This window comes from Oncorhynchus tshawytscha, unplaced genomic scaffold (assembly GCF_018296145.1).
Source record: "Oncorhynchus tshawytscha isolate Ot180627B unplaced genomic scaffold, Otsh_v2.0 Un_contig_2615_pilon_pilon, whole genome shotgun sequence".
Taxonomy (NCBI): Eukaryota; Metazoa; Chordata; class Actinopteri; order Salmoniformes; family Salmonidae; genus Oncorhynchus; species Oncorhynchus tshawytscha.
In genome coordinates this window covers 16680-82550 of record NW_024608813.1, presented here as the reverse complement: position 1 = coordinate 82550, position 65871 = coordinate 16680, and the positions used below count along the sequence as shown (strand labels likewise).

The following is a 65871-nucleotide window of genomic DNA, read 5'->3' as shown; positions in this document are numbered from 1 at the left end:
CAGGTGGTCTATATATATATATATATACTGGCAGGAGTGGCTATACTGGATAGAGAGATAAGACCTGGGCTCTGTCAGGTGGTCTATATATATACTGGCAGTAGGAGTGGCTAGTACTGATAGAGAGAGATAAGACCTGGGTTCTGTCAGGTGGTCTATATATATATATATCGGCAGTAGGAGTGGCTAGTACTGATAGAGATAAGACCTGGGTCTGTCAGGTGGTCTATATATACTGGCAGTAGGGAGTGGCTAGTACTGATAGAGAGATAAGACCTGTTCTGTCAGGTGGTCTATATATATATATATATATATACTGGCAGTAGGAGTGGCTAGTACTGATAGAGAGATAAGACCTGGGTCTCAGGTGGTCTATATATATATATATATATACATACTGTGTGTAGAGTGGCTAGTACTGATAGAGAGATCAAATCAAATCAAATCAAATTTTATTTGTCACATACACATGGTTAGCAGATGTTAATGCGAGTGTAGCGAAATGCTTGTGCTTCTAGTTCCGACAATGCAGTAATAACGAGCAAGTAATCTAACTAACAATTCCAAAAAAAAACTACTGTCTTATACACAGTGTAAGGGGATAAAGAATATGTACATAAGGATATATGAATGAGTGATGGTACAGAGCAGCATAGGCAAGATACAGTAGATGATATCGAGTACAGTATATACATATGAGATAAGTATGTAAACCAAGTGGCATAGTTAAAGTGGCTAGTGATACATGTATTACATAAGGATGCAGTCGATGATATAGAGTACAGTATCAACGTATGCATATGAGATGAACAATGTAGGGTAAGTAACATTATATAAGGTAGCATTGTTTAAAGTGGCTAGTGATATATTTACATAATTTCCCATCAATTCCCATGATTAAAGTGGCTGGAGTAGAGTCAGTGTCATTGACAGTGTGTTGGCAGTAGCCACTCAATGTTAGTGGTGGCTGTTTAACAGTCTGATGGCCTTGAGATAGAAGCTGTTTTTTCAGTCTCTCGGTCCCAGCTTTGATGCACCTGTACTGACCTCGCCTTCTGGATGACAGCGGGGTGAACAGGCAGTGGCTCGGGTGGTTGATGTCCTTGATGATCTTTATGGCCTTCCTGTAGCATCGGGTGGTGTAGGTGTCCTGGAGGGCAGGTAGTTTGCCCCCGGTGATGCGTTGTGCAGACCTCACTACCCTCTGGAGAGCCTTACGGTTGAGGGCGGTGCAGTTGCCATACCAGGCGGTGATACAGCCCGCCAGGATGCTCTCGATTGTGCATCTGTAGAAGTTTGTGAGTGCTTTTGGTGACAAGCCGAATTTCTTCAGCCTCCTGAGGTTGAAGAGGCGCTGCTGCGCCTTCCTCACGATGCTGTCTGTGTGAGTGGACCAATTCAGTTTGTCTGTGATGTGTATGCCGAGGAACGGCCGAGACCCAGGGTCTCGAGCTTGATGACGAGCTTGAGGGTACTATGGTGTTGAATGCCGAGCTGTAGTCGATGAACAGCATTCTCACATAGGTATTCCTCTTGTCCAGATGGGTTAGGGCAGTGTGCAGTGTGGTTGAGATTGCATCGTCTGTGGACCTATTTGGGCGGTAAGCAAATTGGAGTGGGTCAAGGGTGTCAGGTAGGGTGGAGGTGATATGGTCCTTGACTAGTCTCTCAAAGCACTTCATGATGACGGATGTGAGTGCTACGGGGCGGTAGTCGCTTAGCTCAGTTACCTTAGCTTTCTTGGGAACAGGAACAATGGTGGCCCTCTTGAAGCATGTGGGAACAGCAGACTGGTATAGGGATTGATTGAATATGTCCGTAAACACACCGGCCAGCTGGTCTGCGCATGCTCTGAGGGCGCGGCTGGGGATGCCGTCTGGGCCTGCAGCCTTGCGAGGGTTAACACGTTTAAATGTCTTACTCACTTCGGCTGCAGTGAAGGAGAGACCGCATGATTCCGTTGCAGGCCGTGTCAGTGGCACTGTATTGTCCTCAAAGCGGGCAAAAAGTTATTTAACCGTATCAGCGTATTCGCCAATGTTGTTGTCTGACGCAATACGAAACATCTCCCAGTCCACGTGATGGAAGCAGTCTTGGAGTGTGGAGTCAGCTTGGTCGGACCAGCGTTGGACAGACCTCAGCGTGGGAGCTTTGTTTTAGTTTCTGTCTGTAGGCAGGGATCAACAAAATGGAGTCGTGGTCAGCTTTTCCGAAAGGGGGCGGGGCAGGGCCTTATATGCGTCGCGGAAGTTAGAGTAACAATGATCCAGGGTCTTTCCACCCCTGGTTGCGCAATCGATATGCTGATAAAATTTAGGGAGTCTTGTTTTCAGATTAGCCTTGTTAAAATCCCCAGCTACAATGAATGCAGCCTCCGGATAAATCGTTTCCAGTTTGCAGAGAGTTAAATAAAGTTCGTTCAGAGCCATCGATGTGTCTGCTTGGGGGATATATACGGCTGTGATTATAATCGAAGAGAATTCTCTTGGTAGATAATGCGGTCTACATTTGATTGTGAGGAATTCTAAATCAGGTGAACAGAAGGATTTGAGTTCCTGTATGTTTCTTTCATCACACCATGTCACGTTGGCCATAAGGCATACGCCCGCCCGTCTTCTTACCAGAAAGATGTTTGTTTCTGTCGGCGCGATGCGTGGAGAAACCCGCTGGCTGCACCGCTCGGGATTGCGTCTCTCCAGTGAGCCATGTTTCCGTGAAGCAGAGAACGTTACAGTCTCTGATGTCCCTCTGAATGCTACCCTTGCTCGGATTTCATCAACCTTGTTGTCAAGAGACTGGACATTGGCAAGAAGAATGCTAGGGAGTGGTGCACGATGTGCCCGTCTCCGGAGTCTGACCAGAAGACCGCTTCGTTTCCTCTTTTTCTGAGTCGTTTTTTTTTTTGGTCGCTGCATGTGATCCACTCGGTTACACTGGTTGTAAGGCAGAACACAGGATCCGCATCGCGAAAACATATTCTTGGTCGTACTGATGGTGAGTTGACGCTGATCTTATATTCAGTAGTTCTTGTCGGCTGTATGTAAAGAAACCTAAGATGACCTGGGGTACTAGTGTAAGAAATAACACGTAAAAAAAAAAAACTGCATATATATATACTGCAGAGTGGCTAGTACTGATAGAGAGATAAGACCTGGGTCTAAGTCAGGGTGGTCTGTATATACTGGCAGTAGGAGTGGCTAGTACTGATAGAGAGATAAGACCTGGGTTCTGTCAGGTGGTCTATATATATACTGGCAGGAGGGCTAGTACTGATAGAGAGAGATAAGACCTGGGTTCTGTCAGGTGGTCTATATACTGGCAGTAGGGAGTGGCTAGTACTGGAGCAGAGAAATAAGACCTGGGTTCTGTCAGGTGGTCTATATATACTGGCAGTAGGAGTGGCTAGTACTGATAGAGAAATAAGACCTGGGTTCTGTCAGGTGGTCTATATATATATACTGGCAGTGTGGAGTGGCTAGTAACTGAGAGAGATAAGACCTGGGTTCTGTCAGTGGTCTATATATATATATACTGGCAGTAGGAGGGCTAGTACTGATAGAGAGATAAGACCTGGGTTCTGTCAGGTGGTCTATATATATACTGGCAGGTACAGTACATCAGGTTTGTATACACTATTGTCCAGGGACAGAAAGTACAGTCGACCTTGACCAGGCAGGAGATTAAACTATTGTTAACTTTCCTTGCTTCCAATGTCTCATATATGGTGATAAGAGAATACATTATAATTATTTTCCTCAATGTTTCAAATCCACATAAAACGGAGTATACACTATACATACAAAGTATGTGGACACCCCATCAAATTAGTAGATTCGGCTATTTCAGCCACACCCGTTGCTGACAGGTGTATAAAATCGTGCACACAGCCATGCAATCTCTATAAACAAACATTAGCAGTAGAATGGCATTACTGAAGAGCTGCGTGACCTTCAACGTGGCACCATCATTGGATGCCACCTTTCCAACAAGTCAGTTTGTCAAAATTTTGCCCTGCTATAGCTGCTCCAGTCAACTGTAAGTGCTGTTTTTGTGAAGTGGAGATGTCTAGGAGCAACAACGGCTCAGCCGCGAAGTGGTAGGCCACATAAGCTCACAGAACGGGGCCGCCAAGTGCAGAAGTCCGTGGCGGGTAAAAATGGTCTGTCCTTGGTTGCAACAAATCAAATCAAATGTATTTATATAGTCCTTCGCACATCGGCTGATATCTCAAAGTGTTGTACAGAAACCCAGCCTAAAACCCCAAACAGCAAGCAATGCAGGTGTTGCAACACTCACTACCAAGTTCCAAACTGCCTCTGGAAGCATGCCAGCACAATAACTGTTCGTCGGGAGCTTCATGAAATGGGTTTCCATGGCCGAGAAGCCGCTCACAAGCCTAAGATCACCATGAGCAATGCCAAGCGTAGCCTGGAGTGGTGTAAAGCTCGCCACCATTGGACTGTGGAGCAGTGGAAAAGCGTTCTCTGGAATGATGATTCACACTTTACCATCTGGCAGCCCGACGGAACGAATCTGGGTTTGGCGGGTTGCAGTAGAATGCTACCTGCCCGAATGCATAGTACCAACTGTAAAGTTTGGTGGAGGAGGAATAATGGTCTGGGGCTGGTTTTCATGGTTCGGGCTAGGCCCCTTAGTTCCAGTGAAGGGAAATCTTAACGCGACAGCATACAATGACATTCTAGATGATTCTGTGCTTCCAACTTTGAGCCAACAGTTTGGGGAAGGCCCTTTTCTGTTTCAGCTTGACAATGCCCTCGTGCACAAAGCGAGGTCCATACAGAAATGGTTTGTCAAGATAGTTGTGGAAGAACTTGACTGGTCTGCACAGAGCCCTGACCGTAACCCCATCGAACACCATTGAGATTAATTGGATTGTCGACCGTGAGCGAGGCCTAATCGCCCAACATCACTAATGCTCTTGGCTGAATGGAAGCAAGTCCCGGCAGCAATGTTCCAACATCTAGTGGAAAGCCTTCCCTGAAGAGTGGAGGCTGTTATAGCAGCAAAGGGGGACCAACTCCATATTAATGACCATGATTTTGGAATGAGATGTTCGACGAGCAGGTATCCATATACTGTTGGTCATGTAGTGTATGTGATATGAACATGTAACAAAAACATATTTACTTCCTCACTGTTTAAAATTCACATGCTTGCTTCCAATGTATGTCATGGAGGTATACGAGACAAATAAAAGTGTCAATTTTTCTTCCTCTATTTGGTAAATGTTTGATAGAACTGAGTAGACCTATGTGGTTAACTAGTCGGTAGCTGAGTATTCTAAGGTTCCATTCGGAGGGGCCAAGGAGTGCTGCAGACTGCAGAAGGACTCTGAGTCTATTTGCAGCAGCACCAAGGGCACTGGGGCTGTTTAGATAGTGACCTAGTTTAGATATATTCATGAGTTTCTCAAACCTCTAACACAACTTATTTATTTCGATTCTATCTCGGTGAGGAAGCGCATTACTGTCTAATATCATCATACTTGTAATATGTAGTTGAGTTTGTTTGGCGTATTATTTTTTGTTGTCAGTATTGCATTTTTAATTCATTGATTTGCAGATTAGTTTATTTGTGCTTTCTTTCTTTTTGATTAAATCAGAGGGTGCTACATGTGCTGGTGTTAGGACATTATGACACTGGTGTTATGGTATTATGACACTGGTGTTATGACATTATGACATTGGTGTTAGGACATTATGACACTGGTGTTACGACATTATGACACTGGTGTTATGACCTTATGAGACTGGTGTTATAACACTGGTGTTACGACATTATGACACTGGTGTTACGACATTATGACACTGGTGTTACGACATTATACACTGGTGTTATTATGACACTGGTGTTATGACATTGGTGTTATGACATTATGACACTGGTGTTATGACATCATGACACTGGTGTTACGACATTATGATACTGGTGGTATAACCTCATGAGACTGGTGTTATAACACTGGTGTTATGACATTATGACACTGGTGTTATGACATTATGACACTGGTGTTATGACATTATAAAAGTGGTGTTTTGACAGTGGCGTAATAAAATAACCAATTTTGACCCAACTGGTATTTATATGACTGCGATCTTATGGTTGACCTACTGTTAAGACATGGAGAGGTCGTTTAGTGTTAGCAACACACTCTACCAGGATACACTTCCACACTCCATCCCCCAGGTGGCAGCACCAACCAAGTCAAGGGCTGTGCTCTGCCAGGAGGCCTTGATAGGCACGTCATCAGGTGATGGGTCAGTCAGTGTACCAGCTGGCAAGAGGTGAAGCTGCTGGTTTATTTGGTGACCATGAGGCCACGAGGTTGAGATTTTAATCTTTAGTTCAGGCATGCCTCTTTTGTTTCCTTTTGCGTACGTGTTTATTTTGGTCATCTTTAGAACAAATACACGAATCTGCTTGGAACGGCCGATCAAGAGGTCATAACAGAGTTGACCCTGGACCAGGTTGCTGTCCCCTGGATACATACATACCATAACAGAGTTGACCCTGGACCAGGTTGCTGTCCCCTGGATACATACATACCATAACAGAGTTGACCCTGGACCAGGTTGCTGTCCCCTGGATACATACATACCATAACAGAGTTGACCCTGGACCAGGTTGCTGTCCCCTGGATACATACATACCATAACAGAGTTGACCCTGGACCAGGTTTAATCTGTCCCCTGGATACATACATACCATAACAGAGTTGACCCTGGACCAGGTTTGCTGTCCCCTGGATACATACATACCATAACAGAGTTGACCCTGGACCAGGGTAAGGTTGCTGTCCCCTGGATACATACATACCATAACAGAGTTGACCCTGGACCAGGGTAAGGTTGCTGTCCCCTGGATACATACATACCATAACAGAGTTGACCCTGGACCAGGGTAAGGTTGCTGTCCCCTGGATACATACATACCATAACAGAGTTGACCCTGGACCAGGGTAAGGTTGCTGTCCCTGGATACATACATACATACCATAACAGAGTTGACCCTGGACCAGGGTAAGGTTGCTGTCCCCTGGATACATACATACCATAACAGAGTTGACCCTGGACCAGGGTAAGGTTGCTGTCCCCTGGATACATACATACCATAACAGAGTTGACCCTGGACCAGGGTAAGGTTGCTGTCCCCTGGATACATACATACCATAACAGAGTTGACCCTGGACCAGGGTAAGGTTGCTGTCCCCTGGATACATACATACCATAACAGAGTTGACCCTGGACCAGGGTAAGGTTGCTGTCCCCTGGATACATACATTTAACACCTGGTTGCATACACTTACTTGTCACATTAATGCACACATCCAATCAGGTTACAGAACCATTATGAAGCCCTAGACTTAGCCGAGTACAGTGTTAACAATAGGCCATCTAGTTGCTTCCGTAACACTATCAACACAAAATACCCTGCATTTATCACCTTTGCAGTACGCTGGTGACAGTGGTGTGGTGAGCATGGAAACATATGTCCTTATATCATACGATCACATACAGGCTGTGCTGAACCAACTATAACAGAAGTTCAAAGATTGATCTATATACCTGTTGGTTGTTCAGCCTCCACTGGATTCACACTTTACGGCGACACTGGTGTTATGTCATTGGTGTTATAATATAACCAGAGTATAGTTGTGTGATCTAACGGCTGATCTTACGGTTGACCTGACCACAAAGTACTGACCCAACTGTTATATGACTGTGGTCTTTACGATTGACCTCCATACCTGTTGGTTGTTCACTGTACGGTGACATTGGTGACGTGGTGAGCAGGGACCCCCGAGGGGTTTGTGTCATAGAAGGCTCCCAGGGCACAGAGGACATGTCTCCCTCGACTGGCTGACAGCTGACCTCGTTGATACCATCAACACAGGAGGATCCTCCCGGACACGGCTGGAGCAGGCAGTCATCGTAATTGTGCTCACAGTTCCTCCCCTGTACATGTAAAACAGAGATAGACGTTAGACTATAGAAACAGAAATATAGATAAACATTAGTTGACCTTAGAAATAGTCAAATATATAGACATTATACCATAGCTATGTAATCTAATCTAACATAAATATTTGTTTATTTTTATTAGCCATTAGCATAATTCCATCTATGATGTGAGGTCATGGACAAAAGTAGGGCACTACACAGGGAATAGGGTTCAATTTGAGACACACATAGGCTTGGTAAGGAAGACATTAGGATTCAGGCCACCTTAATAAGGGTGTAAATGATTTGTAGCAGCAGGAGAGATGATCACAAATGCCTGCGAATGACATCTACAGTGGTGGAGACTGAACTAAATAACCTCTCTCTGAACATGGCCCAAATGGCACCCTATTGTCAATTGATACCCTGCGTAGTGCACTTCTGTTGACTAGGGCTCGGGTCAAAAGTAGTGTACTGTATAGGGAATAGGGTGCCAGATGGAACTGCCTTATCCTGCCCATGACTAGGAGGGTAAATATTCAGCCTCTGCCTTATCCTGCCATGACTAGGATGGTAAATATAATACCATCACATTCTGGGAGAAGAAAGAAGATGAAGAACATATTGAAAGAAATGCTAACATTTCAGACGTAGAAAAGAGCAAAGGAAAGAAGGGCGAGAGAGAGATTCACACAGAGATAGAGAAAGAGGGGGAGGCAACAGGGATGAAGGAGGATAGAAGGAAGGATGAAATAAGGGAAGAGTGTGCTGGGTAAGCCTCACCACAAATCCAGGACGACAGAAACAGGTGTAGCCGTAGCCAGGCTCGTTCTGGATGCACATCCCTTGGTTGCAGGGCTGCGGAAGGCACTCATTAATGTCCAACTCACAGTGAAGGCCTGTCCAACCTGCCAAGGAACAAAGCCCACAGACTGAGCACCGCAGTGTGGAGGGAGGTGGGATGTGTGTGTGTACTTGCAGTGCGGTGAGCCCTAGCTTCACTCACATCCACCACCCTCTTAAGAGAATATCAATCAGATTCCTTCTATTTGCTGCTTTGCTTCTTTTTTGGGGGCACACACACACACACACACACACACACACACACACACACACACACACACACACACACACACACACACACACACACACACACACACACACACACACACACACAACATGAGGCTATAAGGTTCATGGAGAGACAGGGAGATTTTGATGAGGCTATAGGCTAGGTGTTTTGATGAGGCTGTAGGCTAGGCTGTTTTTGATGAGGCTATAGGCTAGGTGTTTTGATGAGGCTATAGGCTAGGTGTTTTAATGAGGCTATAGACTAGGTGTTTTGATGAGGCTATAGGCTAGGGGGTTTGATGAGGCTATAGGCTAGGTGTTTTGATGAGGCTATAGGCTAGGTGTTTTGATGAGGCTGTAGGCTAGGTATTTTGATGAGGCTATAGGCTAGGTGTTTTAATGAGGCTATAGGCTAGGTGATTTAATGACGCTATAGGCTAGGTGTTTTGATGAGGCTATAGGCTAGGTGTTTTAATGAGGCTATAGGCTAGGTGTTTTGATGAGGCTATAGGCTAGGTGTTTTGATGAGGCTATAGGCTAGGTGTTTTAATGAGGCTATAGGCTAGGTGTTTTGATGAGGCTATAGGCTAGGGGGTTTGATGAGGCTATAGGCTAGGTGTTTTGATGAGGCTATAGGCTAGGTGTTTTGATGAGGCTGTAGGCTAGGTATTTTGATGAGGCTATAGGCTAGGTGTTTGGATGAGGCTATAGGCTAGGTGTTTAGAAGGACATCAGCTATTACAAGAGAAGCAAGGATTTTTTTAAATCCAATAAGTAGATGCTGGTATTGTCTTGTAGGGCAATTGCATTTACGTGTTGTGTTTACATATTAGTCTACTTAATCATTGCTGTTTGAACTGTCTGACTGCTCTGTACTTGTGACTGTCATTGTGGACTTGTGGATTAGTTTCAGGCCTATTTGTGTAACAGTCTTGCTAATTTGTGGGAGTGGTGTATTGTAGGGGATGTTTTCTTCACCTTTGCCAGGCAATCAGCAATCAGTGCTGGGAGGTGTGTCTTTCACCTCTGCTACGCAATTACTACTAGTACTTCTGTGTTTTTTCAGAGGCAGCTGTTGTAGGCTCGGCCCTAATTTATGTGCTCTCTGACACCTGGAGTTGGAAGACAGAGGACAATGCCAAATGACTAGTCAACCCTTCCCCCGTTGAGGGGCCAAAATATTCCTCCCTGTTACAGTATTCAGAGGACTGACTATCGAATGCTATAGAATAATACTGTCATGACTGTCCTGACCAGGTCAGGTTACAGGAGACCACAATCCTACAGATTATCTCTCAACCCCAACAGAGGAGGAGAGATCTAGGGGTCTGAAGATGTGGGGGGTTTTATGACCCCTCACGCCCCTGGTAAATCTCAGGCCACAGACAAATTCCTTTGTCCTGTTACTGTGGAGAACCAGCCTCAGAACATTAAACATGAAATAAAGGGACTTTGGAACAATGGTTTCCGTCAGCCACAATGGTGGTCATGACGATAGATGGAATATGATAATGTATATCATTTTTGTTTTGTTATTAAAAGTTAATAGATTACGTTATTACGAAAACATTGTAATGTGAAGAGTTTTCCTAGTATATGTTTGATGTTTATACATTGTACGGAAAATATCCAAATCAAAGAGAATGTTTTGGGGAAGATGAAATGTTTATTAAGTTAATTGTCTAAAATTGGATTTTAATAAAATCTAGACCTTGCCTCATTAACTTGGTACGCCCAGAGAATTGCCCTAAAGGCAGTTACGCCCACTTCTGACTCAAGGGTATAAAACCTGTGAGTATATAATTTACAGGAAGACTATGTGACCCAAGCTGCAGCCAAGGTCTAGAAGGTCAACGAACCCAAAACGCAACACAAGTTTGAAGACAAAGAAATATTTTTCTTCCCAAGCTACAGATGAGTAGCTGTGTCTAAGCGGGTGAATTCAAGTCGAACCTCCTAGCCTCCATCTCCCATCGAATGGTGGTATCTAAAAGGTTTCATTCCTATGCTGTGCGCTCTGAGCTACAGAGCTGTCTGTCCTCAGAAGACCCCTTCCATAGCAAGGGTGAGGGAACAGACTCCTAAGCCAAAAGGACACTGACATGGGGAGCACTGTAAACCTGACCACCAAGTATCGTTAGTATCGTTTGATTGGTCAAAAGTGGTTGGTTTTGGGTTGAAAGGTCGCACCTTCATATGTTATAAATGGAATTAAATGCATTTGTTCTTTCTGTCTCTTATCCTGTATCCAGTCCATGGTGGAAGGTTGAATGATCAATTCTCATTTCTTAGGCTTCTAGGCCTCTGATCTAATAAGCATCGCTTTGTTCATGCTTTGTCCTGTACGTTAACCTTAGTGTCTATAGGCTTGGAATAATGCTTTATAATGCTTGTTAATGCTTGTAACTGAATTGTAATGCCTTGTATGTGAATCCATTCATTGAACAATGTTAATTAAATATATACCTTTGATATCGAACATTCTCAGACCAATTCTTGCTGGTCTACATCAACTCATTACCTAATGCTAACGTGTATATTTATCTTTTGGAGTCAGATAAACATTTGAATAGGCTAATTGTTTAGACTTATTACAAATCACATGAGGTATTTATAATATCACATGCACTGTATATACACATACATTTGAAGTTGGAAGTTTACATACACTTAGTTTGGAGCCATTAAAACTCGTTTTTTCAACCACTCCACACATTTTATGTTTACAACCTATAGTTTTGACAAGTCGGTTAGGACATCTACTTTGTCCATGACACATGTAATTTTTCCAAAAATTGTTTACAGACAGATTATTTCACTTAAATTTCACTGTATTACAATTCAGTGGGTCAGAAGTTTACATACACTAAGTTGTCTATAGCTTTAAACAGCTTGGAAAATTCAAGAAAATGACATCATGGCTTTAGAAGCTTCTGATAGGCTGATTGACATAATTTGAGTCAATTGGAGGTGTACCTCTGGATGTATTTCAAGGTCTACCTTCAAACTCAGTGCCTCTTTGCTTGACATTATGGGAAAATCAAAAGAAATCAGCCAAGACCTCAGAAAAAAATTGTAGACCTCCACAAGTCTGGTTCATCCTTGGGATCAATTTCCAAACGCCTAAAGGTACTGCGTTCATCTGTACAAACAACAGTACGCAAGTATAAACACCATGGGACCACGCAGCCGTCATACCGCTCAGGAAGGAGACGTGTTCTGTCTCCTAGAGAGGAATGTACTTTGGTGCGAAAAGTGCAAATCAATCCCAGAACAGCAGCAAAGGACCTTGTGAAGATGCTGGAGGAAACGGGTACAAAAGTATCTATATCCACAGTAAAACGAGTCCTATATCGACACAACCTGAAAGGCCGCTCAGCAAGGAAGAAGCCACTGCTCCAAAACTGCCATAAAAAAGCCAGACTACGGTTTGCAACTGCACATGGGGACAAAGATCGTATTTCTTTTGAGAAATGTCCTCTGGTCTGAGGAAACAATAATAGAACTGTTTGGCTGTAATGACCATCTTTATGTTTTGAGGAAAAAGGGGGAGGCTTGCAAGCCCGAAGAACACCATCCCAACCGTGAAGCACAGGGGTGGCAGCATCATGTTGTGGGGGTGCTTTACTGCAGGAGGGACTGGTGGACTTCACAAAATAGATGGCATCATGAGGAGGTAGCAATATCTGAAGACATCAGTCAGGAAGTTAAAGATTGGTCGCAAATGGGTCTTCCAAATGGACCACGATCCCAAGCATACTTCCAAAGTTGTGGAAAAACGGCTTAAGGACAACAAAGTCAAGGTATTGGAGTGGCCATCACAAAGCCCTGACCTCAATCCTATAGAAAATTTGTGGGCAGAACTGAAAAAGTGTGTACGAGCAAGAAGGCCTACAAACCTGACTCAGTTACACCAGCTCTGTCAGGAGGAATGGGCCAAAATTCTCCCAACTTATTGTAGGAAGCTTGTGGAGGGCTAATGCTGCCAAATACTAATTGAATGTATGTAAACTTCTGGTCCAATGGGAATGTGATGAAAGAAATAAAAGCTCAAATAAATCATTCTCTCTACTACTATTCTGACATTTCACATTCTTAAAATAAAGTGGTGATCCTAACTGACCTAAGACAGGGAATTTTTACTAAGATTAAATGTCAGAAATTGTGAAAAATTGAGTTTGAATATATCTGGCTAAGGTGTATGTAAACTTCTGACTTCAACTGTATTACTGCCCACTACACTGTAAGCGGGGGTACTGTCAAGCGGCGGTGATCTGAGCCCTGGTGGACACCCGTAGTGAGAGCACGTGGTGCAGACACTGATCTGTCTGCTAAATGACTAAAGTGTAAAAATGTCAAATTAATGCTTTATCTGTAAGCAAAATACAAGTATTGATCCACCCACACCTGAAGAGATGCTGTGCTAGCTTTTCACCATAAATAATTAAAGTGGTAAGAAAATGATTTATAATCTATTGCAACATGTTTTGCAAGAGATCTAGGCCTGTTATCTGAATTTACTGTGAGATGAAAAATAGATTGATTTGCTTTGAATCATAAAAAAATGATTGATAATGTCAATTATCATTGTACAACATCAGTATTCTGCAACACATAGGCCTGCTAGAATAGCGATAAAGCCGATCTGAGTCCATGTCCAGTGACTTATTGTAACCAATCTACATTCCAGTACCTTACCTACTAGGTAGGGGCGGCAGGGTAGCCTAGTGGTTAGAGCGTTGGACTAGTAACCGGAAGGTTGCGAGTTCAAAACCCCGAGCTGACAAGGTACAAATCTGTCGTTCTGCCCTGGAACAGGCAGTTAACCCACTGTTCCTAGGCTGTCATTGAAAATAAGAATTTGTTCTTAACTGACCTGCCTGGTTAAATAAAGGTAAAATAATATGGCCAATATACTGTACCGCGGCTAAGGGCTGTATCCAGGCACTCCACGTTGCGTCGTGCTTAAGAACAGCCCTTAGCCGCGGTATAGTGGTCATATACCTCACCTCCTTTTGGCCTTATTGCTTCATTATAACCGCCTTGTAATGCATTATAACTGTTACCAATCTTAGTTAATGTACTCACCTGCCCTGCAGTGACAGAGGTATCCGTTAAGCAGGTCTCGGCAGATAGCCCCGTGGAGACATGGATCTGAACAGCATTCATTAACGTCCATCTCACAGAAGTCCCCTATGAAACCTGCTGGACAACTGGGAGAAGACAAGGATATTGCATAGATGTCATTTAACATATCAAATCAAATGTACATGTAGGTGGGGGCGAAGTGACTATGCATAGGTAACAAACAAACAGTGAGTAGCAGCAGTATACAAAAGGGGGGGGTTCAATGTAAATTGTCCAGTGGCGATTTTATGAATTGTTCAGCAGTCTTATGGCTTGGGGTTAGAAGCTGTTGAGGAGCCTTTTGGCACTCCGGTACCGCTTGCCGTGCGGTAGCAGAGAAAACAGTCTATAACTTGGGTGACTGGAGTCTCTGACAATTTTATGGGCTTTCCTCTGACACCGCCAATTATATAGGTCCTGGATGGCAGGAAGCTTATGGTCAGATGCTGAGCAGTTGCCATACCAGGCGGTGATGCAACCGGTCAGGATGCTCTCATATAACACATATAACATACAGGGCTATTGGACCAAGAAAGAGAAAAGAGAGTGATGGAGTGCTGCATCAGATGATGAGTTGGACCGCAGAGTGAAGGGAAAGCAGATAACAAGTGCTCAGCATATGTGGGAACTCCTTTAAGACTGTTCCAGGTGAAGCTGGTTGAGAAAATACCAAGAGTGTGCAAAGCAGGCATCGAGACATCCAGTTTCTGTTCGAGTGATCGTTAGAATGGGCAAAATGAGTGACCTAAGCGATGCCAGGCATACCAGTGATCGTCGATGCCATGCATACCAGTTCCAGGTATACCAGTTCCAGGCATACCACCTCCAGTATCTCAGAAACGGCCGGCCTCCTGGGCTTTTCATGCACGACAGAGTCTAGGGTTTACTGAGAATGGTGCGACAAACAAAAACCTTCCAGTTAGCGGCAGTCCTGTGGGCAAAAAAACAGCTTGTTGATGAGAGGTCAAAGGAGAATAGCAAGAATGGTGCAAGCTAATAGGCGGGCCACATGCAGGCAAATAAAGGCACAGTACAACAGTGGTGTGCAGAAAGACATCTCGGAATGCACAGCTCCTCAGTCTTTGTCACTGATGGGCTTTTGCAGCAGACGTACCCACCGGCTTCCACTCCTATCAGCTAAAACCAAGAAGTATACAGAGCCAGATGCTGCATCATATTTTAAATCATTTGTAGAAAATACACTTTATTTCCCTGTCATGTAGCATTATGAACATCCTGTGTCACTTTACTTGGACTAAGAAAACAGACTTTATGACACTGTCAAGAAGCATTATGACATCATAATCATATAATCAAGATAGGCCTGTCACGTACATGCCCTTATGTCAGTCATCAGTCTAAAAGAGGGTGTCTTGTCCTGCTCCTCAAATCTGCTCCTGCATTCATCCCAGTCACCAGAAACAGAGAACTGGGATAGGTGCATGTCCGACATCAATCTGTACGTAATTACAATGATACTTTAATATGGTCCATTAAAAATAAAATATATAACATAAAGATACTGTTGACACGTAGGCTATGGTGTAATGGAATGTTTTGCTTTGTGGGTTTTAACACTCTTATGTAGGTGTCATAACCAGCCATAAAATAACTCAATATATGTCATAACAGGTCTAAATATATGTGTCATGACAGTGTTATGACCATATTATAACAGGTTATGACAAGTTGTGTCAGCTGTTATGACACATTATGACATAGTTATGACGCTGGGTGTCAAGTAAAGTGTTACCATATTAAGTATAGCAGTGGCATATAAGTAGCATAAAACCGGTCTAGACTACTCTGCAGTATTGACAGTGATAGCTTGGGGGGGAAAGCAGTTTTACTACACACAACACAAAGTAACAATCTCTGGAATGCATTCTCACCATCCAAGTCCTATTCATGTCCATGGGTATTATAATAATGTGGCTGAAATGCATTCGCATAGGACTCCTCAAATCTCTGGAGACACCAGCAGATTGAGAACGGACGTCTTACTTCAAGGAGACACTACCTGCGTCCCAAATGGAACCCTATTACCTACCTGTAAACAGTGCACTACTTGTGACCAGAGCCCCATAGGGTTTTGGTCAAATAAAGTGCACCATAAAGGGAATAGGGTGCCGTTTGGAACAGAACCAACATCCAACCATTACCAAGCTAGGAAATGGAACTGCAATTTAAACTGTCTCCATGCTGCTTGTCCCCGAGGCTGGTCGAATTGCCATCAAATCCAGACATCACATTCAACCATCCAATCTGTTGCAATCCTGACACCACGCATAATATTGGATGGATCTCTATATACCAAATGGACTGAACTGCATGCAGTCTGTCGCTGGTTGCAACCTATAACATCCATGCTTGTATCCATTATCCTAATGAGAAAGAGTGTTATTCCCTCACGTACAGTTTATGATTACAATACATTGTGTCATTTCGTGTTAAAGACGCATTAGATTGACATGTGACTCGTCACCAAGGAAATGGAGACAACAGAACACGCCTTCTTTTCTAAATCACTTCAACATATGGCATATACTGCATACCCAGAAAAATGCAGCATTTGTTTAACCAAAAAGAAAACCTAGCATATGGAAAGGAAAGCATATGCACACAACTTCAGCATTCATTTCACAAAAAATAAACATTGAATTATAATTGAGTATACAGAGCCAGATGCTGCAGCATGACACCCAACTGTCCTCCAACTGTTGATAACAGACTAAACATTACTGCAGCAGGCAGGCAGCCCTTCTCTGCCTGCGTCCCAAATGTCTGTTCCCTTTACAGTGCACTACAGCACTCTGGTCAGAAGATGTAGGGACTAGGTTACTGTTTGGGATACGACCCTCTGTCTTTACACTAGACCGCAGTGACTTACGACCCTGAACCTGAGCATATGTGCTACAGCTAAGACAATGTAATTAACAGCAAGACGTCGAGGGGACCCACGCTGTGGCAAATCTACACCCTATTACTGCAGTGCAGTGTCTGGCTATATTCACAATGTGAAGGGAGGGAGGACGGCTCATAGTAATGGCTGGACTGGAATCAATGGAACGCTAACAAACACATGGAAACCATTGTGTTTGATGTGTTTAGTTTCATTCAGTCCAGTCATTACTATGAACAGTCCTCTGATTTAAAGTGAGACCAGACTCCACTGATTGAGCTAGACTTCATACATCACACAGGGGAGGGAGAGCGTGTTAATAGGAAATGACATGACACGGTTCTGTTGCTGTGGCAACCTGACATTAAACCAATCAGATGTATGTCAATCTGAGAGATGAGGGGGCAGCGTGACTTCAGTCTGATGGGAGGCGGTGGTTTAATTCAACTCATAATACAGAGACTGTGTCAAAACATGCAGATCATAACACTGGATAATGTTGTATTACTTCACTTACAGCCGACAGGTTTCAGGCTTTGTAACTTGTTATACGCATGTATATATATATATATACAGTATGTCTTTATTATGAATTATTAAAATGAGTCCTTGGAGCAAAAATCTGTGTATCCAAACAGGTAAATGTTTGAGGTGCTATAATACTGTAATATATTGGATTATTTGAAAAATATATATAAAAGAATCCAAGTTTCTACATGTACATATTATATACAGATATGTATATATTGATATGTATGTATTATACATACACATGACTACATGATGAATAGATTCACTGACCTGCAGGTGAAATTGGAGCCTTGGCCATCGAGACAAGTCCCTCCATTTAAACACAGGGTGACATTGGTGGGGGTTTCGAGACAGACGTCTATGTCAATGTCACAGTTCTTTCCCGTGTATCCATCCAGGCAGAAACACGCATATTTATCAATCAAGTCCACACAGGAGCCACCATTCAGACACGGACTGGAACTACACTCCTGTAGATGGGGAAATCATCATGTAAAACACGAGACCTAGGGCCTGTATTTATAGTGTCTCAGAGTAGAAGTGCTGATGTAGGACCAGTTTACTTTCGCCTTTTAAGATCATAATATTGATATTACATGATCCTAGATTAGCACTCCTACTCTGAACGAAAACACTAACTATAAATATCCACAACTGCATGGTGGTTCTAACACAGCTATATAGATAAACAGAATATCGTAAGAGAATGACTTGAATATGAATACATAGGCCTGTATGAAAACGTGACTGTTAAAATGCGTAATTGACTATGTTGGATGATGAGTTAAAAGAGTATGTGCAGAATTGTAGATTAGAATGGGGTCTTTAAACCGAGACAATAAGAGCCTCTGATTGCACATTCCAGAGCGGAACCTCAGAGACATTCCGGCTGCCTTAGCATTCTATTCTATCAGCGCAGTGCTCTCTCTGGAGGCCTACTGAAGCTGGGCTGGGTATTAAAATCAATTAGGGATTAGGGTGAGGCGATTCCTTTTAATCAGGTATTTATACAATGCTTACATGATCATGTAGCTCAATTGACTTATGCTGTAGGAGAATCGATGTGGCTTGTGAATGGGGAAAGGAGAGAGATGGCGCACTGGAGAAGCTCTGATTAGAATAGAGACTAATCATCTGGATCTTCCTGGTTTGCATGTTTTGGAATGTTGTACAATAATGAGATGTGATGCACAGTCACTATTACAAAATATAAAATGTCCATAGTGAAATGACACTATTTTATGTCCCTATAGTGAAATATAAGTCATAGGTCTGTTAATTACACTATTTTAACATATTCTAATGAGACCATGTTATGTAATGATGATGACTCCCGTGCAGGATGGTCTTACCAGATACCCAACTATCACTCAGCTCAACTCACATCAATGTTCATTTCACATCTGGCACCAGTCCATCCCAATTCACACTGACAGTAATACACATCCACTCCATCAATGCACCTGGGAAGATAAGAGAGAAACATAACATAACAAAACAGGCCTATATAGCGTTGCCAAGTCCCAGGTCCCACTCTGGTCTAGGCCTCTAGTATATTAAAAGGCTAAACACTGAGAGAAGGCAAATATCTGAAATCACTATTTGCTTATCATGGGAATGTAAACTGAGGTAATTGAGGTCAAATGGACATATAGTAGGTACAAAGTGTGTACAGTACACAAGCCCAATTTCCCACTCTTATACATTACACACCATTACACACCATTACACACCATTTCACACCATTTCACACCATTTCTATCCTCCATTTCCGCAACTATTTTCTTTTTTTCCCTTTAAAAAAAACAAACACTTTATTTACAATTTTTCTAAACCACACACATCTCCTTCCCTGGACTGGCGTTTTATATTCAGCAGGAGAAGCACTAACAGTTTTACTGGTAATGAACGCTTCCGTTGTTTACCTCCCGTGAAGACAGGGGCCCGACATGCATTCATCAAAGTTGGTCTCGCAATGGAAACCCATGAAGCCTCCAGCACATAAGCATTGGTATCGATTGGGACCATCCACGCAGCTCCCGTCGTTTTGGCACGGGTTCGACACACACTCGTCTATGCTCAGTTCACACCACGTCCCTGGGAATAAATGACATATACAGTATTAACATAGAAAACACATTATATATATTATACCACACAGCACATAGAATATGAACATGTACCAACACAATACATGTTCACTGTGAGTTCTCGATCATGGAAAGAGGTGAAATGGCTGGTTAAATAATTGATTTGAGTTTAGATGCACCTCAATACATTGAATCAATACAGGGTGAACACTCTCTCACTTCAATGACTGTACATGTAGCAGAAACAGTTAAGGTTTTTCAATAACGGCAATAAGACAGAGACGCAAGTGTAGGTGAAGAGAGATGACTGCTTCCATAAAGTTGTGTATGTTTGCATTGTGTAGTATGGCATACATTACATTATGTACGTTATGTTTGTTGCATTAGGTTGCAGCATATACACTGGATAGACTGTGCAATATCTAATCCTGTGTTACATATTGTTGTTCACCTCACAGTAAAGGTGGCACCAGTCACTGTATAACCACAGGTCTATAGGTGTCGTCACCCCTGCAATAATACATCTTCCTCCACACTGTTACCATCACCTGATTAGACAGTCAGAGGAACAGTCCTCACGACCTGTCTTCACTTGGGTGAATCTAATTGTGAAAACACATTATCACTGTCTAATACAGTTGCTGTCACGTGGAAATCCCATTAACAACTGCACACAGCCATTCAGTACCACACCTGGGATCAAATACTATTTGAAATATTATTAAATATATTATCTGTGCACGATAGTTATTTATTATTACGTGTTTAACTTTTCTATTATTTCTCTCCTGTCTTTCTCTCTGTATTGTGGGGAAGGACCTGTAAGTAAGTATTTTACTGTTAGTCCACCTGTTGTTAACAAAGCATGTGACAAATACGTTTTGATTTGATTGAGCTTGCCTGGCGCAACGAAACTAATATCATAACCGCAAAACTGCAAACCCTGCCCATCTGGCACTCCCAAACCCCGCCCATCTGGCACTCCCAAACCCCGCCCATCTGGCACTCCCAAACCCCGCCCACCCGGCACTCCCAAACCCTGCCCATCTGGCACTCCCAAACCCGCCCATCTGGCACTCCCAAACCCTGCCCATCTGTCACTCCCAAACCCCGCCCATCCGGCACTCCCAAACCCCGCCCATCTGGCACTCCCAAACCCCGCCCATCTGGCACTCCCGGAACACTATTAGTATTTTAAAGACTTCAAGTAGTATTTGAATCCAGGTATGGCCAGTATATAAGGAAAACTTATAGCCCTGCTTTAATCTAGCAAGAGGTGCAGAATATAGATCACCATTCAACAATGTGCTGTTGACTAGGGAATCTAACAACGGTCTCTATAGATGGATTATCAAGGGGGTCCCTGGTCTGTAGTAAATAACAATGGTCTCTATAGATGGATTATCAAAGGGGGTCTCTGGTCTGTAGTAAATAACAATGGTCTCTATAGATGGATTATCAAGGGGGTCTCTGGTCTGTAGTAAATAACAACGGTCTCTATAGATGGATTATCAAGGGGGTCCCTGGTCTGTAGTAAATAACAACGGTCTCTATAGATGGATTATCAAGGGGGTCCCTGGTCTGTAGTAAATAACAACGGTCTCTATAGATGGATTATCAAAGTGGGTCTCTGGTCTGTAGTAAATAACAACGGTCTCTATAGATGGATTATCAAGGGGGTCCTTGGTCTGTAGTAAATAACAATGGTCCCTATAGATGGATTATCTATTACCTGAATGACTCACTGGGCTAATCTAGGACCTGAATGACTCACTGGGGTAATCTAGGACCTGAATGACTCACTAGGCTAATCTAGGACCTGAATAACTCACTAGGCTAATCTAGGACCTGAATGACTCACTAGGCTAATCTAGGACCTGAAAGACTCACTAGGCTAATCTAGGAACTGAAAGACTCACTAGGCTAATCTAGGAACCTGGAAAATTTCAGGACTATGGGAATATATCATGGACTACGTCCCAAATGGCTCCCTATTCTCTATATAGTGCACTAATTTTGCCCAGGGCCCAATAAAAAGTAGTGCACTATATACAGTGCATTCAGAAAATAATCACACCCATGGATTTATTCCACAGTTTGTTGTGTTACAGCCTGAATTCCATATGGTTAAAAACATATATGTAATTCTCAGCCATCTACAAACAATCCTCCATAAAGACAAAGTGAAAACACGTTTTTAGAAATGTTCGCAAATGGATTGAAAATGAAATACAGAAATACAGAAATATCTAATTTATTGACACTCCTGAGTCAATAATTTGTAGAAGCACCTTTGGCAGAAATTACAGCTGAATGTCATCCTAGGAAAGTCTCTAAAATATTTCCTCAACTGGATTGTGCAACATTTACCCATTATTCTTTCAAAAGTCTACAGGCTCTGTCAGATTCATTGTTGATCATTGCCAGACACACATTTTCAGGTCTTGCCATGGATTTTCAAGCCGATTTAAGTCAACACTGTAACTCGGCCACTTAGGAACATTCACTGTCTTCTTGGTGAGCAACTCCAGTGTAGATTTGGTGTTTTTGATGATTTTCCTACTGAAAGGTGAATTCATCTCCCAGTGTTTGGTGGATAGCAGACTGAAACAGGTTTTACTCTAGGATTTTGCCTGTGCTTAGCTCCATTCCATTTATTTTTTATCCTGAACAACTCCCCAGTCCTTAACGATTACAAGCTTACCCATAACATGATGCAGCCACCAGTATGCTTGAACATATGGAGAGTGGTATTCAGTAATGGGTTGTATTGATTTGACCCAAACATAACTTTGTATTTAGGACAAAATGTAAATTGCTTTGCCATATTTCTTGCAGTATTACTTTAGTGCCTTGTTGCAAACAGGATGCATGTTTTGGAATATTTTGAATCTGTACAGGCTTCCTTCTTTCCACTCTGTCAATTAGGTTAGTATTGTGGAGTAATTACAATGTTGTTGTTCCACCCACAGTTTTCACCTGTCGCAGCCATTAAATGCTGTAACTGTTTTCAAAAGTTACCATTGACTTCATGGGGGGATTCCTTCCTGTCCTGCAAATGAGTTAGGAAGGACACCTGTATCTTTGTAGTGACTGGGTGTATTGATACACCATCCAAAGTGTAATTAAGAACTTCACCATGTTCAAAGGGATATTCAATCTCTGCTTTTATTTACACATCTACCAATAGGTACCCACCCTTCTTTGTGAGGCATTGGAAAACCTCACTGGTTTTTGTGGTTGAATCTGTGTTTGAAATTCACTGCTCGACTGAGGGACCTTACAGATAATTGTATGTGTGGGTTACAGAGATGAGGTAGTCACTCAAAACTCATGTGAGTCCAAGGAACTTATTATGTGACTTGTTAAGCAAATATTTACTCCTGAAAACATATTGACTCAAGAGATTTCATTTTTTCATTTTTTATTAAATTGTTTTTAAAAAATAATTCAAACATAATTCCACTTTGACATTTCCGGGTATTGTTATTTAGGCCAGTGACACGAAATCTCAATAATCAATTTTAAGTTCAGGCTGTAACACTACAAAATGTGGAACAAGTCAGTCAAGGGGTGTGTGTCACGCCCTGGTCAAAGTATTTTGTGTTTATCTTTATGTATTTGGTCAGGCCAGGGTGTGGCATGGGGTTTTTGTAATTGTGGTGTGTTTGTCTTGGGGTTTTGGTGGTGGTATTGGGATTGTAGCTTAGTGGGTTGTCTAGCAAGGTCTATGGCTGTCTGGAGTGGTTCTCAATCAGAGGCAGGTGCTTATCGTTGTCTCTGATTGGGAACCATATTTAGGCAGCCATATTCTTTGAGTTTGTCGTGGGTGATTGTCCTTAGTGTCCTATGTGTACTCTCTGTTAGTTTGCACCAGATAGGCTGTTTCGGTTTCGTTTATTGTTTTGTGTAGTGTTCGTGTTTTCTTTGTTGTATTAAACATGGATCGCAATCGACACGCTGCAGTTTGGTCCGACTCTCCTTCATCACCACTAGAAAACCGTTACAGTGTGAATACTTTCTGAAGGCACTATGATTGGGTGATATTACGATACTATAGCATCATATATTGACGATTATTGACAGGCATCGTCGACGGTGACGACATCATGATGTGACAAACAATGGTTTAGTCTATTTGAACTTGACTAGTAAAGTAAAGTCTCACAATGCACAGCAGGACAGCACACAGCAGGACAATACACAACACAGCAGGACAGAACACAACACAGCAGGACAGAACACAACACAGCAGGACAGAACACAGCAGGACAGCACACAACACAGCAGGACAGAACACAGCAGGACAATACACAGCAGGACAATACACAACACAGCAGGACAGCACACAGCAGGACAGAACACAACACAGCAGGACAGAACACAACAGGACAATACACAGCAGGACAATACACAACACAGCAGGACAGCACACAACAGGACAATACACAGCAGGACAATACACAACACAGCAGGACAGCACACAACAGGACAATACACAGCAGGACAATACACAACACAGCAGGACAGCACACAACAGGACAATACACAGCAGGACAATACACAACACAGCAGGACAGCACACAGCAGGACAGAACACAACACAGCAGGACAGAACACAACAGGACAGCACACAGCAGGACAGAACACAACACAGCAGGACAGAACACAGCAGGGACAGAACATAGCAGGACAGCACACAACAGGACAGCACACAACAGGACAGCACACAGCAGGACAGAACACAACACAGCAGGACAGCACACAGCAGGACAGAACACAACACAGCAGGACAGCACACAACAGGACAATACACAGCAGGACAATACACAACACAGCAGGACAGCACACAGCAGGACAGAACACAACACAGCAGGACAGAACACAACAGGACAATACACAGCAGGACAATACACAACACAGCAGGACAGCACACAACAGGACAATACACAGCAGGACAATACACAACACAGCAGGACAGCACACAGCAGGACAGAACACAACACAGCAGGACAGAACACAACACAGCAGGACAGAACACAACACAGCAGGACAGAACATAGCAGGACAGCACACAACAGGACAGCACACAGCAGGACAATACACAACACAGCAGGACAGCACACACAGGACAGTACACAGCAGGACAATACACAACACAGCAGGACAGCACACAGCAGGACAATACACAACACAGCAGGACAGCACACAGCAGGACAGAACACAACACAGCAGGACAGCACACAACAGGACAGCACACAGCAGGACAATACACAACACAGCAGGACAGAACACAACACAGCAGGACAGTACACACCACAGCAGGACAGCACACAACACAGCAGGACAGCACACAGCAGGACAGTACACAACAGGACAGCACACAGCAGGACAGCACACAACAGGACAGCACACAGCAGGACAGAACACAACACAGCAGGACAGTACACAACACATCAGGACAGAACACAGCAGGACAGCACACAACAGGACAGCACACAGCAGGACAGTACACACCACAGCAGGACAGCACATAACACAGTAGGACAGCACACAGCAGGACAGTACACAACAGGACAGCACACAGCAGGACAGCACACAACAGGACAGCACACAGCAGGACAGAACACAACACAGCAGGACAGTACACAACACATCAGGACAGAACACAGCAGGACAGCACACAACAGGACAGCACACAGCAGGACAGTACACACCACAGCAGGACAGCACATAACACAGTAGGACAGCACACAGCAGGACAGTACACAACAGGACAGCACACAGCAGGACAGCACACATCAGGACAGCACACATCAGGACAGCACACATCAGGACAGTACACATCAGGACAGCACACAGCAGAGCGCAGGACAGCACACATCAGGACAGCACACATCAGGACAGCACACAACACAGCAGGACAGTACACAACACAGCAGGACAGTACACAACACAGCAGGACAGCACACAGCAGGACAGTACACAGCAGGACAGTACACAGCAGGACAGTACACAACACAGCAGGACAGTACACAGCAGGACAGTACACAGCAGGACAGTACACAACACAGCAGGACAGTACACAACACAGCAGGACAGCACACATCAGGACAGCACACATCAGGACAGTACACAGCAGGACAGAACACAACAGGACAGAACACAACACAGCAGAACAGCACACAACACAGCAGAGCGCAGGACAGCACACATCAGGACAGCACACATCAGGACAGCACACATCAGGACAGCACACATCAGGACAGCACACATCAGGACAGTACACATCAGGACAGAACACAGCAGGACAGAACACATCAGGACAGAACACATCAGGACAGTACACATCAGGACAGTACACATCAGGACAGTACACATCAGGACAGAACACATCAGGACAGTACACATCAGGACAGAACACAGCAGGACAGAACACATCAGGACAGCACACAGCAGGACAGCACACAGCAGGACAGCACACATCAGGACAGCACACAGCAGGACAGAACACAGCACACATCAGGACAGTACACATTAGGACAGAACACAGCAGGACAGAACACATCAGGACAGAACACATCAGGACAGAACACATCAGGACAGAACACAGCAGGACAGCACACAGCAGGACAGCACACAGCAGGACAGCACACAGCAGGACAGCACACAGCAGGACAGCACACAGCAGGACAGAACACAGCAGGACAGAACACAGCAGGACAGCACACAACAGGACAGCACACAGCAGGACAGCACACAGCAGGACAGCACACAGCAGGACAGAACACAGCAGGACAGAACACATCAGGACAGAACACAGCACAAAAAAATCGCTGGAGGATGGAGTGTACATTATAAAAATATAAAAAACAATGTTTTAGGCTGTAGCCTAATGCCCAATGTTTTAGGCTACAGACTAAAACATTGTTATTAATATTTTTATAACGTACACTCCATCCTCCAGCGATTTTTAAAACTTTTACTGTTAAAAATCGTAAGTATAAATACAGTAAAATACACACACTAAAGGGTCAAAAAATATGTTTTGAGCTAAAAACTGCAAGCTTCAAGGAGTGTCACTTTAACTATCATAACAGATGGTCAATAACCTATCCCTCTACTAGGTCTATCATAACAGATGGTCAATAACCTATCCTTCTACTAGGTCTATCATAACAGATGGTCAATAACCTATCCTTCTACTAGGTCTATCATAACAGATGGTCAATAACCTATCCTTCTACTAGGTCTATCATAACAGATGGTCAATAACCTATCCTTCTACTAGGTCTATCATAACAGATGGTCAATAACCTATCCTTCTACTAGGTCTATCATAACAGATGGTCAATAACCTATCCTTCTACTAGGTCTATCATAACAGATGGTCAATAACCTATCCTTCTACTAGGTCTATCATAACAGATGGTCAATAACCTATCCTTCTACTAGGTCTATCATAACAGATGGTCAATAACCTATCCTTCTACTAGGTCTATCATAACAGATGGTCAATAACCTATCCTCTACTAGGTCTATCATAACAGATGGTCAATAACCTATCCTTCTACTAGGTCTATCATAACAGATGGTCAATAACCTATCCTTCTACTAGGTCTATCATAACAGATGGTCAATAACCTATCCTTCTACTAGGTCTATCATAACAGATGGTCAATAACCTATCCTTCTACTAGGTCTATCATAACAGATGGTCAATAACCTATCCTTCTACTAGGTCTATCATAACAGATGGTCAATAACCTATAAATCTAGTTACTAAGCCTAGGCATAGGATATTCTCCATCACAGTTTCATAAGAGATAGAACAAACAATAGTACAAACAACAGTAGCTCACTACGTTAAGACAGCCTGTTCCTCATCATGATGTAGCCCTATAACCTAGCTCACTACGTTAAGACAGCCTGTTCCTCATCATGATGTAGTCCTATAACCTAGCTCACTACGTTAAGACAGCCTGTTCCTCATCATGATGTAGTCCTATAACCTAGCTCACTACGTTAAGACAGCCTGTTCCTCATCATGATGTAGTCCTATAACCTAGCTCACTACCTTAAGACAGCCTGTTCCTCATCATGATGTAGTCCTATAACCTAGCTCACTACATTAAGACAGCCTGTTCCTCATCATGATGTAGTCTTATAACCTAGCTCACTACGTTAAGACAGCCTGTTCCTCATCATGATGTAGTCCTATAACCTAGCTCACTACATTAAGACAGCCTGTTCCTCATCATGATGTAGTCCTATAACCTAGCTCACTACATTAAGACAGCCTGTTCCTCATCATGATGTAGTCTTATAACCTAGCTCACTACATTAAGACAGCCTGTTCCTCATCATGATGTAGTCCTATAACCTGGCTCACTACGTTAAGACAGCCTGTTCCTCATCATGATGTAGTCCTATAACCTAGCTCACTACAGTAAGACAGCCTGTTCCTCATCATGATGTAGCCCTATAACCTAGCTCACTACGTTAAGACAGCCTGTTCCTCATCATGATGTAGCCCTATAACCTAGCTCACTATATAAGACAGCCTGTTCTCATCATGATGTAGTCTTACAGTAAGACAGCCTGTTCCTCATCATGATGTAGCCCTATAACCTAGCTCACTACAAGACAGCCTGTTCCTCATCATGATGTAGTCATAACCTAACTCACTATAGTAGACTCATCATGATGTAGTCAGCTCACTAAAGACAGCCTGTTCCTCATCATGATGTAGCCCTATAACCTAGCTCACTACGTTAAGACAGCCTGTTCCTCATCATGATGTAGTCCTATAACCTAGCTCACTACGTTAAGACAGCCTGTTCCTCATCATGATGTAGTCCTATAACCTAGCTCACTACGTTAAGACAGCCTGTTCCTCATCATGATGTAGTCCTATAACCTAGCTCACTACGTTAAGACAGCCTGTTCCTCATCATGATGTAGTCCTATAACCTAGCTCACTACGTTAAGACAGCCTGTTCCTCATCATGATGTAGTCCTATAACCTAGCTCACTATAGTAAGACAGCCTGTTCCTCATCATGATGTAGTCCTATAACCTAGCTCACTACGTTAAGACAGTCTGTTCCTCATCATGATGTAGTCCTATAACCTAGCTCACTACGTTAAGACAGCCTGTTCCTCATCATGATGTAGTCCTATAACCTAGCTCACTATAGTAAGACAGCCTGTTCCTGGTCAGACAGTCACTGCTGTTGACATGGCCCAACCCTACTAAATAGGGAATAGAGTGTCATCTGGCTCTGGTCAAATTTCAATTAGTCCACGCTTAAAGGGCCAATCCGCAGTTGAAACAATAACGAAACGTCTCCTTGCCCCAGTTTCGGTTAAAAGCTGAAGGATGGGGGAGAAATGCTCCCTATTACCTCCTGTTATAAAACTGTTCTTATGAATAACCTTACAGCTCTGTCTTGCTGCCTAAATCTATTTTGTTTGTCTTTTGCAGACGGCCTACATAAATTAATCAATTAATGAATGTGAATAATGTAGATAATTAACATGTTGTAATTAAACAGTCTCAATATGCTCATTCAGAGCAGCCAGTGACAATTCCTTCCATATTGACCTGCTAGTTCAGTCTTAATGACCTCGACTGCGTCCCAAAATGGCACACTATTCCCTATATAGTGCACTTCTTAAAAAGTAGTGTACTATATAGGGAATAACATGACATTTTGGACGTGTCCTTTATTTCTGCTTCAGCAAGCCTTCTATAAACACAACAAGATATTCCTGCTACTTTACTGACCACGCATACAACTTGTGTTTAAATCAAATTACAGCTGAAAATATGTTATTGTATATTAAAAACAAGCTTTACAGTAAATGAGCTGATAGAGTAAATAAAAGTCAGAGGGTATTTCAAATCAAATCAAATCAAATTTTATTTGTCACATACACATGGTTAGCAGATGTTAATGCGAGTGTAGCGAAATGCTTGTGCTTCTAGTTCCGACAATGCAGTAATAACCAACAAGTAATCTAACTAACAATTCCAAAACGACTGTCTTATACACAGTGTAAGGGGAAAAAGAATATGTACATAAGGATATATGAATGAGTGATGGTACAGAGCAGCATAGGCAAGATACAGTAGATGGTATCGAGTACAGTATATACATATGAGATGAGTATGTAAACAAAGTGGCATAGTTAAAGTGGCTAGTGATACATGTATTACATAGGATGCAGTCGATGATATAGAGTACAGTATATACGTATGCATATGAGATTAATAATGTAGGGTAAGTGACATTATATAAGGTAGCATTGTTTAAAGTGGCTAGTGATATATTTACATCATTTCCCATCAATTCCCATTATTAAAGTGGCTGGAGTTGAGTCAGTGTCAGTGTCAGTGTGTTGGCAGCAGCCACTCAATGTTAGTGGTGGCTGTTTAACAGTCTGATGGCCTTGAGATAGAAGCTGTTTTTCAGTCTCTCGGTCCCAGCTTTGATGCACCTGTACTGACCTCGCCTTCTGGATGATAGCGGGGTGAACAGGCAGTGGCTCGGGTGGTTGATGTCCTTGATGATCTTTATGGCCTTCCTGTAACATCGGGTGGTGTAGGTGTCCTGGAGGGCAGGTAGTTTGCCCCCGGTGATGCGTTGTGCAGACCTCACTACCCTCTGGAGAGCCTTACGGTTGTGGGCGGAGCAGTTGCCGTACCAGGCGGTGATACAGCCCGCCAGGATGCTCTCGATTGTGCATCTGTAGAAGTTTGTGAGTGCTTTTGGTGACAAGCCGAATTTCTTCAGCCTCCTGAGGTTGAAGAGGCGCTGCTGCGCCTTCTTCACGATGCTGTCTGTGTGAGTGGACCAATTCAGTTTGTCTGTGATGTGTATGCCGAGGAACTTAAAACTTGCTACCCTCTCCACTACTGTTCCATCGATGTGGATCGGGGGGTGTTCCCTCTGCTGTTTCCTGAAGTCCACAATCATCTCCTTAGTTTTGTTGACGTTGAGTGTGAGGTTATTTTCCTGACACCACACTCTGAGGGCCTTCACCTCCTCCCTGTAGGCCGTCTCGTCGTTGTTGGTAATCAAGCCTACCACTGTTGTGTCGTCCGCAAACTTGATGATTGAGTTGGAGGCGTGCGTGGCCACGCAGTCGTGGGTGAACAGGTAGTACAGGAGAGGGTTCAGAATGCACCCTTGTGGGGCCCAGTGTTGAGGATCAGCGGGGTGGAGATGTTGTTGCCTACCCTCACCACCTGGGGGCGGCCCGTCAGGAAGTCCAGTACCCAGTTGCACAGGGCGGGGTCGAGACCCAGGGTCTCGAGCTTGACGACGAGCTTGGAGGGTACTATGGTGTTGAATGCCGAGCTATTTGTAGGTTCACCCTTGTTATGTTAGATGTAATGACATGTTAATGACTGGGTGATTGTGTATAGAACAAATCCATGAACAACAATGTCCTCCTTAAATTCCATTTAAGAATCAATCCAAACATGGTGGTCTTGTAATTATAGTCAACTATACAATGAAAGCAATACATACACTGAACAAAAATTTAAATGCAACATGCAACAATTTCAAAGATTTGACTGAGTCACAGTTCATAAGGAATTTTTTTAATTTATTTTTTATTTATTTCACCTTTATTTAACCAGGTAGGCTAGTTGAGAATAAGTTCTCATTTGCAACTGCGACCTGGCCAAGATAAAGCATAGCAGTGTGAACAGACAACACAGAGTTACACATGGAGTAAACAATTAACAAGTCAATAACACAGTAGAAAAAAAAGGGGAGTCTATATACATTGTGTGCAAAAGGCATGAGGAGTTAGGCGAATAATTACAATTTTGCAGATTAACACTGGAGTGATAAATGATCAGATGGTCATGTACAGGTAGAGATATTGGTGTGCAAAAGAGCAGAAAAGTAAATAAATAAAAACAGTATGGGGATGAGGTAGGTAAAAATGGGTGGGCTATTTACCGATAGACTATGTACAGCTGCAGCGATCGGTTAGCTGCTCAGATAGCAGATGTTTGAAGTTGGTGAGGGAGATGAAAGTCTCCAACTTCAGCGATTTTTGCAATTCGTTCCAGTCACAGGCAGCAGAGAACTGGAACGAAAGGCGGCCAAATGAGGTGTTGGCTTTAGGGATGATCAGTGAGATACACCTGCTGGAGCGCGTGCTACGGATGGGTGTTGCCATCGTGACCAGTGAAATGAGATAAGGCGGAGCTTTAAGGCGGAGCTTTACCTAGCTTTACCTAGCATGGACTTGTAGAAATCAGTCAATATATTACAGTTAGGCTATTTCCATTCTCAAATAAATTAAATAAATGTAGGCTCTAATCTAGGCATTTCACATGATTGGGAATACAGATATGCCGGTTGGACATACTGCCAAATTCTCTTAAATGGCTTGATGCGGCTTATGGTAGAGAAATCAAAATTAAAATCTCTGAAAACATCTCTGGTGGACATTCCTGCAGTCAGCATGCCAATTGCACGCTCCCTCAAAACTTGAGTCATTTGTGGCATTGTGTCGTGTGCAAAACTGCAATTTTAGAGTGGCCCTTTATTGTCCCAAGCACAAGGGATGTGCAATGATCATGGTGTTTAATCAGCTTCTTGATATGCCACACCTATCAGGTGGACCTATCAGGTGGATGGATTATCTTGGCAAAGAGTAAATACTCCCTAACAGGGATGTAAACAAATTTGTGCACAAAATTTGAGAGACATAAGCTTTTTGTGTGTATGGAATATTTCTGGAATCTTTTATTTCAACGTGTGGAAAATGTCAGGGATCTTTTGTTTCATCTCATGAAACATGGGACAAACACTTTACATGTTGCATTAATATTTTTGTTCAGTATACTGTTACAGGTTTTGGTTTTTCCATTTATGTTTTGTGGTTGGACTTTAGCACGTATACTTCGTTAGCACGTAGGGCACACCGATTGGCCCAGGTGCTATTTAAGAGTGTCTCCAGTTGTCTTAATAGATGCAGATGGTTAACACCTTTTGTTGGCTCTCTCTAGTCTGTCTGATTTTGTTTCGCGCCACCTTTTTGGTTTGTTCCTGTCTTTAAGTTTGGTGTGGGTTTTCTTTTGTTTGCCTCTTCTTAGGCAAATTTAGTGGGCACTCATGGTGGCTGTCTTTTACGGTCCAGTTGTTGTTGCTAGTCAACTTTCAGTAGAGTTCCCCATTGAGTGTCTTTCAGAAACCCTCCTAAAACCCCACCTGTTTCCTTTTGGTTGTTGTCAGTGACTTTGTTAGTTATGCCTTCTGTTTGAGTGACATTATTTTATTTTCTTGCTGGGGAATGTAACAATATATTTAATTTCAGTTTTATCAGTAGGTCTAATAATAAGGACAGTTCTACTACACAATAGACCAGTCTGTAGTTATGTTATTTTACAATTTGAGGAAGTACCTTTTCTCCTGTAGGTATGTATTAACTTAAGGAAGTACATTTTCTCCTGTAGGTATCCATCATTTGAGGAAGTACATTTTCTCCTGTAGGTATGTATTATTTGAGGAAGTACATTTTCTCCTGTAGGTATGTACAGTGCCTTGCGAAAGTATTCGGCCCCCTTGAACTTTGCAACCTTTTGCCACATTTCAGGCTTCAAACATAAAGATATAAAACTGTATTTTTTTGTGAAGAATCAACAACAAGTGGGACACAATCATGAAGTGGAACGACATTTATTGGATATTTCAAACTTTTTTAACAAATCAAAAACTGAAAAATTGGGCGCGCAAAATTATTCAGCCCCTTTACTTTCAGTGCAGCAAACTCTCTCCAGAAGTTCAGTGAGGATCTCTGAATGATCCAATGTTGACCTAAATGACTAATGATGATAAATACAATCCACCTGTGTGTAATCAAGTCTCCGTATAAATGCACCTGCACTGTGATAGGTCTCAGAGGTCCGTTAAAAGCGCAGAGAGCATCATGAAGAACAAGAAACACACCAGGCAGGTCCGAGATACTGTTGTGAAGAAGTTTAAAGCCGGATTTGGATACAAAAAGATTTCCCAAGCTTTAAACATCCCAAGGAGCACTGTGCAAGCGATAATATTGAAATGGAAGGAGTATCAGACCACTGCAAATCTACCAAGACCTGGCCGTCCCTCTAAACTTTCAGCTCATACAAGGAGAAGACTGATCAGAGATGCAGCCAAGAGGCCCATGATCACTCTGGATGAACTGCAGAGATCTACAGCTGAGGTGGGAGAATCTGTCCATAGGACAACAATCAGTCGTATATTGCACAAATCTGGCCTTTATGGAAGAGTGGCAAGAAGAAAGCCATTTCTTAAAGATATCCATAAAAAGTGTCGTTTAAAGTTTGCCACAAGCCACCTGGGAGACACACCAAACATGTGGAAGAAGGTGCTCTGGTCAGATGAAACCAAAATTGAACTTTTTGGCAACAATGCAAAACGTTATGTTTGGCGTAAAAGCAACACAGCTCATCACCCTGAACACACCATCCCCACTGTCAAACATGGTGGTGGCAGCATCATGGTTTGGGCCTGCTTTTCTTCAGCAGGGACAGGGAAGATGGTTAAAATTGATGGGAAGATGGATGGAGCCAAATACAGGACCATTCTGGAAGAAAACCTGATGGAGTCTGCAAAAGACCTGAGACTGGGATGGAGATTTGTCTTCCAACAAGACAATGATCCAAAACATAAAGCAAAATCTACAATGGAATGGTTCAAAAATAAACATATCCAGGTGTTAGAATGGCCAAGTCAAAGTCCAGACCTGAATCCAATCGAGAATCTGTGGAAAGAACTGAAAACTGCTGTTCACAAATGCTCTCCATCCAACCTCACTGAGCTCGAGCTGTTTTGCAAGGAGGAATGGGAAAAATTTCAGTCTCTCGATGTGCAAAACTGATAGAGACATACCCCAAGCGACTTACAGCTGTAATCGCAGCAAAAGGTGGCGCTACAAAGTATTAACTTAAGGGGGCTGAATAATTTTGCACGCCCAATTTTTCAGTTTTTGATTTGTTAAAAAAGTTTGAAATATCCAATAAATGTCGTTCCACTTCATGATTGTGTCCCACTTGTTGTTGATTCTTCACAAAAAAATACAGTTTTATATCTTTATGTTTGAAGCCTGAAATGTGGCAAAAGGTCGCAAAGTTCAAGGGGGCCGAATACTTTCGCAAGGCACTGTATTAACTTGCACACTACTGTACATGTAATCCTCCATCCTCCTGTTCTCAGCAGGCATTCACAACCTATTTCCTTCTCTCTCTGAAATAGAACAATTATGTGGATTTGAAAAGTTCCAGCTGCGAGAGGTAATTGAGGATAGAAGCTGGACGATTATTATTTAATGTCTCTCTTTTGTTTCTCTCAGATGGATTCTCCTGTATGAGCCTTTAAGAAGGTTAACATTGGGATGAATCCTAACAGCTTTTAAATCTGTCTCCTGTATTGTTCTTCATTTTTCACAAAGCCAGGTGTCAAGATGTATTAATCATCTTCTCCCTAGACCCCTGTTAAGGAAGTACAGGTTGAGGCTCTTTATATAATATGATTACAAATGTATAGTTAATATACATTTGGAACAATTCCATACATGTTGACATAATCAGGCTGTGTTTTATGGTAGTGTGCATGTGTGCATCATAGTTTTGATGTCTTCACTATTGTTCTACAATGTAGAAAATAGTAAAAATAAAAACCCTGGATTGTTTAGGTGTGTCAACTTTTGACTGGTACTGTATATACTAAACAAAAATATAAACGCAACATGTAAAGTGTTGGTCCCATGTTTCATGAGATGAAATGAAAGATCCCAGAAATGTTCCATACACACTAAAAGTTGTCGACATTTGTCTACGGAAAATCCCTGTCAGTGAGAATTTCTAATTTGCCAAGACAATCAAGAAGCTGAGTAAACAGCATGATCATTACACAGGTGCACCTTGCGCTGGGGACAATAAAAGGCCACTCCTAAATGTGCAGTTTTGTCACCAAACACAGTGCCACAGATGCCTCAATTTTGAGGGAGTGTGCAATTGGCATGCTGTTGCCAGAGAATTGAATGTTAATTTCTCTACCATAAGCTGCCTCCAACTTCATTTTAGAGAATATGGTAGTATGTCCAACTGACCTCACAACCACAGACCACAAGTAATCACACCAGCCCAGGACCTCCACATCCGGCATCATCTGAGACCAGCCACCTGGACAAACTGTGGTTTGCACAACCATTTCATCAGTGCTGTTGGTAAAATATTCCATGCAGGAATGTTTTGGGGATTGCATGGGGCCATAATTACCAACCAGACCTTGAATAGTGTTTTAAATCAGACTTCTGTATTAGTTTTATGTGACAGAAATTCACTTCTTACCTTTTGACAAAATAAAACATAAATAGCATACCAAATCTAAGATCCCTTGTTGCATATTTCTCACACTGTAGATGATTCACCTAAATAAGATTCCAAATGTGTTTTAGTTTCAGCATGATATTGCTCATATGTGCAATTTCCTACTGATAACCAAATTCATTACATCAACACATTTCTGATGCTTGCATGTATTCTGAAAACTTCACCATTTATACTCCCATAAATCTGTATTCAAATGAATGTAAAAGCCCCTCGCTATAACACCTGATGACTATATTTTCATGTCAACCATTGAAACGAGTTGGAATGAATGTTGACATCCCATTTGGAGAGGGGCTTTGCCTTCCCTGATGGATGAAGCGAAGCAATATGAGAATAAATTTGATAATAGCATCAAAGTGACACAATGAGTTACAGTATTTCACTGGCGGGAGCAGATGACACACTATAGCAGCTGCATAAAAACACATTTTCAATTTACAAATCATTATGTGCCTAGATCAAGCCCCGAGCAGCCAATTCAACCACTAGACCGAAGCCATATTAACGTTTTGCCAAATCCTTCTCGTTTTCCTTCCACTCTTTCATCTCCTATTTTTCTTCCATTCTTTCCTCTTTTCTCTCTTTTTTTACACACACACTTTTTTGTTCCCTCTCTTCTCTTGAAAAAGTTCTGTTACATGTCTTATTAGAGCAAATATTTCTTTGGAAGCTGAAGTCGGTTGGTTGAACCAATCCAAAATATATCCTCTGGCCCTGCTCCCTGGGGCAGACACTATCTGTTTCCTCAGACCAGCTTAGAGGGAAGGGGAGAAAGTAATGACTTGTACAATGGTTGCATCCAAAATGGCACCCTATTCCCTATATAGTGTAATACTTTGGACCAGGGCCCTGGTCAAGAGTAGTGCACCGTACAGGGAATACAGTGTTATTTGGGAAGCAGCCGAGGCTGAGCGCATAGGGGTCTAAGAATAAAAGAAGCATCTTCAGTTGGGAATTGGGCCATGCGTGTCAGGCTCTTCTGTTGCTCTCCAGAGTGGCAATACCTCCGAGAGTTCCCCCCTCCACCCTCCCCTGTTTCCACTGGAAAAGGATAAATTGATGATACAGTGAAGTAGACAAATGAAATTAATCTTCCAACCAGCTGACAGGAAGCAGGATTAGATTGGTCCTCTAACAACAACAAAAAAAGCTCAATATAGGTGTCTTGTGTGTAAAACATGTCCTAAATGGATGGTAGCGGAGTAAAACAACAATAGTGTGGTGAAATTAAAGAGCCCTAATGAAACAACAGACCAACAGAATGTAGTGGTGAAACTAAAGAGCCTAATGAAACAACAGAATGTAGTGGTGAAACTAAAGAGCCTAATGAAACAACAGAATGTAGTGGTGAAACTAAAGAGCCTAATGAAACAACAGACCAACAGAATGTAGTGGTGAAACTAAAGAGCCTAATGAAACAACAGACCAACAGAATGTAGTGGTGAAACTAAAGAGCCTAATGAAACAACAGAATGTAGTGGTGAAACTAAAGAGCCTAATGAAACAACAGAATGTAGTGGTGAAACTAAAGAGCCTAATGAAACAACAGACCAACAGAATGTAGTGGTGAAACTAAAGAGCCTAATGAAACAACAGACCAACAGAATGTAGTGGTGAAACTAAAGAGCCTAATGAAACAACAGACCAACAGAATGTAGTGGTGAAACTAAAGAACCTAATGAAACAACAGACCAACAGAATGTAGTGGTGAAACTAAAGAGCCTAATGAAACAACAGACCAACAGAATGTAGACACAGTTGAAGACAATTAGATTAAAACATTAGATTAATCCTTTAGATTAAAACAAGTACTGTGGATTTATCTCCTGTTACCACTCTTGAAACATTATATCAAAGGGAACTGTGCTGTGTGTACAATACGATTAATTAAAATGATCACCCATTGTGTAGCAGACAGTTTCTCTTTAAGGTTTGTTTTAGCCAGTTCCAGCATCAGACAATCACGAAGTAGCCAGCTAGTCCCACCATGGTCCTGATATCATGAAGCAGCCATCTAGACCCACCATGTTCCTGATATCATGAAGCAGCCATCTAGACCCACTATGGTCCTGATATCATGAAGCAGCCATCTAGACCCACCATGGTCCTGATATAATGAAGCAGCCATCTAGACCCACCATGGTCCTGATATCATGAAGCAGCCATCTTTTTTATTTTTTTTTATTTCACCTTTATTTAACCAGGTAGGCTAGTTGAGACCATGTCCCTGGCCAATCATAAAGCATCTAGCCCAGGTCCTGTATCATGAGCAGACAACACAGAGTTACTGGAATAAACAAATTAACAAGTCAATAACACAGTAGAAAACAAAGGGGGAGTCTATATACAATGTACAATGTGTGCAAAAGGCATGAGCAGCCAGACCCAATAGTTACAATTTTGCAGATTAACACTGGAGTGATATATGATCAGATGGTCATGTACAGGTAGAGATATTGGTGTGCAAAAGAGCAGAAAAGTAAATAAATAAAAACAGTATGGGGATGAGGTAGGTGAAAATGGGTGGGCTGATTTGAAGCAATAGACTATGTACATGCATGAAGCAGTCAACTGCTCAGATGGCTGATGTTTGAAGTTGGTGAGGGTCCTGATAAAAGTCTCCAGCTAGACCCACCATGGTCATATCACAGGCAGCAGAGTACCATGGTCCTGATATGTTGGCTTTATCATGAAGTGAGACACCATGCCAGCTCTAGACCCACCATGGTCCTGATATCATGAAGCAGCCAGCCCACCATGGTCCTGATATCATGAAGCAGCCAGCTAGACCCACTATGGTCCTGATATAATGAAGCAGTCAACTAGACCCATTATGGTCCTGATATAATTAAACAGCCAGCTAGACCCACCATGGTCCTGATATCATGAAGCAGCCATCTAGACCCACCATGGTCCTGATATCATGAAGCAGCCAGCTAGACCCATTATGGTCCTGATATAATTAAACAGCCAGCTAGACCCACTATGGTCCTGATATCATGAAGCAGCCAGCTAGACCCACAACAGTCCTGATATCATGAAGCAGCCATCTAGACCCACCATGGTCCTGATATCATGAAGCAACCATCTAGACCCACCATGGTCCTGATATAATGAAGCAGCCAGCTAGACACACCATGGTCCTGATATCATGAAGCAACCATCTAGACCCACCATGGTCCTGATATAATGAAGCAGCCAGCTAGACACACCATGGTCCTGATATCATGAAGCAACCATCTAGACCCACCATGGTCCTGATATAATGAAGCAGCCAGCTAGACACACCATGGTCCTGATATCATGAAGCAACCATCTAGACCCACTATGGTCCTGATATCATGAAGCAACCATCTAGACCCACCATGGCCCTGATATCATGAAGCAACCATCTAGACCCACCATGGCCCTGATATCATGAAGCAACCATCTAGACCCACCATGGTCCTGATATAATGAAGCAGCCAGCTAGACACACCACGGTCCTGATAAGCTGTAGTCCTCTCACATTGATCTCTTTGTCACCGAGGGGTAAAGGAGTCCTACGGTGGCCCCAACGGGGAAAGTAGCTTTTAGAATTCTGGTTAAAATGGGTTAAAATGAAATAATCTTTACCTGCGTTTCCAGGGCGACAGACACACTTGAAGCCTCCAGGTTTGTTGATACAGACGGCCTCGTGAAGGCAAGGTGAAACTTCACACTCATTAATATCCAGGTCACACAGGGTGCCAAAATATCCAGCTGGGCAATTACAGTGGAACCTAGACAGTAACAAGAACAACTATTAGTGATGGGATGACAATGATTATAGGAAGCTGAATAGTTCAGGCAGTATTAAAAAGAACAACAACATTTAGAGGTGGAAGGACAATATTATACTACTGTATTCACAGGAACACAACACCCATAGGATGACCAATCACAACACCCATAGGATGACCAATCACAACACCCATAGGATGACCAATCACAACACGCATAGGATGACCAAACACAACACGCATAGGATGACCAATCACAACACCCATAGGATGACCAATCACAACACCCATAGGATGACCAATCACAACACCCATAGGATGACCAATCACAACACCCATAGGATGACCAATCACAACACCCATAGGATGACCAATCACAACACCCATAGGATGACCAATCACAACACCCATAGGATGACCAAACACAACACGCATAGGATGACCAAACACAACCCCCATAGGATGACCAATCACAACACCCATAGGATGACCAATCACAACCCCCATAGGATGACCAATCACAACCCCCATAGGATGACCAAACACAATACCCATAGGATGACCTAACACAACACCCATAGGATGACCAAACACTTACCCAAAATGGCTAGAGAAGATTTTTTAATGTAGCACTCAAGTGAAGAGTGTGTATAATTGATATAAGTGATGTAGTATCCTAAGTCATTCTGTATTAAGTGCCCTCCTGTCCATTTGAAATGTTACGGTTGTTTTCATATTGGCATTATTGATAGTAGAGAACACTGCCAATTCCTTTGATGTTTTCTCCATCTACCCTCCTTTCTCCATCTATCCTCCTATGATTTTATGCCTGTTTTCTCCATCTATCCTCCTATGATTTTATGCCTGTTTTCTCCATCTATCCTCCTATGATTTTATGCCTGTTTTCTCCATCTATCCTCCTATGATTTTATGCCTGTTTTCTCCATCTACCCTCCTTTCTCCATCTATTCTCATATAATTGTATGCCTGTTTTCTCCATCTATCCTCCTATGATTTTATGCCTGTTTTATCCATCTATCCTCTTATGACTTGATGCCTGTTTTCTCCATCTATCCTCCTATGACTTTATGCCTGTTTTCTTCATCTATCCTCCTATGACTTTAGGCCCTAACAGGGAACAAACAGCCTGTCATTAAATGACAGCAGCTTTACAGGAAGCCCTTACTTCTGCACTTAGAATACATTATAAACCTTCCATCATCAGCTCCTTAAACCAACCACCACAACGACAGTACTATGAGATGCTGGATCTCACTGCTACAGGGGACAACACTACAGCTCACTGCTATAGGGGACAACACTACAGCTCACTGCTATAGGGGACAACACTACAGCTCTATAGGGAACACCACTACAGCTCACTGCTATAGGGGACAACACGACAGCTCTATAGGGAACACCACTACAGCTCACTGCTATAGGGGACAACACTACAGCTCATTGCTATAGGGGACACCACTACAGCTCACTGCTATAGGGGACACCACTACAGATCACTGCTATAGGGGACAACACTACAGATAACTGCTATAGGGGACAACACTACAGATCACTGCTATAAGGGGACACCACTACAGCTCACTGCTATAGGGGACACCACTACAGCTCACTGCTATAGGGGACAACACTACAGATCACTGCTATAGGAGACACCACTACAGATCACTGCTATATGGGACAACGTTACAGACCACTGCTATAGGGGACAACACTACAGCTCACTGCTATAGGGGACAACACTACAGATCACTGCTATAGGGGACAACCCTACAGCTCACTGCTATAGGGGACAAGACTACAGATCACTGCTATAGGGGACAACACTACAGCTCACTGCTATAGGGGACAACACTACAGCTCACTGCTATAGGGGACACCACTACAGATCACTGCTATAGGGGACACCACTACAGCTCACTGCTATAGGGGACACCACTACAGATCACTGCTATAGGGGACAACACTACAGATCACTGCTACAGGGGACACCACTACAGCTCACTGCTACAGGGGACAACACTACAGATCACTGCTATAGGGGACACCACTACAGATCACTGCTATAGGGGACAACACTACAGATCACTGCTATAGGGGACACCACTGCAGCTCACTGCTACAGGGGACAACACTACAGCTCACTGCTACAGGGGACACCACTACAGCTCACTGCTATAGGAGACCACTAAAGATCACTGCTGTAGGGGACAACACTACAGCTCACTGCTATAGGGGACACCACTACAGCTCACTGCTATAGGGGACAACACTCTTAATGTACCCTATACAGACAGATCTCCATGTACAGTAGATGGATGGTTTGAGCAGCAGAGTAAATAGAGGAACAGCTTGTCTGGACTCTACTGACTATAAAGGGAGTGGGGGGCCATGTGGGATGCATCCAGGGTCTGCTTTCACCAGAGAGTCGTTACAGGGGGGTGGACACACCTTAACTGAACTCCCAGAACTGCCAAGTCAGGGGATCGCTATGAGCAGTGCATGCTGGGTCGCCATGGGAGCAGGTATCATGACAGGAGACAAACTGGAGACAAACCATTTAGGACTTAAATTGGCCCTGGGACTTCTCTGCCCATCTGTCGGACTACAGCCTCCTACTACAAGCCCCAGGACTCCCATTAAAGACAGTGGAGGGAGAGAGAGAGGGAGAGGGTGAAGAGAGAGAGAGGGAGAGAGAGCAAGAGGGGGGTGAAGAGAGAGAGAGAGAGCAAGAGGGGGGAGGGGTGAAGAGAGTGAGAGAGAGGTAGAGAGAGAGGGAGAAAGAGAAGGAGAAAGGGAGAGGGGTGGAGAGAGAGAGCAAGAGGGGGGATGAATAGAGAGAGAGAGAGAGAGGGAGAAAGTGAAGGAGAAAGATGAAGAGAGAAGAGTGGAGAGAGAGAAAGAGAGAAAGAGAGAGCTACCTCGAGAAGAAGAAGACTACCCCGTGGAGGAAAGGAAACCCAATCTAGAGTCATGATGTGTTCCTGCTGAATGCACTCTGCTGTCTTTAGTATGGCAGCTTAACTATGTCAAGGATGAAGAAAGGCCTGTTATATAAGACTGCTGCTGCATCCCAAATGATGCATTACACAGTGCACTTCACCCTGTAATGGTCAAAAGTAGTGTACTATGTAGGGAATAGGGTGCCATTTGGGACGCAAGCTGAACCGCTTCGAAGAATAACCCCGCTAGGTTTAACATAGCTACCTCATGGGGCTCATTTTAAACTTGTTTTGTTCAAAAACAAATACTTCAGAGAGATAGGATGCGTTCCAAATGTTACCTTATTCCCTATATAGTGCACTACTTTTGACCCGGGCCTATAGGGCTTATAGTGCACTATACAGGGGATAGGGTTCCATTTGGGATACAGATAAACAAATGAGATAAAGACAGTGTTAGCTAGCTAGCTAAGGCTTCAATGATTCATTTAGTGATAGCTTCAATGACCAGGTAAGGTAAATATTAAAGTGAATATTGTCCTGGTACTGTAGGTACCAACCTGTTAACCTGGTCTTGGCAAATGCCTCCATTTTGGCAGGGTCTGGAGGCACACTCGTTGATGTCTTCCTCACAGAGTCGGCCAGAAAACCCAGGCTCACAGTCACAGCTGAAAACAAAGGCAATCATTAATATTGATCTCCTCTCTTGCATACAAAATAGAAAATCCATTTGTTTACTCGTAGTGGCACGTGTGAGGAAGGAAAAAAAGGATGAAATAACAGATCAATGAAGAGGACTTTATCTGATATTAATTACACATCGGATCTCGATTGATCGGGACCTTTTAGTTTGTGACTGTTGAACTAAACGTTAAACTAAACTGTAAAGAAGGATTCACATAAACAGTCCTGTTAAAAGGGGTGTCACGCCCTGGTCAAAGTATTTTGTGTTTATCTTTATGTATTTGGTCAGGCCAGGGTGTGGCATGGGGTTTTTGTAATTGTGGTGTGTTTGTCTTGGGGTTTTGGTGGTGGTATTGGGATTGTAGCTTAGTGGGTTGTCTAGCAAGGTCTCAATGAGCTCTGAGTTCTCAATCAGAGGCAGGTGCTTATCGTTGTCTCTGATTGGGAACCATATTTAGGCAGCCATATTCTTGAGTTTGTCGTGGGTGATTGTCCTTAGTGTCTTACTTGTACTCTCTGTTAGTTTGCACTAGATAGGCTGTTTTCGGTTTTCATTACGTTTATTGTTTTGTAGTGTTTAGTGTTTAGTCGTGTTTACGTTTTGTTTAATAAATATGGATCGCAATCGACACGCTGCAGTTTGGTCCGACTCTCCTTCATCACCACTAGAAAACCGTTACAGAATCACCCAACACCAACGGACCAAGCAGCGTGTTAACAGGCAGGAACCACAGGAGAGGCAACAGAGGCAGCAGCAGCAGGAGCAGCAGCAGCTGCAGTGGGAGAGGCTGCACCACCTGGAGAAATGGACATGGGAGGAAGAACTGGACGGTAAAGGACCCTGGGCTCAGCCTGGAGAATATCGCCGCCCCAAGGAAGAACTGGAGGCGGCGAAAGCTGAGAGGCGCAGATATGAGGAGGCAGCACGGCGTAGCGGATGGAAGCCTGAGAATCAGCCCCAAAAATTTCTTGGGGGCTCAGGGAGAGTGTGGCAGAGTCAGGAGTCAGACCTGAGCCAACTCTCCCTGTTTATCGTGAGGAGCCAAGGAGGAGACCAGAACCAGAGACTGTGAAGGAGTTAATGGGGAAATTGGAGGAGAGAGAAATGAGGGAGTTGCTGTGTTGGTGCTTTTTGCATGGAATTCGCCCGACGGAACGTGTTGGGGATTTGATGGCACCTGGGTTAGCGCTCCATACTCGTCCTGAGGTGCGTGTTAGTCGGCTGGTGAAGTTGGTGCCAGCCTCACGCACCAGGCCTCCTGTGCACATCCCTAGCCTTGCACATCCTGTGCCAACACTGCTCTCAAGATCTCCAGTACGCCTTCACGGTCTAGCCCATCCTGTGCTACCTCCACACTCCAGTCCTCCGGTAGCAGCTCCCCGCTCCAGGCTTCCTGTGCGTGTCCTCGATCCAGTACCACCAGTTCCAGCACCATGCACCAGGCCTTCAGTGTGCCTTGCCTGTTCAGCGCAGCCAGCGCTTTTCTCCTCTCCTGCGCTGCTGGAGTCTCCCGCCTGTTTAGCGCAGCCAGAGCCTTTCTCCTCTACAGCGCTGCCGGATCCTCCCGCCTGTTCAGCGCAGCCAGAGCCTTCCTCCTCTACAGCGCTGCCGGAGCCTCCCGCCTGTTTAGCGCAGCCAGAGCCTTTCTCCTCTCCTACGCTGCCGGAGTCTCCCGCCTGTTCAGCGCAGCCAGAGCTGCCAGCCTGCATGGAGAAGCCAGAGCTGCCAGCCTGCATGGAGCAGCCAGAGCTGTCAGTCCGCATAGAGCAGCCAGAGCTGTCAGTCCGCATAGAGCAGCCAGAGATGTCAGTCTGCATGGAGCAGCCAGAGATGTCAGTCTGCATGGAGCAGCCAGAGATGTCAGTCTGCATGGAGCAGCCAGAGATGTCAGTCTGCATGGAGCAGCCAGAGCTGTCAGTCTGCATGGAGCAGCCAGAGCTGCCAGTCTGCATGGAGCAGCCAGAGCTGCCAGTCTGCATGAAGCAGCCAGAGCTGTCAGTCTGCATGGAGCAGCCAGAGCGGCCAGTCTGCATGAAGCAGCCAGTCTACATGGAGCAGCCAGAGCTGTCAGTCTGCATGGAGCAGCCAGAGCTGTCAGTCTACATGAAGCAGCCCGAGCTGCCAGTCTGCATGAAGCAGTCAGTCTACATGGAGCAGCCAGAGCTGTCAGTCCGCATGGAGCAGCCAGAGCTGTCAGTCTACATGAAGCAGCCCGAGCTGCCAGTCTGCATGAAGCAGCCAGTCTACATGGAGCAGCCAGAGATGTCAGTCTGCATGAAGCAGCCAGAGCTGTCAGTCTGCATGGAGCAGCCAGTCTGCATGGAGCAGCCAGTCTGCATGGAGCTGCCAGTCTGCATGGAGCTGCCAGTCTGCATGGAGCTGCCAGTCTGCAGGAGCTGTCAGTCTGCACGGAGCTGTCAGTCTGCACGGAGCTGCCAGTCTGTAAGGAGCTGCCAGTCTGCAAGGAGCTGCCAGTCAGCACGGAGCCGCCAGAGCGGTCAGTCTGTAAGAAGCCGCCAGAGCTGTCAGCCTATATGGAGCAGCTAGTGCCGCCAGTCTGCCCAGCGCCGCCAGTGCCCCCAGTCTGCCCAGCGTCGCCAGTCTGCCCAGCGCCGTCAGTCTGCCCAGCATCGCCAGTCTGCCCAGCGTCGCCAGTCTGCCCAGCGTCGCCAGTCTGCCCAGCGCCGTCAGTCTGCCCAGCATCGCCAGTCTGCCCAGCGTCGTCAGTCTGCCCAGCGTCGTCAGTCTGCCCAGCGTCGTCAGTCTGCCCAGCGTCGTCAGTCTGCCCAGCACCGCCAGTCTGCCCAGCGCCGCCAGTCTGCCCAGCGCCGCCAGTCTGCCCAGCATCGCCAGTCTGCCCAGCGCCGCCAGTCTGCCCAGCGCCGCCAGTCTGCCCAGCGCCGCCAGTCTGCCCAGCGCCGCCAGTCTGCCCAGCGCCGCCAGATCTGCCAGTCAACCAGACTCTTCCAGATCTGCCAGTCAACCAGACTCTTCCAGATCTGCCAGTCAACCAGACTCTTCCAGATCTGCCAGTCAACCAGACTCTTCCAGATCTGCCAGTCAGCCAGGATCTGCCAGTCAGCCAGGATCTGCCAGTCAGCCAGGATCTGCTGAAACCACCAGCCAGCCAGGAGCTGGTAGATCTATCTACCTGCCTGAGCTTCCTCTCACTCCTGAGCTTCCTCTCACTCCTGAGCTTCCTCTCACTCCTGAGCTTCCTCTCACTCCTGAGCTTCCTCTCACTCCTGAGCTTCCTCTCACTCCTGAGCTTCCTCTCACTCCTGAGCTTCCTCTCACTCCTGAGCTTCCTCTCACTCCTGAGCTTCCTCTCACTCCTGAGCTTCCTCTCACTCCTGAGCTTTCTCTCACTCCTGAGCTTTCTCTCACTCCCGAGCTTCCCCTCAGTCCCGAGCTGCCTCGGTCCCGAGCTGTCCTTCAGTCCCGATCTGCTCCTCAGTCCAGTGGGGTTCTGGGTGGGGACTACTAGGCCATGGTCGGCGGCGAGGGTGGACTATCCAGGGACGAAGGGAGAGGGGACTAAGACATTAAAGGAGTGGGGTCCACGTCCCGCGCCGGAGCCGCCACCATGGACAGACGCCCACCCGGACCCTCCCTATTGTTTTGAGGTGCGTTCGGGAGTCCGCACCTTAGGGGGTTCTGTCACGCCCTGGTCAAAGTATTTTGTGTTTATCTTTATGTATTTGGTCAGGCCAGGGTGTGGCATGGGGTTTTTGTAATTGTGGTGTGTTTGTCTTGGGGTTTTGGTGGTGGTATTGGGATTGTAGCTTAGTGGGTTGTCTAGCAAGGTCTATGGCTGTCTGGAGTGGTTCTCAATCAGAGGCAGGTGCTTATCGTTGTCTCTGATTGGGAACCATATTTAGGCAGCCATATTCTTTGAGTTTGTCGTGGGTGATTGTCCTTAGTGTCTTACTTGTACTCTCTGTTAGTTTGCACTAGATAGGCTGTTTTCGGTTTTCATTACGTTTATTGTTTTGTAGTGTTTAGTGTTTAGTCGTGTTTACGTTTTGTTTAATAAATATGGATCGCAATCGACACGCTGCAGTTTGGTCCGACTCTCCTTCATCACCACTAGAAAACCGTTACAAGGGGAGACGGTTCCTCATTGAACTGACCTCATTTCCACTCCAAAGGGCATGTTATGAAGCTGCATTATTTTTGCATAGTGTTTATGGAAATATGGCATGAGCCTTTGTTCATTTAACAGTTCATTTAACCATATCACAGGGTCATGCTTAGCATAGTGTAACAGCATCACACTATTCACACACATCTGAACTGAGGCCATAATAACAATATATTGCTGTGGTAAATACATTATATGTGCTTATAATGTACAGAGCACATAATGTAGTATATATATCATATTATAAACTGGGTGGTTCGAGACCTGAATGCTGATTGGTTGACAGCCATGGTATATCAGACCGTATTCCATGGTTATGACAAAACACTTATTTGTCCTGCTCTAATTACGTTGGTAAGCAGTTTAAAATAGCAATAAGGCACCTCAGGGGTTTGTTATATATGGCCAATATACCACGGCTAAGGGCTGTGTCCAGGCACTCCGCGTTGCGTCATGCATAAAGAACAGCCCTTAGCCGTGGTATATTGGCCATATACCACACCCCCTTGGGCCTTATTGCTTAAATGTACAGAGACCGTACTATCAATATGTTTATAATATGTTCAGAGGCGGTAAATATAATACGGTTGTGATAAGTATATGATAGTGTTCATTCTACTTCCGGAGTCATCATAAGGGAACCACCATCTTAAGACTGTGGAGCTCACTATCTACTTGTCTCAATTTCACCATATTCGATAATTGTCACCTTGGAATTAATTGCACTCATTAGCATTAGCGCAATTAGTGCTAAATGGGAGCAGGTATTGTGGGTAATTGATCAAATCATCAATCATCTGGTATGTGTTTATAATCCATAATTCATATAACCTGACAGCAATTTTCATCTTTGTTTGTTTGAGTGAGTATCTCTGGGTTGAAAAATGAATGGAAGTGTACCAAATGCCACCCTGTTGCCTATATAGCGCACTACATTCGGTCGGATCCTATAGGGTTCGGAAACAGAGGGCCATTTGGTATGCAGACTGTATATAAGGTGCCTCGCGGTTCCCCTTTTACCTGTAGCTGTTGACCCGGTCAAGACAGTGGCCCTGGTTCTGGCATGGGCCTGAGATACACTCGTCGGTGTCAATTTCACAGCTCGTTCCCTGGAATCCTGAAAGATAGATGAGCTGGTCATGGATCAGTAAGCCTCACTACATCCTGAGAGGCCAGCTTGCGAGGCAGCGAACGTCAAGCTCCATGATAACAAAGGCCCTGGTGAATGGAAGGAGTGGAAGTAGAATGTCCATTTTAATGGAACTAGTAGCCCCTGTAGAATCTCTCATCTGCCAGCCCCTCAGCCCTCTCCGTTTCCCCTCTCAGAGGAGTGGACACGTCTAATAATACTGCAGCGGCACAGACAGATTGGAGGTCTGGGGGTTGGTGAGGGGATAGGGAGAGGGGTGGTGGGGAGAATTACGGAGAGTCTGGGGTGGTGCAGAGAGCTAGGGCGAGTCAGGGGTGGTGGGGAGAGTTAGGGGAGTCTGGGGTGGTGGGGAGAATTACGGAGAGTCTGGAGTGGTGGGGAGAATTACGGAGAGTCTGGGGTGGTGCAGAGAGCTAGGGAGGGTCAGGGGCGGTGGGGAGAGTTAGAGCGAGTCAGGGGTGGTGGGGAGAGTTAGGGAGAGTCGGGGGAGGAGGGGAGAGTTAGGGAGAGTCAGGGGGGTGGGGGGAGAGTTAGGGAGAGTCGGGGGTGGTGGGGAGAGTTAGGGAGAGTCGGGGGTGGTGGGGAGTGTTAGGGAGAGTCAGGGGTGGTGGGTAGAGTTAGGGAGAGTTGGGGGTGGTGGGGAGAGTTAGGGAGAGTCAGGGGTGGTGGGTAGAGTTAGGTAGAGTTGGGGGTGGTGGGGAGAGTTAGGGAGAGTCGCTGGTGGAGGGGGAGTTAGGTAGAGTCGGGGGTGGAGGGAGAGTCAGGGGTGGTGGGGAGAGTTAGGGAGAGTTAGGGGTGGTGGGGAGAGTTAGGTAGAGTCGGGGTGGTGGGGAGAGTTAGGGAGAGTCAGGGGTGGTGGGGAGAGTTAGGGAGAGTCAGGGGTGGTGGGGAGAGTTAGGGAGAGTCAGGGGTGGTGGGGAGAGTTAGGGAGAGTCGGGGTGGTGGTGGGGAGAGTTAGGGAGAGTCGGGGGGTGGGGGTGGGGAGAGTTAGGGAGAGTCGGGGGTGGTGGGGAGAGTTAGGGAGAGTCGGGGGGTGGTGAAAGACAGTTAGGGAGAGTCAGGGGTGGTGGGGGTAGAGTTAGGGAGAGTTGGGGGTGGTGGGGAGAGTTAGGGAGAGTTGGGGGTGGTGGGGAGAGTTAGGGAGAGTCGGGGGTGGTGGGGAGAGTTAGGAAGAGTCGGGGGTGGGGTAGGGATGGGGTGGGGTAGAGTCAGGGGTGGTGGGTAGAGTCAGGGGTGGTGGGTAGAGTTGGGGTGATGGGGAGTGTCAGGGGTGGTGGGAAGAGTTAGGGAGAGTCAGGGGTGGTGGGGAGAATTAGGGAGAGTCAGGGGTGGTGGAGAAGTAGGGAGAGTCAGGGGTGGTGGGGAGAGTCAGGGGTGGTGGGGAGAGTCAGGGGTGGTGGGGAGAGTCAGGGGTGGGGGTGGGGGGGGGAGAGTTAGGGGAGTCAGGGGTGGTGGGGAGAGTCAGGGGTGGTGGGGAGAGTTAGGGGTGAGTCAGGGGAGGTGGGGAGAGTCAGGGGTGGTGGGGAGAGTTAGGGAGAGTCAGGGGTGGTGGGAGTTAGGGAGAGTCAGGGGTGGTGGGGAGAGTTAGGGAGAGTCGGGGTGGTGGGGAGAGTTAGGGAGAGTCGGGGTGGTGGGGAGAGTTAGGGAGAGTCAGGGGTGGTGGGGAGAGTCAGGGGGAGGTGGGGAGAGGTGGGGGTGAGTCAGGGGTGGTGGGGAGAGGAGAGTCAGGGGGGTGGTGGGGAGGGAGAGTCAGGGGTGGTGGGGAGAGTTAGGGAGAGTCGGGGTGGTGGGGAGAGTTAGGGAGAGTCGGGGTGGTGGGGAGAGTGAGGGAGAGTCGGCGGTGGTGGGGAGAGTTAGGGAGAGTCGGGGGTGGTGGGGGTAGATTAGGGAGAGTTGGGGGTGGTGGGGAGAGTTAGGGAGAGTCAGGGGTGGTGGGTAGAGTTAGGGAGAGTCGGGGGTGGTGGGGAGAGTTAGGTAGAGTTGGGGGTGATAGGATGGTGTTCATTAAGGGGGTGAGGGAGGGATAGGATGGTGTGGTTCATTAAGGGGGTGAGGGAGGGATAGGATGGTGTTCATTAAGGGGGGATGAGGGAGGGATAGGATGGTGTTCATTAGGGGGTGAGGGAGGGAGAGGATGGTGTTCATTAAGGGGGTGAGGGGTGAGGGAGGGATAGGATGGATGTTCATTATGAGAGTGAGGGAGGGATAGGATGGTGTTCATTATGAGAGTGAGGAGGGATAGGATGGTGTTCATTAGGGGGTAAGGGGTGAGGGAGGGATAGGATGGTATTCATTAGGGGGTGGGGAAGGATAGGATGGTATTCATTAAGGGGGTAATGGTGGGAGGGATATAGGATGGTGTTCATTAAGGGGGTGGGAGGGAGGATAGGATGGTGTTCATTAAGGGGGTGAGGGAGGGATAGGATGGTGTTCATTAAGGGGGTGAGGAGGGATAGGATGGTGTTCATTAAGGGGGTAGGGGTGTTCATTAAAGGATAGGATGGTGTTCATTCAGGGGTGAGGGAGGGATAGGATGGTATTCATTAGGGGTGAGGGATAGGATGGTGTTCATTAGGATGGTGTTCATTAAGGGGGTGAGGGAGGGATAGGATGGTGTTCATTAAGGGGGTGAGGGAGGGATAGGATGGTGTTCATTAAGGGGGTGAGGGAGGGATAGGATGGTGTTCATTAAGGGGGTGAGGGAGGGATAGGATGGATAAGCAGATCAGCATGGACGCTTTGTTGCACTTCTGAAGGCAAGCAGGAAGGCAGCCTGGGATAGAGGCTCTTCCTCTCTCTCTCCTCTTCCTGCCTGCCTGTCAGAGGTAATCATTTGGTATTTTAACTGCTGCTGTGTTGGTGCTCCATACAGTAAACTATTTCCTCTGCTCGGCTCCTAAAGAAAAATACTAGTCCTATAGGAAATAATCTAACCAATGGTGATCATCAATGGCCATTTTGTAAGGAAGCAACCATGTACATTGAGTTATGCTAACAACATCCCTACTTTGTGAATGTGAGGGTTTCATACATAAATGAACTGTAACTGAAATCAAAATGAATGAGAATTCTGATTGACACTCTATGTTGGAATTTGTACAGAGAAACAGAGAGCAAACGTCATACTTTGGTTAGCACCCCACCCCTTCTCTCAGTATCCTAGGCCTAATCCCAACTAAAAGAAAAACAACAATACAGTCTACATTGTACCTTGAGTTCAAACAAAGCTAATGAAAGACCAAATCCTTAAAACCAAATCCTTAAGTAGTAAATCTGAGTTCCTGAATGCCTATATATTAAGTCCCTCTGAGATTAATGACCACAGCCATTGGGGCTAATTAGCTTGAGGTTATATCCTTTTATGTTGACCACATAAATCAGGATAATTTAATAAATAATAGGTCATAATAAAGTGCATGGTGGTTCTTCTTTTCTCTAGGCATGTATCTACCCAATTAAAACCCCTTTGTTGGCGTTATAGATAAATGAGGCTCTAGGACTACAGAATCTAGTTTACCTGGCTGGTAGACCAGCAGTACAGATGGTGTTGACCCAGTACGCACAGTCATTTGCTAGATATTAAAGTATTAATGGTGGTGTTTGGATCAGGCCGAAAAATCCAGACATTCACACCTGCGAGAAATTCTATTATGGAACTAAATGGGAGTCTTGTAGCCAGGTGCAAATGGCATTCTACAGTAGATCTCATTGGTTGCATGTTGTATTGTTTTTCCCCTGGTTTATATAATGAACTCAGAGGGGAGCGGTCTACAGTGTTGTGTAGATCAAATGAATCGATTCATCTACATTCTCATTTCAAATGAGGACTATAGTATCTAATGTATACATCCTTTGTAGATCAGTAGTATCAAAGTGAAACCTCTGTGACGAACAGAAAAACAATTACCGGGAGAAATTACAACCAGTCAAATTCAGGTCCTCAGAAACCTAGACTTCAGTCATATTTTGATTGAAACATCCATCAAATCCACTCGTGACTCTTCAGTACTATTACAATTAATCCTGAGGGTTTATTATATCCACGACCGCTCATCTCTACCGAGACTACGCCACAAGACATGAGCAGTGATCACATCGCTCCAGACGGGGATGATAGAATGAGTTTGTGTAGTGTGTATGTGTGTTCGCTCCAGACGGGGATGATGGAATGAGTGTCTGAGCACTGAGAACGAACACTTTGTGCCTTGGGAATCACACCTCTACCATCTCCCTGGGCTCTATGATAGAGGAAAGAGCCACCAGTAACTGGTTGTGTCCCAAATGGGACCCTATTCCATATCTATAGTGCACTAATATGGGCTCTGGTCAAATGTAGTGCACAAAATAGAAAATAGGGTACCATTTGGGACAGATCCAGTACTTGGCTTGGTGGCAGTAGCAGCCAGTAGCAGCCAGGAGCAGTCAGGAGCAGCCAGGAGCAGCCAGTAGCAGCCAGTAGCAGCCAGGAGCAGCCAGTGCTTGGCTTGGTGGCAGTAGCAGCCAGTAGCAGCCAGTAGCAGCCAGTAGCAGCTAGCCAGTAGGGAGCAGCCAGGAGCAGTCAGGAGCAGCCAGGAGCAGTCAGGAGCAGCCAGGAGCAGCCAGGAGCAGCCAGTAGCAGTCAGGAGCAGCCAGGAGCAGTCAGGAGCAGCCAGGAGCAGCCAGTAGCAGTCAGGAGCAGCCAGTAGCAATCAGGAGCAGCCAGGAGCAGCCAGCAGCAGTCAGGAGCAGCCAGGAGCAGTCAGGAGCAGCCAGTGATTGGCTTGGTGGCAGTAGCAGCCAGTAGCAGCCAGGTGCAGCCAGTAGCAGCCAGGTGCAGCCAGGAGCAGCCAGGAGCAGCCAGTAGCAGTCAGGAGCAGCCAGTAGCAATCAGGAGCAGCCAGGAGCAGCTAGGAGCAGCCAGGAGCAGCCAGGAGCAGTCAGGAGCAGCCAGGAGCAGTCAGGAGCAGCCAGTGATTGGCTTGGTGGCAGTAGCAGCCAGTAGCAGCCAGTAGCAGCCAGTAGAAGCCAGGAGCAGCCAGGTGCAGCCAGGAGCAGCCAGGAGCAGCCAGGTGCAGCCAGGAGCAGCCAGGTAGCAGCCAGGAGCAGCCAGTAGCAGCCAGGAGCAGCCAGCAGCAGCCAGGAGCAGCCAGTGATTGGCTTGGTAGCAGTAGCAGCCAGGAGCAGCCAGTGCTTGGCTTGGTGCCAGTAGCAGCCAGGAGCAGCCAGTGATTGGCTTGGTGGCAGTAGCAGCCAGGAGCAGCCAGTGATTGACTTGGTGCCAGTAGCAGCCAGGAGCAGCCAGTGATTGGCTTGGTGCCAGTAGCAGCCAGGAGCAGCCAGTGCTTGGCTTGGTGCCAGGAGCAGCCAGTGCTTGGCTTGGTGCCAGTAGCAGCCAGGAGCAGCCAGTGCTTGGCTTGGTGCCAGTAGCAGCCAGATACATACATTGTGTTGACATTCCATATTGTACGGGACGTGCCCTAGCCATTGGTTTGAGTGACAGCTATGCCTGAGAAAGCTCTGTCGTCCCATAATTCCCTGGAAGAGATTGTGTGTTCTCTCCAGTTCCCATGGTTCTCCTTACTACTGTCACATCCCAAGGTGCACAGAGACTTGACAGCGATAACACAAAGGGTACAGTACCACACCGCTCATAACTAGCGTAACCTCCTATTTTACCCTACCGGAAACGTACATGTTAAAAAGGTGTTATGAGATACAATACTACACAATAACACATGTTATTGTAACACAATTTGCTTTCAAAAACAGCTGGAATGTCATATGTATTGGAAACAGGTTATAAAGTAATTGACATGCCATGTAACATGTTAGATTCTCAAACATAATGTGTTCATTTCTGGTAGGGTAGGCTTAAACATGATGAGAAAAACAATAGGGTATATTTATATGGTCTAATATGAAATGGTATGTGTGGAATGTTGTACATATTGTATTCTTAGCCAGTGTGTCACATAAACTCTTAAATGTACTATGTCATCGATGTACAACCTATTTACTATAAAAATAAGATATATCTGTTAACAGTATGTGTGTAAAACACTACCCTAAGGCCCCTCAAATTCAACATGGAAGGTCGACTGCTTTCCCCCCTCTAATCAGGGACTGATTTAGACCTGGGACACCAGGTGGGTGATTCCCCTCTAATCAGGGACTGATTTAGACCTGGGACACCAGGTGGGTGATTCCCCTCTAATCAGGGACTGATTTAGACCTGGGACACCAGGTGGGTGATTCCCCTCTAATCAGGGACTGATTTAGACCTGGGACACCAGGTGGGTGATTCCCCTCTAATGAGGGACTGATTTAGACCTGGGACACCAGGTGGGTGATTCCCCTCTAATGAGGGACTGATTTAGACCTGGGACACCAGGTGGGTGATTCCCCTCTAATGAGGGACTGATTTAGACCTGGGACACCAGGTGGGTGATTCCCCTCTAATGAGGGACTGATTTAGACCTGGGAAACCAGGCCGGTGCATTTCATTATCAGGTAGAACAGAAAACCAGCAGGCTCTACCCCTGGCCGACACAATGGTTATACAAAACATCCAGAGTACTCCGTCAGGAGCAATCTAACCAGGTAGACTAATCATTATGTATGGAGGGTCATCATCAATCTAACCAGGTAGACTAATCATTATGTATGGAGGGACATCATCAATCTAACCAGGTAGACTAATCATTATGTACAAAGGATCATCATCAATCTAACCAGGTAGACTAATCATTATGTCTGGAGGGACATCATCAATCTAACCAGGTAGACTAATCATTATGTATGGAGGATCATCATCAATCTAACCAGGTAGACTAATCATTATGTATGGAGGGACATCATCAATCTAACCAGGTAGACTAATCATTATGTATGGAGGGACATCATCAATCTAACCAGGTAGACTAATCATTATGTACAAAGGATCATCATCAATCTAACCAGGTAGACTAATCATTATGTATGGAGGGACATCATCAATCTAACCAGGTAGACTAATCATTATGTACAAAGGATCATCATCAATCTAACCAGGTAGACTAATCACCATGTATGGAGGGGACATCATCAATCTAACCAGGTAGACTAATCATTATGTATGGAGGGACATCATCAATCTAACCAGGTAGACTAATCATTATGTATGGAGGGACATCATCAATCTAACCAGGTAGACTAATCATTATGTACAAAGGATCATCATCAATCTAACCAGGTAGACTAATCATTATGTACGGAGGGACATCATCAATCTAACCAGGTAGACTAATCATTATGTATGGAGGGACATCATCAATCTAACCAGGTAGACTAATCATTATGTATGGAGGGTCATCATCAATCTAACCAGGTAGACTAATCATTATGTATGGAGGGACATCATCAATCTAACCAGGTAGACTAATCATTATGTATGGAGGGACATCATCAATCTAACCAGGTAGACTAATCATTATGTATGGAGGATCATCATCAATCTAACCAGGTAGACTAATCATTATGTATGGAGGGTCATCATCAATCTAACCAGGTAGACTAATCATTATGTATGGAGGGACATCATCAATCTAACCAGGTAGACTAATCATTATGTATGGAGGGACATCATCAATCTAACCAGGTAGACTAATCATTATGTATGGAGGGACATCATCAATCTAACCAGGTAGACTAATCATTATGTATGGAGGGACATCATCAATCTAACCAGGTAGACTAATCATTATGTATGGAGGGACATCATCAATCTAACCAGGTAGACTAATCATTATGTATGGAGGGACATCATCAATCTAACCAGGTAGACTAATCATTATGTATGGAGGGACATCATCAATCTAACCAGGTAGACTAATCATTATGTATGGAGGGTCATCATCAATCTAACCAGGTAGACTAATCATTATGTATGGAGGGTCATCATCAATCTAACCAGGTAGACTAATCACCATGTATGGAGGGACATCATCAATCTAACCAGGTAGACTAATCACCATGTATGGAGGGTCATCATCAATCTAACCAGGTAGACTAATCATTATGTATGGAGGATCATCAATCTAACCAGGTAGACTAATCACCATGTATGGAGGGACATCATCAAATCAGCTCAACTGCTGGTAATGCTCCAACACTGCCCATCACACACACACACCTACAGACACACACACACACACACACACACACACACACACACACACACACACACACACACACACCCTCAGCATGGATATAGTGGACCCTTAGAAAAAGGCAGAGGAATAACAGTTACTGGAAAAGAGACATCTGGGATGAAACACAGGAAAAGAGACATAATACTACTGTATTATGGCTGTAGTATGAACAAGACCTACATGATAACACTACTGTATTATGGCTGTAGTATGAACAAGACCTAAATGATAACACTACTGTATTATGGCTGTAGTATGAACAAGACCTAAATGATAACACTACTGTATTATGGCTGTAGTATGAACAAGACCTACATGATAACACTACTGTATTATGGCTGTAGTATGAACAAGACCTACATGATAACACTACTGTATTATGGCTGTAGTATGAACAAGACCTACATGATAACACTACTGTATTATGGCTGTAGTATGAACAAGACCTAAATGATAACACTACTGTATTATGGCTGTAGTATGAACAAGACCTAAATGATAACACTACTGTATTATGGCTGTAGTATGAACAAGACCTAAATGATAACACTACTGTATTATGGCTGTAGTATGAACAAGACCTAAATGATAACACTACTGTATTATGGCTGTAGTATGAACAAGACCTAATGATAACACTACTGTATTATGGCTGTAGTATGAACAAGACCTAAATGATAACACTACTGCATTATGGCTGTAGTATGAACAAGACCTAAATGATAACACTACTGCATTATGGCTGTAGTATGAACAAGACCTACATGATAACACTACTGCATTATGGCTGTAGTATGAACAAGACCTAAATGATAACACTACTGTATTATGGCTGTAGTATGAACAAGACCTAAATGATAACACTACTGTATTATGGCTGTAGTATGAACAAGACCTAAATGATAACACTACTGCATTATGGCTGTAGTATGAACCCCCAAGACATTCTAACATCTCACCCTGACAATAACAGGGGAGTTTAGCATACTCCCAAGACATGCTAACATCTTTCACCTTTATTTAACCAGGTAGGCCAGTTGAGAACAATACTACACAATAACACATGTTATTGTAACACAATTTGCTTTCAAAAACAGCTGGAATGTCATATGTATTGGAAACAGGTTATAAAGTAATTGACATGCCATGTAACATGTTAGATTCTCAAACATAATGTGTTCATTTCTGGTAGGGTAGGCTTAAACATGATGAGAAAAACAATAGATATTTATATGGTCTAATAACAAATGGTATGTGTGGAATGTTGTACATATTGTATTCTTAGCCAGTGTGTCACATAAACTCTTAAATGTACTATGTCATGATGTACAACCTAACTATAAAAATAAGATATATCTGTTAACAGTATGTGTGTAAAACACTACCCTAAGGCCCCTCAAATTCAACATGGAAGGTCGACTGCTTTCCCCCTCTAATCAGGGACTGTTTAGACCTGGAACACCAGGTGGGTGATTCCCCTCTAATCAGGGACCCCAAGGGACACCAGGTGGGTCCCCTAACATCTCACCAGGTGGGTGATTCCCCTCTAATCAGGGACTGATTTAGACCTGGGACACCAGGTGGGTGATTCCCCTCTAATGAGGGACTGATTTAGACCTGGGACACCAGGTGGGTGATTCCTAACACCTCACCCTTACAATAACAGGGGAGGTTAGCATACCCCCAAGACATGCTAACACCTCACCCTGACAATAACAGGGGAGGTTAGCATATCCCCAAGACATGCTAACATCTCAACATTACAATAACAGGGGAGGTTAGCATTTTTGTGAGGGTATGATATTTGTGCATCTGTAACTTTCTCACTCATCATTATTCATGATTCATTCAGGACTATCTGTAATCATGGTAGCATCCACATTAATGTAGAAGTGTTTAGAAACATACTCTTCAAAGTGACTCCAAAAAGGAACAATACATTATTTACCATTAACTTCTATTCGGCACAAAATAATCAGAAACACAACCAAAAGAAACAGCAAACGCATCCAGACATGTTTTTCTTTCTCACGATTCCCGAGCATGAAACGGCACAGAGGATGTTCAGTGTGCTGCGTGGCTATATTGACGAAAAACAGATTCCATGGGATCGAATGGTGTGCTTTTGCACAAATGGTGCTCCATCGATGGCGGGATGGCAGGCAGGCCTCTACACTCTAGGTATGAACGTGTCTCCCTCTGCCATATGGAGGCATTGTATAATATACCCACTGAGATAGAATGGATACACCGAGAGCAACAAAAGAGCTGAGCACAGAACTCTGAGATATACTGCAGCAGGTAACTTCCAATGTAAACTACATCAAACCACAACTGAGCGCACGTCTGTTCGCAAAACTATGCGGAGAGCATGACAGTGTTCTATTTCACATCAAGTCTCGGTGATTATCGAGGGGGATTGTTGGAAAGATTTTTCACATTGAGAGAGGAACTTTTGATATTCACAATGGATGTAAAAAAAAAACGGACTTGGTTGACTCTGTGTAATGAAAAGAAAATGTGTCTCCTTGCCTATGTAACATTGGGAAACTGCACGAACTGAACGCAAGCATGCAGGGGAAATACAAACACATTCTACAGATGAGTGAACGAGTCAGTGGAGAGAGAATCTTTCAAAAGAGAACTGTGCCCCCTTCCCTCGGCTGTGCATGTTTCTAACTGAAAACAGCATCAGTAAGTGTCCCACACGAGTGATGACTGCTCACCTCCAATGCTCGGAAGAGCACTTTGGGACCTACTTCCCAATCCGTTTGACTGTGATCCTGGCTCAGTTGACAAGTCAGTAAGTAAAATCGAACAGCTATTGTGCTGTCATGTGACCGAATGCATTCCCACGTAACTACAGAGGAGTTTTGGTTCCTCACTCTGAACATTAATGCCGTGTTCAAAGCACTGGGAACTCGGAAATCTCTGACTTACGAATTCAGTGCGTTCAAGACAACTGGGAACTCAAAAAAAAACGAGCTCCGACTGGGAAAAATCATTTTGAACGGTCATCCAACTCGGAATCTCGGTACTCTTTCTAGAGCTCAGAATTTCCGACCTGAAGATCACTGACATCATAATTTGACTTGGTATTTTTCAGAGTTCCCAGTTATGTTGAAAGCCCTGTTGTGGTACATTCAGTAAAAGACAGTATGAGTCACACAGGATTGGTGTATACAATAAATAGTACAGAGACTTCCATTACAGGTCTCTGGTTCGATGAATACAGACGTTCAAACAAAACCCTTTCAATACAAGAGGTAGAGAAGGATGCATTGCAGAAACTGAGTCAACGGCTTTGGCTGATGCTTCATAAGGCTCTCAGACTCATCTCAGCCGAGTGCAGCCAACTCTACACACTACTGCTGTGTCCCAAATGGCACCCTATTCTCTATATAGTTCACTATTCTTGACTAGGGCCCATAGGGTTCTGGTCAAAAGTAGTGCACTACGTAGGGGATCATGTGCCCTTTGGGACGCGTCCTATCTCTCAACTCAGGAAAGTGCAGCCAGGTCTACACTACATTTGCCTGAACAATTTAGCAGTCTGAAAAGCCAGATGATATTGTCAAGACGAAGCCTTTCAACAGAGCTTTGATTTCAGCTGAACCAGGTGCATTGTGAAGACACACGTCTGATGGAATGGACAGCATGGGATGATGAGTAAATGGAGAGATACAAAAAGGATCAAAGACAGAAAGCTTCAGACTTCTGAGGTCACATGTACTTTAGTATGCTACTCAATCAGTTCCGGAGTGTGAAAAAGAGGGCTGAGAAAATAGAGAAAATTCTTTTAGGGGTAAAGATTAGGGAGTCTGAGTCGAGAGAAGGACAGAAACAGAATAGCTCTCAGGGAAGATGGACGTTTTTAAACTGATATAAAGCCAATTTGTTGGACCCAAAACATTTATTACAGCATGAGTTGGGATACTGACTGAAACTTGGATTCTCCCCGTAAGACATTTTGATCTAAGTCACATATTGATATCAGTTACATCCCAAATCACACATTATTCCCTATGTAGTGCACTACTATGGGCCCTGGACCATAGGCCACTATGTAGGGAAGTGGGTGTCATTTGGGACACACATTCCCTTATCTGAAATCTAGCCTTAAGATGCTACACAGCTATTCTATGGTCCAGTTATTTTCCCAGGCACTCCATTCATCACACAAGATGGAGACAATTTGCTCTCTGACAGTGTAGAGCGAGGTAATGACATGATGCGGGTGCTTCATGCACAGAGACAGAGACGGGTGGTCGATTGTTACGATCATGTCAGTGGATGAACTCAGGAGAATCAAGAATATTTAGTCTCTAATTCCTTTCTTGACAATAAGAAGATTGTGGTACTGTTGGATTTCAGTGCAGCCTTTGATAGAAACAAACTAGTCACACCACAGTGTTTGTCATTAGAACCTGATGAAGACAGCTTGTCTGTCGAAGCGTTGGACATTAGGTTATACATTTTTTGCATCTAGAGCTCCTAGAGTGTACGGCTCTCCTTTAATTTAAAGTGTTCTACTCCACTAGCCAGCACCTCGCCTAAATAGGTGTGCGTTTCTTTCGCCTCTAGATGGCAATTAAGTCTGGCAGCCCAACTGATTGGCAAACGTACTGCAAATTAAGAAAACTAAATCAAAATAAACTACACTATGAAACAGAGATAAATTATATAAAGAATGATAGTAAAAAAGCTTTGTGGCTCCTTAAATTAAATTTTGGGGAATAAAAGCCAACTCAGCTCCTTCATTCATTGAATCAGATGGCTCATTCATCACAAAGCCCAATGAATATTGCAAACTACCCTTAATGACTTTTTCATTGGCCAGATAAACAAACTTAGGGATGACATGCCAGCAACAAACGCTGACACTACACATCCAAGTATATCGGACCAAATTATGAAAGACAAAAATTGTACTTTTGAATTCCGTAAAGTCAGCCCCTGGTTGTACACAGAGAGCTAATATTCATAATATGCATGTCAATCTCTCCTGGATGAAAGTGGAGGAGAGATTGACTTCATCACTACTTTTATTTATGAGAGGTATTGACATGTTGAATGCACCGAGCTGTCTGTCTAAACTACTTGCACACAGGTCGGACACCCATACATACCCCACAAGACATGCCACCAGAGGTCTCTTCACAGTTACCCAAGTCCAGAACAGACTATGGGAGGCACACAGTACTACATAGAACTCTATTCATGCCAGCAGTAAAATTACAATTAAAGTAACAGATTCAAAAAACACCTTGTGGAACAGCGGGGACTGTGAAGCACAGATTCAAAAATTTAGTACTGTAGATATGTGGTACCTTGTGGAACAGTGGGTAGACTGTGAAGTGGTGGAAACATTAGTGGTGGACAGACACATGCATACACAGGACACACAGTGTGTTGTAGATAACAGTGGTGGACCTGAGGACACACAGTGTGTTGTATATGTGGTAGTGGTGGAGTAGGGGCCTGACACACAGTGTGTTGTAGATATGTGGTAGTGGTGGAGTAGGGGTCTGAGGACACACAGTGTGTTGTAGATATGTGGTAGTGGTGGAGTAGGGGCCTGAGGACACACAGTGTGTTGTAGATATGTGGTAGTGGTGGAGTAGGGGCCTGAGGACACACAGTGTGTTGTAGATATGTGGTAGTGGTGGAGTAGGGGCCTGAGGACACACAGTGTGTTGTAGATATGTGGTAGTGGTGGAGTAGGGGTCTGAGGACACACAGTGTGTTGTAGATATGTGGTAGTGGTGGAGTGGGGGCCTGAGGACACACAGTGTGTTGTAGATATGTGGTAGTGGTGGAGTAGGGGTCTGAGGACACACAGTGTGTTGTAGATATGAGGTAGTGGTAGAGTAGGGGCCTGAGTGTTGTAGATATGAGTGGTGGAGTAGGGGCCTGAGGACACACAGTGTGTTGTAGATATGTGGTAGTGGTGGAGTAGGGGCCTGAGGACACACAGTGTGTTGTGAAATCTGTGAATGTATTGTAATGTTTTTAAAATGGTATAAACTGCCTTCATTTTACTGGACCCAGGAAGCTGCTGCTTTGGCAGCAGCTAATGGGGATCCATAATAAATACAAATACAATACAACCCGATATGCATCAGCAACCACAGCTAGTGAAATCACTGCAACCCTAAACAAAGAGTTGCAGTCAGTTATAGAATGGGTGGCCAGTAATAAACTAGTCCTGAACAGCTCTAAAACTAAGAGTATTGTATTTGGTACAAATCATTCTCTAAGTTCTAGATCTCAGCTGAATCTGGTAATGAATAGTGTGGCTGTTGAACAAGCTGAGGAGACAAAATTACTCTGTGTTACCTTAGATTAAAAACTGTCATGGTCGAAACATATTGATTCAATGGTTGTAAAGATGGGGAGAGGTATGTGCGCAATAGAGATGGTCTGCTTTTTTGACACCACACTCCACAAAGCAAGTCCTGCAGGCTCTAGTTTGATCTTATCTTGATTATTATCCAGTGATGTGGTCAAGTGCTGCAAAGAAAGACCTAGTTAAGCTGCAGCTGGTCGAGAACAGAGATACACGTCTTGCTCTTCATATTAATACAATGCATGTCTCTCTTGGCTAAGCGTTGAGGAGAGACTGACTGCATCAATTCTTGTTTTTATAAGAAACAATAATGTGTTGGAAATTCCAAATTGTTTGCATAATCAACTTATACACAGCACTGACACACACACTTACCCCATCAGACATCCCACCAGGGGTCTTTTCACAGTCCCCAGGTCCAGAACGAATTCAAGGAAACGTACAGTATTTTACCGTCATGAATGCATGGAACTCTTTCATCTTATATAGCACAAGTGAACAACAAACCTGGTTTCAAAACGGCACAACGCTTCTCCCCCATGTGACCTACTTGTTGTGTGTACGTACTAACTAGGGCTGTTGTGGTTATGATATTTTATCAGCTGGTTATTGCCATGAAAAAGACTGCCGGTTTCATTTACATGGAGCATCTCCAGACCTCCACACATACAATCCGCTGGGTGCTGACCTCCCCTTTTTTTACCCCTTTTTCATGATATCCCATTGGTAGTTACAGTCTTGTCTCATCGCTGCAACTCCCGTACGGACTCGGGAGAGGTGAAGGTCGAGAGCCTTGCGTCCTCTGAAACACAATCCAACCAAGTCGCACTGCTTCTTAACACAATGCCCACTGAACCCGGAAACCAGTCGCACCAATATGTCGGAGGAAACACTGTACACATGGCGACAGTGTCAGCGTGCACTGCGCCTGGCCCACCACAGGAGTCGCTAGTGCGCGATGGGACAAAGACATCCCTCCTGGCCAAACCCTCCCCTAACCCGGACAACGCTGCGCCAATTGTGCGCCGCACCATGGGTCTCCCGGTTGCAGCCGGGTGCGACAGAGCCTGGACTCGAACCCAGAATCTCTAGTGGCACAGCTAGCACTGTGATGTAGTGTCTTAGACCACTGCACCACTCGGAAGGCTGGGTGCTGACCTTTTGGAACATCTACAACTTAAAAAGTCAAATAAATCCATTTAATATACACCATCACAATAAATCCATTATTTATTTTAGGCAGGTCTAAAGAAACATGATATGAAGAAAATGTTTTTCAGAAGAACAGAATATGAGTTGCTACTGTATGTTACCTGGCTATGTGCCATGACATTGGATATAGGCTTATTCATTTATCAGAGAAGACATGCTTATAAGTGCCATTATTTTATATTATATCATTTTATAGTAAGAATAATATTATAGAAAGGATATTTTTCCCTTTCTGGAGCGAGTGCTCATATGAAGTGGCTTTGTTGAGCATAAACGTGATCATTTGTAACAAGTTCTCTATGTTAGTTTTAATTATTTGGCAACTTTAGTTATGAATGATACGAACCTTAGGTTGTCTTAGAAATCAAAACAAATATGGCCGCATGATGTGACTATAGGCAATTGATGATTTGAGAAAGTTACAAAAAAACGTGTGCTCTGTTCCTTGCCTCAGGCTTCACATGCTGTTCTCTCATCAAGTGATCATATTTTCACCCATCAGACTATTCTCAATATAATCTGGTCTTTAATAATATGCTACATTTGTTTCAATTTACAATGGTCCATTATCAAATGGGCAGGAACAGTGGCAAGGGGAAAAATACATGACATCCGTCTGCACTGGAATAGCGAATGGAGGTCACTTTCACTCACTTTGTTTTTTCAAATTATGCTAGGTAGGCTACTCCGGTTTTATAGCGGAGCATGTGCTTAATATGAGCAGCTGAGAAATACATATAGTAGCAGCTGGGATACTCCTCTTTTAGTAGCAACCATCAAAACTCTGCTTTCACACTTATAAGCCAAGAAATGTCTGGGTTTATAACAACACTTATTTCACCCCACGCATCAACTACTGTTTGAGGAGCATGCAGGCTCTCGCTATACCATGGGCTCTCCAACCCTGTTCCTGCTGCTACCCAGTGCTCTGTATACCATGGGCTCTCCAACCCTGTTCCTGCTGCTACCCAGTGCTCTGTATACCATGTGCTCTCCAACCCTGTTCCTGTTGCTACCCAGTGCTCTGTATACCATGGGCTCTCCAACCCTGTTCCTGCTGCTACCCAGTGCTCTGTATACCATGGGCTCTCTAACCCTGTTCCTGCTGCTACCCAGTGCTCTGTATACCATGGGCTCTCTAACCCTGTTCCTGCTGCTACCCAGTGCTCTGTATACCATGGGCTCTCCAACCCTGTTCCTGCAGCTACCCAGTGCTTAATTAGGCAAACCAAGTGGAATCTGTTCGGGAACATCGATAGTAACATGTTTTCACAACAAAACATATTTCATTAAACTGTTGACAGCCCCTCTCTCTTCGCAACCGAGAAAGGAATG

General features: G+C 44.4%; 1 protein-coding gene across 1 annotated transcript; it reads right to left on the bottom strand.

The window, feature by feature from the left end:
- Positions 1-7523: 7523 nt before the first annotated feature.
- Positions 7524-48769, bottom strand: LOC112253580 (protein eyes shut homolog). The gene is made up of 9 exons (XM_042313717.1): positions 48678-48769; positions 43389-43496; positions 39723-39868; positions 19518-19689; positions 18977-19055; positions 17863-18062; positions 14121-14245; positions 8745-8869; positions 7524-7976 (listed from the first exon to the last, which is right to left on the bottom strand). Exons 4-9 carry the CDS (start codon positions 19577-19579, stop codon positions 7683-7685), a joined length of 885 nt encoding a protein of 294 aa, XP_042169651.1. The 5' UTR covers positions 19580-19689; positions 39723-39868; positions 43389-43496; positions 48678-48769; the 3' UTR covers positions 7524-7682.
- Between the last annotated feature and the right edge of the window lie 17102 nt (positions 48770-65871).

Bases quoted from the DNA above. Each gene is read 5' to 3' on its own strand.
- LOC112253580 (XM_042313717.1), bottom strand. From the start codon at position 19,579: ATGGGTTTCCATTGCGAGACCAACTTTGATGAATGCATGTCGGGCCCC. The intron at 19,056-19,517 runs GTAAACAACGGA...TTATCTTCCCAG, and splicing joins GGCCCCTGTCTTCACGGGAG to GTGCATTGATGGAGTGGATG. The intron at 7,977-8,744 runs GTGAGGCTTACC...TTACATGTACAG, and splicing joins TCTGTCGTCCTGGATTTGTG to GGGAGGAACTGTGAGCACAA.